We start from the raw sequence: 72,089 nt of genomic DNA, 5'->3' as shown, positions 1-72,089 counted from the left end.
AAAGATATCTACATGGTGCGAAGATCGGCAATCGACACTAAATGAAAAATGAGGTCATATACGTGAGTGAGAAATGGAATCTGTTAAACTTCGGTTTCACCATAAATCAATCTAATCTTAAGGCCGCAAATTAAACTAAATGCCTAGGAATTACAATTACAAATAACATAAACTGGAAAGAACGCAAAGAAAATGTTGTGGGGAAGGCGAATCAAAGGCCGTGGTATTAGAGGACGCAACCGATTTACTAAAGAGACTGCCTATACTACGCTTGTCCGTCCTCTTTTTCTGGTACTGCATTGCGATGTGGGACTCTTGCCAGACAGAATTAACTGGGTACAGCGAGAAAATTAAAAGAACAGCAGCACGTTTTCTTTCTTTGCAAAATAGGCGATAGTGTCAAGGACATGATACAGGATGCGGGGTGATTATCATTAAAACAAAGCCGCTTCTCGTTGCGGCGGGTCCTTCTCACGAAACTGCAGTCATGAGCTTTGTCCTCCATATGCAAAAATATTTTGATGACACTGACCCACATAGGGAGAGACGATCATAATAATAAAATAACGGAAATAAGAACTCACGCGGAAAGATACAGGTGTTCGTGTTTTCTGCGCGCTGTTTCAGAGTGGAGCAATACAGAATTGTTGTGAAGGTTCGATGAACCCTATGTCAGGAACTTCAGCCTAATTTGCATAGTATGCATGTAGATGTAGATAATATACATGTCCTATTGGCTGTCGAAGTTGCTATCGAAGTTGCGACTGATGCAGCAGGAGGTGCCTGTCTATAGCGACCCCTGTTGTTAGCTGCAGTGTCCTGTGCCTGGTTACCGGCGCGCCCTCTGGGGGCCGAGCCGGCTACCATTAAAACCCGCCGGAACGCAGGGGGTGAGCTGACGTTAACCCGCGTGTACAGATTCGTCGTGGGTTGGTGGCGTCGTAACGGTTGCTTCTTCATTCTTAGGGATGTGGTCGGCCTACACAAACGAAAAGCTGTTTGTTTTGTCCCAATCACGTTTCCCTTCTTCTTAAGGAAGCATCTTCAGTAGCCTGTAGTCTATCTTTCTTGTATACACACACATTAAAAGTTTTGCATCACCTACGTTAAGAGAGTTCCAGAACCTGTAGAGAAAATTGGAATAGAGATCAACCTAAACATCATTTTCCTCTTTTTATTGCTCATGAAAACGACACATGGCCTGTTATACCACCATACAGCGAAACGTTCAGAGGTGGTGGACCAGATTGCTGTACACACCGGTACCTTTAATACACAGTAGCACGTCCTCTTGCATTGATGCATGCCTGTATTCGTCGTGGCATACTATCCACAAGTTCATCAAGTCATTGTGGGTCCAGATCGTCCCACTCCTAAACGGCGATTCGGTGTAGATCACTCAGAGTGGTTGGTGAGTAACGTCGTCCATTAACAGCCCTTTTCAATCTATCCCAGGCATGTTCGATAGGGTTCATTCACGTATCAGACAGCCGTTATGGCGCCTTCCATGATCAGCAGCGACGTCCGTCGACCCCACATAATGCCACCCCAAAACAGCAGGGAACCTCCACCTTGCTGCACTCTCTGGACTGTGTGTGTAAGGCATTCAGCCTGACCGGGTTTCCTCCAAACACGTCTCCGACGATTTTCTGGTTGAGGGCATATGCGACCGTCATCGGTGAAAAGAGCGTGGTGCCAATCCTGAGCGGTCCATTCGGTATGTTGTTGGGCCCATGTGTATGGTGTCGTGGTTGCAGAGACACACCTCCCCATGGACGTCGGGAGTGAAGTTGCGCATCATGCAGCCTATTGCGCACAGTTTGAGTCTTAACAGGACGTCCTGTGGCTGCACGAAAAGCATTATCAACATGGTGGCACTGCTGTCGGGATTCCTCCGAGCCATAATCCGTAGGTAGCGGTCATCCACTGCAGCAGAAGCCCGTGGGCGGCCTGAGCAAGGCATGTCATCGACAGTTCCTGTTTCCCTGTATCTGCACCATGTGCGAACAACATCGCTTTGGTTCACTCTGAGACGCCTGGACACTTGAGAGCCCTCCCTGGAACGCGGACGCGATCGAACCCCGGTATTGACAGTATAGGCATGGTTAAACTACAGACGAGCCGTGATCCTCCTTCCTGGTGGAATGGCTGGAACTGATCGGCTGTCCTATCCCCTCCGTCTAATATGCGCTGCTCATGAATGGTTGTTTACATCTTCGGGGAGGTTTACTGACATCTCTGAACAGTCAAAGGGACTGTGCCTGTGGTACAATATTCACAGTCAACGACTATCGTCAGTCGTTCTGGGAATCGGGTGATGCAAAAATGTTTTTGATGTGTGTGTAATAACTACTTAGCATAGTGATTCCAGATAAGGTTAAGTACTATAATCTTATTTTTTATTGTTAATGGACTCGGATTTGGGAGAAAGACGCTTATAATCCACATCTGGCATCCCCGATTTAGATTTTTCCGTGATTTCGCTATATCGTTCCAGACAAAATCCAGGATGGTTCCTTTGAAAAAGGCTTCCTTCCACATCCTTTCCTAATCAGACCTTGCACTCCGTCTTTAATGACCGCGTAATCGATGATACGTTACACTCCAAGCATCCTTCATTTCTGTTTTATTCTTACGCAAGAAATAACTTTTTGGAGCACAAGTTAACCACTAAATCAGTAACAGTTTCAGAATATAGAACACAACCAGAAAAGCTTATAAGTCAATCTCCCCAGTAATGGGAAAAACTGATGAGTTAAAACCGGTACCAGTATTTTAGTTCAAAATAACGGGTAGTTTTCGGAATTGGTTTGGTTAGGGCTAAAACAGGATTTTATCTTTTTTACTGCCAGTCGGATATATAACCGAAGTATACTTTCAGCGTAGCAGTGTTCCTTCAATTTTTAGTTCTGGATCAAACCTATTTTTCAAAGAAAGAAACGAGGTTGGTAAGGCTTTCTGTCTCTTCTGAAAGATTGATTCGTCTTTAATGGTTATTGTGTCTGATTATTGGAGTCAACTTACGCCTCGACACATTGTAGAAAGACTGTTTATGAACAAAACCACGCTTGTTATAAAAATACATATACGTATACATGTACCTCGGTCCGTACAAGACATGTCACGGTACCAATTAGATTTGAAAAGCCGCATCCTATAATACGAGTTTCAGGAGGACGTATCCTGGGTTCTGTTGATAAGAGGTAAGGAGTCCAATGTTTTAGACAGCCCTTGCCCTAGCGACCATTTATAACCTGTCGGAAGACCGGGCACACTGTATCTATGCTACAGTATATGGCAAATATTTACACATTACACTGTTCCTCCAACCTACGCAAACTGAGCAAATCGGTTGGTTCCTTTGCAATACGTGCGTTCTATGGTTCCCCTTAGGCAGATTTTGAGCTTTTGAAACAACCATTTGTTCGTGGGTGGTTCCTGAGAAGACCCTGAAAAAGCTTGATTTTTGGAGACCAAAAGTACCAATTGTGCTTAGGCCACTTCTATGATTTTTATTCCTACCAAACCCTTGAAATTTCTGTGTTTTCTTACTATGATGTTCTCGGGAAATCTTGAAACTTTCAATTATACAATAGTGTCATCGAGATCCATGGCCTCAAAGTTACGGTAACCATGCACGTCATATTCAGTCTGAAACGTAAGTTCAGTTTTAATTCTCGTAGTGAATACACGGCAACGCTTCTGGCGTCACCTCAAGGCTTCTAAGGTCAGTAAACAAGGTTTTAGTTTCCACTTTTTGACCAATAAAACATTATGCCCTATTGTCTCTCTACAATGGGAACTTCACACTGTTGTCTTGACGTGGAAATTATTTGTGATGCCATCTGAGGGCATAAGCAAGTTAAAAAACGTTGTTTGTCCAGATGAAACTTTTTCTACTTACAAATCAGACACCGTATAATTCGGTGTACCGGAGGTTGGTACATACTACTGATGTAAGGTTGTCTGTGAGTGGAAGGACCGGGCGAAACAAGGTTTGAACATAATTTGTATCAACAGTTTTATTAAAATTTGTCTGCAAAATAACTATCAATTGGATCAACAGCACCTTGCCATATTAAGATAAAACTGTTTAATTAGATAAAATTATTTAAAAACAATTTCTGGCAATCGATCAACAAGATTATCAAATATTGCAGTGAGATCAAATAACAAAAGTCATAGTTTCAATTCAAATACTTACCCTCAACTCTCCAAAAGTCATTTACGGAAACATGAAGTATGAAAATTTAAACTTGCTAAAATATTATTTTCTTTCAAAAGAGAGTCTTTTGTTTCACTGGTTACAACTGCTGAAATGAGAAGCGAGACAATATTTTACGAGTCTAAGAAAACGATCTGCAAATAGGTAGGCCACAAACATATTTAGAACGAATTTGACTAAAATGCAACAAATAATTCAGATTTACCTAAAAAGAGTTCAATAAAAAGAAACAGAAACAATCAAAGCAGCTTGATATGAAACCACCACACGGTGGGCAATGTGGTCACAAGCATCATGTCTGTGGCACTATCTTCCCTATTTCGCGATAATACAAAAAGAGCTGCCCTTATTTGTACTTCTTCGGTGTCATCCGATAGTCCCACCTGATGCGGATCCCACACCGCACAGCAATACTCCAGAATAATGCGGACAAGCGTGGTGTAAGCAGTCTCTTTAGTAGACATGTTATACCATCTAAGTGTTCTGCCAATGAATCGCAGTCCTTGGTTGGCTCTACCCACACCATTATCTATGTGATCGTTCCAATTTAGGTCATTTGTAATTGTAATCCGTAAGTATTTAGTTGAATTTACAGCCTTCAGATTTGTGACCTATCGCGTAATCGAAATTTAGTAGATTTCTTTTAGTATTCATTTGAATAACTTCTCACTTTTCTTTATTCAAGGTCAATTGCCATTTTTCGCACCATACAGATATCTTATCTAAACCACTTTGCAATTCGTTTTGGCCAACTGATGTCTTTACAAGACGGTAAATGAGAGCATCATCTGCAATCTGAGAGGGCTATTCAAATTGTCTCCTATGTCGTTGATATAGATTAGGAAGAGTAGAGGGCCTATAACACTTCCTAGGGGAACACCGGATATTACTTTTGTTTTACTCGATGACTTTCCGTCTATTACTACGAACTGTGACCTTTCTGACAGGGAATCACGAGTGCAGTTGCACAACCGAGGCGATATTCCATATGCACGCACTTTGGTTAGAAGACGCTTGTGAGGATCGGTGTCGAAAACCTATCACTTTGACATCCGCTGTCCATAGCACACAAACTTCATATGTATAAAGAGCTACTTGTGTTTCGCAAGAACGACATTTTCTGAATCCGTGCTGACTGTGACAATAAATCGATTTCTTTTAGGTAATTCATGTTCCGATATTCTACTTCAAATCTGTTAGTGTTATGGGCCTGTAATTCAGCGGATTACTCCTTCTTCCCTTTCTGGGTATTACCGTGACTTAAACAATTTTCGAGTCTTTAGATTCTGATATTTTTGTGAGTGGACGGTTGTATACAACTGCTAAATATGGAGCTATTGTATCAGCATACTCTCAAAGGAACCTGAGTGGTATACAATCTGTACCAGAGGCCTTGCCTTTGTTAAGTGATTTACGCTTTGCTACACCGAGGACATCTCCTTCTCATCTTAGCAGTTGTTCTTGATTGGAGGTCAGGAATATTTACTTCGTCTTCTTTGGTTTCGGAAAACAATGTTTAATAACTATGCTTTAGTGGCACTGTCATCAGTGACTTAACCGTTGTTATCGCGCAGTGAAGGTATTTACTGCGTCTTGCCACTGGTGTGCTTTATGTATGACTAGAATCTCGTTGGGTTTTCTGCCAGATTCCGAGACAGAATTTTGTTGTAGAAATTATTACAAGCATCTCTATTAAATTAAGTGGTTTATATCTCTCAATTGCTGTCGAAACTATTTGAAATCATTCCACATGTTTTCTAGGCTTACATGGTGAGAACGGAAGGAGTGGAGACTGTCTCTTAAAAAGGCGTTATGAGCATTTTTATCAGTTTTTTTAATAGATGTACTTTGCGTTTCTTTTTGATGGTTGTGGATGTTAGCAGCAACTGCCTTGTGGTCGCTAATTCGTGTATCCGTCATGATTCTCCCTATTTGTCCAGTATTATTCGTTGCTAAGAGGTCAAGTATGCTTTAGCAACCATTTAAGTTTCCATTGGGCTCATGAACTAATTGTTCTAAATAATTTTTCAAGAAAACACTCAGTTCAATTTGATGACGTTTTACGCCTGCCGGCGGCTTTAAACGGAATAATTTTTCCCGCATATCGAGGAGAGATTGGAGTCACAACCGACTAAAATTGTATGACTGGGGTACCTATTTGAAATGAGACTGAAGTTTTTTTTTAAAGTTCAGCAAATATATCTTCTGAGTCGGGGTATCGATAAAACGAACCAGTTAATAGTTTAGTCCGATTGTCAAGTATTTATCCATAATATTTCGCTGGAACTATCTACTTCAGTTTCACTACATGAAAAAAGTGCAGAACCAGCCCCCTGAATCCTCATTCTCTGGCCCTCACTAAACATTTTGGCACGAAAACATATTCACCCTTTTTTGTGCTGACACAGGAACAGAGATGATGGAACAGAGAGGTGACAGTGCCAGTGGGAGAGAGAGAGCGAGAAGACAGTGATGGTGAGACAGAGAAAATAGCAGTGAAAGAGACAGTGACAGTGGGAGAAAAAAGTAATGGCACAAAGACACTGCAGAGGGACAGAGACAGTGTACAGATGGCAGAGGAAAAGGCGGTGGTAAGGCAAAGCCAGAGAAATGGATAAGGACAGAAAGTGTGAGAGACACAAGAAAGCGCCAACGGGACGAAAAGGAGACAGTGGTAACAAGAGGGAGATGCTAAGTCTGGTCTGGCTCTAAGCACTATGGGACTTAACATCTGAGGTCATCAATCCCCTAGATTAGAGCTACTTAAACCTAAATAACCTACGGACATCACACACTTCCATGCCCGATGCAGGATTCGAACCTGCAACCGTAGCAGCAGCGTGGTTCCGGACTGAAGCGCCTAGAGCCGCTCGACCACAACGGCCGGCGGAGATGCTAAGTATGAAGGTTTAACTACAAAGAGCGAATTGGTGAAACGATATAGAATGTTCTGTGTTAAAAGAGCGCGAATATATTCCCATTTCAAAGTTATTGGCAAGGATTGCAGAATGAGGATTGAAGCAGCTGGTGCTTATTTTTCTGTTAGATTCTTTTAAAGAGCAGCATATTCGTCTGTTTTGTGATCCAGACCGGAGCATTTTCAGCTAGTGTTCGTATGTGTGATTCACATCTCCTCCTTGGCCACTGGATGTATATCAATGAAACTTAGTACGCACATGAGTTATTGTAAGGGAAGTATCACTGTGGGGGTAAGAACTACGTACCTAGCGAAGGGGTGAGGTTCAGCCTACTACGCGCGAATACCCAGAGTTTATTCATCCAATATTTGAGAATGAGACCGCTTAGTACTTCAAATAACGTTACACATAATTTAAAACCTTGAAGAAAAATTTTGTCCCCGACAAAGCCCACAAAATGATGAAAGGTGTGAAATGTATCACTTATTGCATTTTCACTGTTCCCGCAGAAAGCAGGCCGCATCAGACATGACGTTTTAAATTATTACTTCTTTACTACTACCAGTATTAGTAACACATTTCTCAGATACTATTCTCACATACCACTGAATACACCTACCAAATTATATCATTGTTCTACACACAGTTCATGATACATAACTTCATAAACAGTGAGGTGCGTGAGGACGAAAGGTCAGAACAAAATTCGCTAGAGATACAAACGAAATGTGTCTCAATATACACACAAAACATATGTGAAATGTTTGAAACATATGACATGTGCGTATGCAGACAAAGACGAAGGTAGATATCTCCTCCAAAACCTCTGGATAGACTTCAACCGAACTTGTGACAAATTCTCCTTACTATCTGGAAAGAAATACTGTAGGGTAAGAACCAGCTACCTCCTATTGGGCTGGGGATGATAATGCAGAGAGGGATAGGGAAGGAAGAGATATAAAGACAGAGATTGGGAAGGAGGACATACCGATATGGCGGAGGAGGTGATTGACAGAGAGAGGAGGGGGAAATTGACATAGACAGGGAATTGAAAGAGATGGACGGAGATAAGGGGGCAGTAGGTGATGTAATGAGTGAGTGGGAAGAAGGACATTGACAAAGAGAAGAGGAGTAGCAAATGCGCAGATAAAGGGAAGAGGAGATGGACAGAGAAATGGGCAGGTGTAGGTAGACGGAGTGAGGAGGTGACACAAAAAACAGAAGGTTGTAGACTCAGAGGACAGAGGAGGAGGAGGAGTACAGAGAGTGGGGAGGAACAGGTGGACAGATAGGGAAGAGTAGCAGATGAATGGAGGGGGGAGGAGTAGCAGACATACGCAGGGAGGGGAGACGGAGATGAACAAACAGTGGTAGGTGGAGGGCTGGACAGAGAGAGAGAAGAGAGAGGAGATGGATCAAAATAACTGGAATAAATACGTAGCCAGGAAACTCCGGTTATTCAACTGGATAAAAAATATTCGCCTCTGTATGTCCGTGACCGCAAGGGGAACTCTGTTATTGGTGTACCATCGGTAGTGGCGAACAATGCTTTATTAAGTCGGTGAATATGGAATACGAATATGAGTTAAAGGAAAATAAAGAACAGTGCATGATAAGAACTAAATATTCACTTCGTAAAGTGTTTGTTACACATCTGTCACAGTTGCAATACATATAGTTTGGCATCTAGTTTCAAGCTAACTAGTTCATCCTCAGTCCATATCTACAGAGGATACAATGAAGGCGCCGACATTAATGACAACTGTTAAAAAGTGGCAATACGTGCACCACAGAGTGTTCACAGATAAATGCCACAATACATAGGCTCACAATACAAATCAGGAACAAACAATAATTTGTCATGTCTATGAATTATTGAAAGAGAAACGGAGCCATGACAACAAAAACTTAACGGTTCATTCATAGTTTATAGCAAAAAAATTAACTGATCTCCTCCCTGTCTCAATATACTGTGCCGCTATCTGCTTGCAGGCTTTAGAAATGGCAACTTCACACGAAGGATAGAAGTCTCTAACTTCAATTTTCATCCTCTAGCAATGACTTTTAGCAGTGTCCACATAGTGGTACGATCCTCGAGTAAAAAGTGATTAACGATATTACAAAATTAGAATCAGCAGCAGAATATTGAATTTTTTAGTGTTAACGTCCGCATTACTTTCCGAGAAAGGACTAAGTTTTCTTTTATGTTTTATGTACGTATTTCATTTCATATTTTGATTCTATGTATACTGAAAAGCATCCCCCATGAACCATGGACCATGCCGTTGGTGGGGAGGCTCGCGTGCCTCAACGATACAGTTAGCCGTACCGTAGGTGCAACCACAATGTAGGGGTATCCGTTGAGAGGCCAGACAAACGTGTGGTTCCTGAAGAGGGGCAGCAGCCTTTTCAGTAGATGCAGGGGCAACAGTCTGGATGATTTACTGATCTGACCTTGTAACACTAACCAAAATGGCCTTGCTGTTCCGGTACTGCGAGCGGCTGAAAGCAAGGGCAAACTACAGCCGTAATTTTTCTCGAGGGCATGCACCTTTACTGTATGATTAAATAATGATGGCGTCCTCTTGGGTAAAATATTCCGGAGGTAAAATAGTCCCCCATTCGGATCTGGAGGCGGGGACTTCTCAAGAGGACGTTGTTATCAGGAGAAAGAAAACTGGCGCTCGCGGATCGGAGCGTGGAATGTCAGATCCCTTAATCGGGCAGGTAGGTTACAAATTTAAAAAGGGAAATGGATAGGTTAAATTTAGATTAGTGGGAATTAGTGAAGTTCGACGGCAGGAGGAACAAGACTTTTGGTCAGGTGAATACAGGGTTATAGATACAAAATCAAATAGGGGTAATGCAGGAGTAGGTTCAATAATGAATAAAAAAATAGGAGTACAGGTAAGCTACTACAAACAGCATAGTGAACGCATTATTGCGGCCGAGATAGACACGAAGCCCACGCCTACTACAGTAGTACAAGTATATATGCCAACTAGCCCTGCAGATGACGAAGAAATTGATGAAATGTATGATGAGATAAAAAAAATTATTCAGGTAATGAAGGGAGACGAAAATTTAATAGTCATGGGTGACTGGAATTCAAGACTAGGAAAAGGGAGAGAAGGAAACATAGTAGGTGAATATGGATTGGGGCTAAGAAATGAAAAAGGAAGCCGCCTGGTAGAATTTTGCGCAGAGCATAACTTAATCATAGCTAACACTTGGTTTACGAATCATGAAAGAAGGTTGTATACATGGAAGAACCCTGGAGATAATAAAAGATATCAGATGGGTTATATAATGGTAAGATAGAGGTTTAGCAACCAGGTTTTAAATTGTAAGACATTTCCAGGGGCAGATGTCGACTCTGACCACAATCTATTGGTTATGAACAGCAGATTAAAACTGAAGAAACTGCAAAAAGGTGGGAATTTAAGGAGATGGCACCTGGATAAACTGACTAAACCAGAGGTTGTACAGAGTTTCAGGGAGAGCATAAAGGAAAAATTGACAGGAATGGGGGAAAGAAATAAAGTAGAAGATGAATGGGTAACTTTGAGGGATGAAACAGTGTAGGCAGCAGAGGATCAAATAGGTAAAAAGACGATGGCTAGTAGAAACCCTTGGGTAACAGAAGAAATATTGGATTTAACTGATGTAAGGAGAAAATACAAAATGCAGTAAATGAAGCAGGCAAAAAGGAATACAAACGTCTCAAAAGTGAGAGCGACAGGAAGCGCAAAATGGCTAAGCAGGGATGGCTAGAGGACAAATGTAATGATGTAGAGGCTTATCCCATTAGGGGTAAGATAGATACTGCCTACAGGAAAATTAAATGGTCCTTTGGAGAAAGGAGAACCACTTGCATGAATATCAAGAGCTCAGATGGAAACCCAGTTCTAAGCAAAGAAGGGAAAGCAGAAAGGTGGAAGGAGTATATAGAAGGTCTATACAAGGGCGATGTACTTGAGGACAATATTATCGAAGTGGAAGAAGATGTAGAAGAAGATGAAATGGGAGATATGATACAGCGTGAAGAGTTTGACAGAGCACTGAAAGACATGAGTCGAAACAAGGCCCGGGAGTAGACAACATTCCATTAGAACTACTGACGGCATTGGGAGAGCCAGTCCTGACAAAACTCTACCATCTGGTGAGCAAGATGTATGAGACAGGCGAAATACCCTCAGACTTCAAGAAGAATATAATAATTCTAATCCCAAAGAAGGCAGGTGCTGACAGATGTGAAAATTATCAGTTTAATAAGTCACAGCTGCAAAATACTAACGCGAATTCTTTACAAACGAATGGAAAAACTGAGACAAGCCGATCTCGGGGAATATCAGTTTGGATTCCGTAGAAATGTTGGAAGACGTGAGGTAATACTGACCCTACGTCTTGTCTTATAAGAAAGATTAAGGAAAGGCAAACCTACATTTCTATCATTTGTAGATTTAGAAAGCTTTTGACAATATTGATTGGAATACTCTCTTTCAAATTCTGAAGGTGGCAGGGGTAAAATACAGGGAGCGAAAGGCTATTTACAATTTGTACAGAAAACAGATGGCAGTTATAACAGTCGAGGGACATGAAAGGTAAGCAGTGGTTGGGAAGGGAGTGAGACAGGGTTGTAGCCTCTTCCCGATGTTATTCAATCTGTATAATGAGCAAGCAGCGAAGGAAACAAAAGAAAAGTTCGGAGTAGGTATTAAAATCCATTGAGAAGAAATAAAAACTTTGAAGTTCACCGATGACATTGTAATTCTGTCAGAGACAGCAAAGGACTTGGAAGAGCAGTTGAATGGACTGGATAGTGTCTTGAAAGGGGGTATAAGATGAACATCAACAAAAGAAATACGAGGATAATGGAGTGTAGTAGTATTAACTCGGATGATGCTGAGAGAATTAGATTAGGAAATGAGACACTTAAAGTAGTAAAGGAGTTTTGCTATTTGAGGAGCAAAATAACTGATGATGGTCGAAGTAGAGAGGATATAAAATGTAGACCGGCAATGGAAAGGAAAGCGTTTCTGAAGAAGAGCCATTTGTTAACATCGAGTATAGATTTAAATGTCAGGAAGCCGTTTCTGAAAGTATTTGTACGGAGTGTAGCCATGTATGGAAGTGAAACATGGACGATAAATAGTTTAGACAAGAAGAGAATAGAAGCTTTCGAAATGTGGTACTACAGAAAAATGCTGAAGATTAGATGGGTAATGAGGAGGTATTGAATAGAATTGGGGAAAAGAGGAGCTTGTGGCACAACTTGACTACAAGAAGGGATCGGTTGGTAGGACATGTTCTGAGACATCGAGGGATCACCAATTTAGTATTGGAGGGCAGCGCGGAGGGTGAAAATCGTAGAGGGAGGCCAAGAGATGAATACACTAAGCAGATTCAGAAGGACGTAGGCTGCAGTAGATACTGGGAGATGAAGAAGCTTGCACAGGATTGAGTAGCATGGAGAGCTGCATCAAACCAGTCTCATGACTGAAGACCACAACAACAATATACTGAAAAGCATAATGTAAAGGTCTGAGAAAGACGTAGCAACAACCTACCTTTGTACTATGTCTATGTAAGTTGTTGGAAATAAGAACAGTAAGAAAACCGGAAAATCTGTTATTTGAGAAACTGGTTATTTTGAGAGGCTTTAACAGCCAGATTTCAGCGACAACCGCCTCACCCACAACATACACATAACAAAATACGATATTTGTGATCCTCTCTACACATAATTCCCCCTTTTTCCACAGCTGGCCCCACTATACCCAAAAAACACTCACGTACATAACAAACATATATACACAATAACACAAACAAAATACGAACAAAAATACAAGACACTTAGCAACAATATACAGGGTGAACTAGACCTCCACGGACGAACTTTCATGGGTGGTACTAGGCACCAAAACAAATATGAAATATCTAGTAATCATGTCCTGTAAAACACAAACACAAGAGATATAAGCATTTTCTGATATACGATACAGTAAACCTCATTTCTGCCACTACAAGATCCTTGCATTTCATATTTTGGAAGGAATTAATACGGACGGAAACAAGATTTAAAAATGCAGCAAACTTCGGCTCTAAAGTGCATACGTTCAGAGCTATGAAAACCTGTTCATCTTCGCTACTGTGAAGCATATCCCTTGTAATTGATGAGTGCTCACATTTATTAAGGTATGCATTTTCGAGCCCATGATTACTGGACAACTGTTTCTTGTTTTGCTCCATACTAGGGCGGTGGAGATCTAGTTCATCCTGTATATAGTAGATACACACAACCAACTTACAATGACAGCGCTGTGCCCAGTTGGAATATGTTGAATAACATCGAAAATCGGGGACCGAGATTCAAGAACGCCAGCTCCAGAACGATTCGTATAGACTGATAAGATCATAAAATTGTAAGCAGGAGGTAGTAGTAACCTTACCTTACAAACTCCAAAAAGTTTTTTCTTCCGTACGAGAAACAAAACAACCAACATATTTAAATTTAGTAACTTATCTGAAATCATTGCATAACCCCGTTATTATACAAGTAAAGCAAACATCTATTAAACGCCGTTGAAGGTGCCTCGTAAATAAAGAGAAGCGAAACGCGTATGTTATCAAACAGCCTTTTATTAAGTTGCGTAGGTGGAAAACAGCTCCAGAACCGAACATAGAAGGTATATCACAAAATATCCGATAATAATACAAAGCTATAATCGTTCTGAGACAGAATTGCTGTATTTATAAAAACGAAATAATTTGCCACCTGAAATAATCTCAATTTCAAACTTATGTTACCTGCTGCGGAATTATTTCCCATACAACCTCCCTGGATGTGGGTGGCCCATGTCTCCACAATATCCCTAAATACAGGAGTGTTAGCTTATCAAGCAATGAAAGAGAGGTTACGTGAAGCTTAGAATGTATTAGAGGTGAAGACGTGTCGCAAGGTCGTGAGCAGTGCTTGAATAGATCAGTCGGTATTAGCAGCGAAAGCGAAGTACTGGGTCTGAGTGCCGTCCGACACACAGAGTCAGATCTTGAAGAAAGTTCAGTCATCTGACTCACATTCGAGTACATTTGGACGATTGTTTAATGAATATATTCAAGTTTCGCCTCTGAATGTGCATTGTTGAGTTGGATTTGATGGAGCATATGGCTTTATCTAGACCGTGGGCCAGAGGTAGCGTGTGTGTCTAGTCTTTACCTAGTAATGAAAACGTGCTCGTTCCCGGTATAACGTCTCGTGTAATTGTATGATTTAAAACGTACTCAAAATACGTAAGTGTGTGCACTTGGCCTGGCAACGATATATTTCCTTTGTGTGGTTACCATCCAGAGGAGCAATATTAGTTACGAATGTAGCGACTCCGTGCTGCTTATGCCATCGACTTGCTGATTCGTTGCTTATTATAAAACGTATTGTAATATGGCATAAGAGCCCACTTACTGTCAGGCACATTCGTTGTTGGCCTCTCACGTTTTTGACTATTAATGATTATTCGTTTTGTTGAGATACAATGGACTTTAAGATAGAATTAAAAGGTTTATCTTAAGTCTATGTTCTTGAGTTTACGGAACTGAACCTTAATCTGTAATTAAAAACTGAACTTCATATCACCTTATGTGATAAGCAAAATTAATTAAACGACCTTCACAACTACAACTGCAAAGTTAATTATGAGCCTTCAGCTCATTTTGCAATTAGATAAGTGTCCATCACGGTGCTCTTATCTGACGTGCTTAATTAATAACAAAATAGAATTAAATGATGATTTTAACTACACAAGTTGAAAATTGCAATTGACTTATGAAGTCCCATAGCTAAGCTTATCAACGTCGTCACATGACGACATTATTACTACCAAATGGGATGGGTGAGGTAAGCCAAACTATAAAATTGCCACCCGTTCGAGGACGTTTCTTAAAACTGAATGTGTCAATGATTATTTCTATACTAACATGAATTCGATTTGTTTCATGCAATTGTTGTAACTATTTATGGTGGGGAAATACTGACGATAAATTTTCTAAACCCACAACCAACGATGGAGCATACACTTCATGCAAGTACATTTACATCTTTTCAGTGGAGTTTTCTGTCAAGCAACAGAGTGTCTCACAATTCAGCTTAGTGTAAATAACTTTGCAAAGCTGTGCTCAGACATTTCTTAATGGATTGAGTTTTAGTTCGTGTCATAAAGTAATATTTAGACAAACTGTACGAGATTGTTTTTTTTTCTAAATTAGATATCGTGTGATGTCATTATTGCTTGATACGTTATTGTTGCCAATACTATTACCACTACCAATTATTTTGTCTAGGAGAAGGGGATGTCTAGGAAAAACAGAGCGAACTGCCGAGCATCGTTCGGCATCTGAGAGGGGAAACGGGAAAACTCACTGTCCGACAAAACAACGCTACCGATGAGCAAACGGATTCGCAGCGTTAAGATGCTGCCAGACGGATTTAGTACTTGGTTGCGGAAAAAGACGCAAAATTTACGCAACTAGCGGAAACAAAGCAAAAGGACTCAATAGAACGAATCTCTGCTGTAGGTCACGGCAGAAAGAAAAATACAGATACTTCAATGGAAAGTGAATTAATGAAAGATAACGAAAAATTTTACCAGGATTATTCACATTGTTGAGATGTAGTCAACGGACAGCTCGTGGATATGAAAAAGGAGTTAGTTGAGGTAGAAGAGATTATCTAAGATGATGTATTGGGGACAGATTTTGAAAGAAATTTTTACACAGAACTTTTGCAGGGATAATTGCTTTGTATGCCGGCATATATGTTGGCTAACACATAGCCGAGTGTAGCATGCAGTGTGCGGGCTGCGCAGTATTTTGCTAACGTGATGCAGGAAGACAGTCTAATCAGGCGTCTCCAGTTCCCAGTCTCTAATTCAGAAGAAATAAATTTGTACCTGATTATACTCATAAAAGCATTTTGAGGAGCTACGCCACGTTCGTGGACAGACGCACAGAAAATCGTATATTCGTTAAAATTTTCATACAAGGTGATGGAGTCTTATGGAAAACAGGTATTGCTGAATACTCTACAACCTATAATGATTTCGAGTGAGCATTTGTATCCAAATACCTGTCAGCATTCATGCATGAATGAATGTGCAAGGAGGTTTGTTAACCTGACCCTTTCCAATAATGTCCCAGAAATTTGAGGAAATATTTCGAAAAATACTTGAATAAAATAAGATATTGGCATAATCACATTTCACAACGAGGTCTGATTAGAATTTTAAAACATAAACTTCCCATTCACGTGAGGGAAAGTGAATTAACTTATCCAAATATAATGCTGCTGAATTCATGTCGGTAACTGATTCCATTGATATGATGGAAGCGCTTATTATCGAAATGGGAAAAAGCGAAGTTACTTATTCGCATAATAATCATTAGAGGCACAAAAACATTACAGAAAACAATAACCATCAACAGAGTATTTCTGCCATCCCGACACAAATAACAAATTCAAGCAATAGCAAAAAGCAATTTATCATAGAAAACGAACGGAACAAGGCTCGTAGTTTCCGTCCTGGATATGCAAATAGTAATGGTGTTCCACATTTACAGCATCAGCCAATGAATTACCCCAGAAACGCTAGTTAAATGAATAATAATAATAATAACAATCGTAATTTGAGTAGAAATGGTGCTGCAGACAATACCAGCTACAAGTGCCACATTTGAAAAGTTAAATTCTATCCTGCTTAGCCCTGAATGATCACTCAAAGACTGGGAAGGGGTGGATAGGAAAATTTTAATTTATAAGATACATCAGTGGTTTGATATGTGGGAAAACTTGATTACTGACAACGCAAACTGTCTTACTCTATCGCAGATTGTGTCACGACTGACTATACGTGCCATAGTGGGGAACGTAGCTAACGTAGTAACGATAGGCACAGGTGCTGCAGCTAATGTAAGCTCCCGAGGCTTGTTTGAAACATCGTGTCAGATGATTAATAGGCCATTTTTGACAATCAGTGTTTGTAGTATCGTAGAAGCTACAGGCACATCAGCTCAGGTTGTTAAATAGCAGACCACATTCCGCTAATAGCAGTAAATCTAGCAAAGTTAGGAACGTTCCTCCTAGTAAAAGCGTCAATCGTGGACTGTATAGCAGAAATTGATTTCCTACGTGGGAAGAACGGTATAGTAGAGCTCTCCAAAGAGAAGTGCGAATTTTACATTAATCAATGCAAAGTGGTGACTGATCTCGTCAGGACCAACGGAAAACATTGACATGGTATCAAAATAATGTTCATGGGGAAGGAGAATACAAAATCTTTATAGCAACGTTCTTTATAGCAATATTCAGAAATAGCATTGAATTAAATACTGAACAGCAACTTGAATTGAAGTTCTCATATTCTCACCAGCTGACTAAAATTCAAAGAACAGATGTGGTCACAGTTTATTGCGCCACACTACAGTATCAGAAAGAGAACCTGGTATCATAAAAGGTTATTCTCCTCATATGAACATCCTGCTTCAAGAAACCACTTCGTCCACCCTCCTGGCCCATTACTTGGTCGAAACGCGTAGCTGTAGCAAAGGAGATCCAAGAGACATACACTCCTGGAAATGGAAAAAAGAACACATTGACACCGGTGTGTCAGACCCACCATACTTGCTCCGGACACTGCGAGAGGGCTGTACAAGCAATGATCACACGCACGGCACAGCGGACACACCAGGAACCGCGGTGTTGGCCGTCGAATGGCGCTAGCTGCGCAGCATTTGTGCACCGCCGCCGTCAGTGTCAGCCAGTTTGCCGTGGCATACGGAGCTCCATCGCAGTCTTTAACACTGGTAGCATGCCGCGACAGCGTGGACGTGAACCGTATGTGCAGTTGACGGACTTTGAGCGAGGGCGTATAGTGGGCATGCGGGAGGCCAGGTGGATGTACCGCCGAATTACTCAACACGTGGGGCATGAGGTCTCCACAGTACATCGATGTTGTTGCCAGTGGTCGGCGGAAGGTGCACGTGCCCGTCGACCTGGGACCGGACCGCAGCGACGCACGGATGCACGCCAAGACCGTAGGATCCTACGCAGTGCTGTAGGGGACCGCACCGCCACTTCCCAGCAAATTAGGGACACTGTTGCTCCTCGGGTATCGGCGAGGACCATTCGCAACCGTCTCCATGAAGCTGGGCTACGGTCCCGCACACCGTTAGGCCGTCTTCCGCTCACGCCCCAACATCGTGCAGCCCGCCTCCAGTGGTGTCGCGACAGGTGTGAATGGAGGGACAAATGGAGACGTGTCGTCTTCAGCGATGAGAGTCGCTTCTGCCTTGGTGCCAATGATGGCCGTATGCGTGTTTGGCGCCGTGCAGGTGAGCGCCACAATCAGGACTGCATACGACCGAGGCACACAGGGCCAACACCCGGCATCATGGTGTGGGGAGCGATCTCCTACACTGGCCGTACACCACTGGTGATCTTCGAGGGGACACTAAATAGTGCACAGTACATCCAAACCGTCATCGAACCCATCGTTCTACCATTCCTAGACTGGCAAGGGAACTTGCTGTTCCAACAGGACAATGCACGTCCGCATGTATCCCGTGCCACCCAACGTGCTCTAGAAGGTGTAAGTCAACTACCCTGGCCAGCAAGATCTCCGGATCTGTCCCGCATTGAGCATGTTTGGGATTGGATGAAGCGTCGTCTCACGCGGTCTGCACATCCAGCACGAACGCTGGTCCAGCGGAGGCGCCAGGTGGAAATGGCATGGCAAGCCGTTCCACAGGACTACATCCAGCATCTCTACGATCGTCTCCATGGGAGAATAGCAGCCTGCATTGCTGCGAAAGGTGGATATACACTGTACTAGTGCCGACATTGTGCATGCTCTGTTGCCTGTGTCTATGTGCCTGTTGTTCTGTCAGTGTGATCATGTGATGTATCTGACCCCAGGAATGTGTCAATAAAGTTTCCCCTTCCTGGGACAATGAATTCACAGTGTTCTTATTTCAATTTCCAGGAGTGTAGATAGGGAAGTGACTGAGCCATCAGAAAGCTAATACTGCAACCCTTGTTTTCTGTACCTGAAGTTAGATGAATCCTCGTGGAAGTACGCTGCTTGTATTCTCGCGAGTCATATCAACCATTTCCCACTAATGCCATTTAGTCCAAACGTTAATGGTGGTGTGTTTATTTTCGCACGCATTAGGCACTGACTTACTTAAGAAAATCACTCTATATATGAATGATTTGTTGATTGCCTGCCAAATTTTGGAAGAACATCAGTTCATAAAAAAGTTTTAGAAAAATTCCAACAGTGTAGCGCTACGGCCAATTTGAGAAAAAAGGTTAAAGATCAGTACAGACAAAATTAAAAATTCGTAGGCCACATTATCGCACCTCAAGGTACACTACATGATGAAACCTAAGGACACGCAGCTACGAACTTTCCAGTACACCAGACTAAAACGCAATTAGAAGCGTTTCTAGGTTTAGCCACCTTCTATAGTCATTTCATCCCAGATCATTCACTAAATGGAAAAAAATCATTAGACTTATCAAGGAAACGAGTACCGTTAATTTGGTCATACAAATATCAGCTTTCTTTTAGTAAGATGAAAGATGCAGTAGCAAATGCCCAAGTGTTGCACAATACAGATATGTCTCATAATTTTTTGCTTGTCAACCGTTGCTTTATTTATTGGGTTGAGAGCTTGTCATTCACAAATTATGGATATGCTGTTCATTTTTTGAACACAACCTACGACCAGCCTAGAGAGAGAAGTGATGACACTTTCTGCAGGACCTGACCATCATTTTGCGGAACAATGCACAAGCACGTACAGTGATAGCTGTTACTGATTTGATTGAGTGATGGAGCTGCTAAGTTCTATACCACCTACTGCACTGCCCTGACTTAAGCCCTCCTGACCTCAACTCGATTTCTAAACTGAAAGAAACACTTCAAGGCATTCACTTCAGATGTGCTACAAATTCGTCGGGCAATAGGCAGCGTCGCTCGAACTGTCAACACAACTGGTACTGCCAAGAGTATCCTACGACTTCCACATTGCTTGCAAAGGGTCATATACTATGCTGGTGACTACTTTGAAGGTCAGAGAAACTTTCAAACACGTATCTATTTTGTACGAGTTGCAAATAATTAGTTGCCACTGTTAAACTCCAACCCTCATATTAAGAAAGAAGGTAAGTAATGATGGGGAGGACCATTAACGTACAGGGAATCTGCGATCCATTGAGGAAAAAATTAGGGAAACTTTGGTCACTCTGACACAGAAAGCACGCCAAAGAAAAGAATATTAACATGCTAGAATATGACAACTGTAAAGGTGAAAATGAAAATACTCATTCGACACCATCTTAATTCATCCAAACTGGGTGAGTACAACAAGAAAAGACAACTGGTGTACCTAGGCCCATACACTATGACACACTGCATTATGATGCGTACCTACTCTCTTATACAGGTACACTCTCTTATACAGGTACTTTAAGGATAAAGGGTCTATAAGCCCATAAGGACATTAGCCAAAAAAGTTCACTAATGACTGATTCATTTGAATCGACATTAAAGTATTGTTAAGCAGTTTAACTGCTACAGGCATGTGACCTAGTAAGTACAGACTGTGACAACTGATCCAGTAGAAAGAGGTTGCTCTCTACATTCTATGTTTATCTTTCAGTTGTGAATAAATTATTAGCCTACCTTGAGCATAAATCTTCATGCACACAGCACTTTCTCAAAGGGTGTAATCTCAAGAGACAGCACTTCCCGAGCTATCCATGCTCTTAAATAACGTGAAAAGTTTTCGGACAACAGTACCTCCCTTAAATACAATGGAAATGCTAAGGAGTTCTATTTATATCTGTAGCATAAAATATTGTATTAAATAGGATTGTTACGAACGTGATTAACGGGAGGTAAATCTGGATTTAGTAGCACTTTCAGACGGTCATCGTTTGAAAGTTTTGTATGATAGTGACTGAGATATGCTTAATATATATGCAAATAAGAAAAGTAATTGTACAGCCAGGTAAGTGTGACATGAATGCAGAAGTAAAGGAAGGTAGAACACAGATGACAAAGGTGAATGGGATAAGTGAACACGGACCATTGGCTGTGATGTCAGATATTAAAATAACTAAACAGTCGTGGAGTGATGTGCATGTGAACGCAAAACCCCAGATAAAAACACCAAGAACAGCGTCCATCAGGGAGCAACTACATTTCTTCAGTACACTGTGCTGTAAGCAACAATCACGCAACTTATGAATTACGTGGTCATGCAACTAAAATGGATCAGCTGTCTTCAGACTGTGCTACATATAGCACCCAGTAGTGCAAAATTACAAAGAAACTTAAAAAAGTCTGCATAGCGGCAAGAGTGATGGAACGTGTAAAAATCTACGTATGAACTCAATGAGAGATAATACGGTAAAAGTAAATTAAACTACTTAACTTCATAAGAAACCACATACTTCAGTACAAATGACGCCACAACTTAGTTTGTTTCATTAAGGAAAGTTACGGAATAACCAATCTTATTCTATAATCCAATTTGTTGCTCAGCAGGAGGATGTTTTGTTCATGATAAGTAATATTTCATGTATTTCGCCACTGGGTGTGGAGTTGGAGTAAGAAGCCTCTGCCCTGACCAATCTACCTGTAAGACCTCCACAAAACAAGAAGCCCTTGCCTGACATCCAGTCACCTGCTCCATCCCATTACATCTGGCCACATCCCACCACATCTGCTTATGATGTGAAAAACCAAAAAATATCATGTCATCAGAGACTCGTGTCATTAATACAACACCTTGAAATTTAATTCTACCCCTGAACCATTCTTTTATATTCATCTTTGCTTTATCGGTGTACAGATTGAACAGTAGGATGAAAGACTACGTACCAAGCTTACCTTTCTGAATCCGAGGCCTTCGTTCTCAGTCGTCCACTCTTACTCTTCCATCTTTGCTCTTGTACATATTCTCTCTCTCTATAGCTTATCCCTATTTTTTTCTCAGAAATTCGAAGATCTTGCACCATTGTACGTCGTTGAAACCTTTTTCCAGACCGAGAAAACCTATGAAGTTATTTTAAATCTTCTTTAGTCTTCCTTCCATAATAACCCGCAACGTCGGAGTGGCACTCTGGTGCCTTTAAACTAAATTAAACTCCATCCGAACAGACCTTCGCAGGCTCAACGTTACCGACCGGCCCCCGTGTCATCCTCAGCCCACAGGAGTCACTAGATGCGGATATGGAAGGGCGTGTGGTCAACACACCGCACTCCCGGTCCTATGTGACCGGAGCCGCTACATCTCAATCAAGTAGCTGCTCAGTTTGCCTCACAAGGCTGAGTGCATCCAGCTTTACCTTTATTAAACCCAAACTGATAGTTATCTACTACATCCTCAGTTTTCTTTTCCATACTTCTGTGTATTATTTTTGGATGCAGGAGCTGTTAAACTGTTGTTGTTGTTGTGGTCTTCAGTCCTGAGACTGGTTTGAGCAGCTCTCCATGCTACTCTATCCTGTGCAAGCTTCTTCATCTCCCAGTACCTACTGCAACCTACATCAATCTGAATCTGATTAGTGTATTCATCTCTTGGTCTCCCTCTACGATTTTTACCCTCCACTATGCCCTCCAATACGAAATTGGTGATCTCTCCAAGTATCAGAACATGTTCTGCCAACCGATCCCTTCTTCTAGTCGCGTTTTGCCACAAACTTCTCTTCTCCCCAATACTATTCAATACTTCCTCATTATTTATGTGATCTACCCATCTCATCTTCAGCATTCTTCTATAGCATCACATTTCAAAAGCTTCTATTCTCTTCTTGTCCAAACTATTTATCGTCCATGTTTCACTTCCACACGTGGCTACACTCCACACAAATACTTTCAGAAATGACTTCGTGACACTTAAATCTATACTCGATGTTAACAATTTCTCTTCTCCATAAACGCTTCCCTGTCGTTGACAGTCTACATTTTATAACCTCTCTACTGCGAGCATCATCAGTTATTTTGCTCCCCAAATAGCAAAATTCCTTTACTACTTTGTCTCATTTCCTAATCTAATTCCCTCACCATCACCCGACTTAATTCGACTACATTCCATTATCCTCGTTTTTCTTTAGTTGATGTTCATCTTATACCCCCCTTTCAAGACACTATCCAGTCCATTCAACTGCTCTTCCAAGTCCTTTGCTGTCTCTGACAGAATTACAATGTCATCGGTGAACCTCAAAGTTTTTATTTCTTCTCCATGGATTTTAATACCTACTCCGAACTTTTCTTTTGTTTCCTTCACTTCTTGCTCATTATACAGATTGAATAACATCGGGGAGAGACTACAACCCTGTCTCACTCCCTTCCCAACCACTGCTTCCCTTTCATGTCCCTCGACTCTTATAACTGCCATCTGCTTTCCGTACAAGTTGTAAATAGCCTATCGCTCCCTGTATTTTACCCCTGCCGCCTTCAGAATTTCAAAGAGCGTATTCCAGTCAACATTGTCAAAAGCTTTCTCTAAGTCTACAAATGCTATAAACGTAGGTTTGCCTTTCCTTACTCTATTTTGTAAGGTAAGTCGTAGGGTCAGTATTCCTCACGTGTCCCAACATTTCTACGGAATCCGAACTGATCTTCCCCGAGGTCGGCTTCTACTAGTTTTTCCATTCGTCTGTAAAGAATCCGCGTTAGTATTTTGCAGGCGTGACTTATTAAACTGATAGATCGGTAATTTTCACATTTGCCATACCTGCTTTCTTTGGGATTGGAATTATTATATTCTTCTTGATGTCTGAGGGTATTTCGCCTGTTTCATACATCTTGCTCACCAGATGGTAGAGTTTTGTCAGGACTGGCTCTCCCAAGGCTGTCAGTAGTTCTAATGGAATGTTGTCTACTCCCGGGGCCTTGTTTCGACTCAGGTCTTTCAGTGCTCTGTCAAACTCTTAACGCAGTATTATATCTCCCATTTCATCTTCATCTACATCCTCTTCCATTTTCATAATATTGTCCTCAAGTACACCGCCCTTGTGTAGACCCTGTATATACTCCTTCCACCTTTCTGCTTTCCCTTCTTTGCTTAGAACTGGGTTTCCATCAGAGCTTTTGATATTCATATACGTGGTTCACTTTTCCCTGAAGGTCTCTTTAATTTTCCTGTAGACAGTATCTATCTTACCCCTAGTGGGATAAGCCTCTACATCATTACATTTGTCCTCTAGCCATCCCAGCTTAGCCATTTTGCACTTCCTGTCCATCTCATTTCTGAGACGTTTGTATTCCTTTTTGCCTGCTTCATTTACTGCATTTTTATATTTTCTCCTTACATCAATTATATTCAGTATTTCTTCTGTCACCCAAGGATTTCTACTAGCCCTCGTCTTTTTACCTACTTTATCGTCTGCTGCCTTCACTACTTCATCCGTCAAAGCTACCCATTCCTCTTCTACTGTATTTCTTTCCCCCATTCCTGTCAATTTTTCCCTTATGCTCTCCCTGAAACTCTGTACAACCTCTGGTTTAGTCAGTTTATCCAGGTCCCATCTCCTTAAATTCCCACCAAAAAGGTGGTTTTGAACTGATTGTGCGATAATTCTCACACTTGTCAGCTCTTGCAGTCCTCGCACTGGTGTGATTGATATGTTTCCGAAAGTGAGATCGTATTCGCCAGACTCAGCCATTCTACACACCAACATGAATAGCCGTTTTGATGCCATTTCCCCAAATGATTTTAGAAATTCTGATCGAATGTTACCAGTCCCTTCTGCCTTATTTGATATTAAGTCCTCCAAAGCTCTCTTAGATTCTTGATCCACTATCTCTCTTAAATTGACTTCCTTCCCCCTCATAGAAGCTTTCAGTGTACTCTGTCCACCTATCCGCTCCCTGGTCAGAGTTAACATTCAGTCAAATAATAATTGGAATCAGAGACAGTAGTAATTATAATTCTTTGCGCGGCGTTGCGCTACTACTGCAGTCAGTGAAATCAAAAGTAATTTAAAGGCAATTTAATTTTCCATTACAAGAGAATGGTGATGCAATTGGTGCCAGAGTAATGTAGTGGTTTTAGTTGTGATTTATAAATAATTTCATGTGCTTATATTCTTGCAACATCGGCATTGCCAAATGGTTGTTGCTACAAATAAAACGATTTACGACATTAATTTTGGGCGTAACCGTTAAGCCACAGTAACTCGTTCTGGTCACGGTTTTGCAGATTTTCAAGCAGACAGCATTGTCGTGATTTACGTAATTCAGTACAGTTGCTACAAAGTGTTGCTGTCCATTACCTATTACTAGTATTCGTAGCTAGAGATAACATCAGTGAATTCCACATTAACACCATTTACCTAATGTTACACGTGTTCTATCATCCAAGCGTGAGCCAATGTATTTAGTTTAGTTTTTGCATTATTATTGATTTCCAGCTACTACGAGAGAAATTAGTCCGTAGTCTAAACTTAGTCAACCATTTAATTATTCAAAATTACTACCATCTGAAGTAAAACATTAACTTACCATTAATTTTGTATTTAGATCGTTGTACTTAATAAAAACTCGTGTATTAGCGATCAGGATATAGCAGCCTGTTCTTTAGTTAAACGTTGTTTTTGCGTTAATTGTGGAACCTGAGGTACATGTCACAAAACTTTTCATACACCGGAGAGTATTGGTACGTTATATGTCGTCCGAAGAAATAACACTGATCCACGGCTCAGTAGTCCTGGAAACTCGAAATTTGTGGTAAGGACTGTTGGACCAGACTACTGAGGCCACCTTTCCCTAGGTTTACGCACTACTGAATATAACTTAAACTAATTGACGCTAAGGACAACACACGCACCCGTGCCCGAAGGAGGATTCGAACCTCCGACGGGGAGGCGCACGAACCGTGACAAGACGCCTCAGAGTGCTGATTTTGTGGTATTGACACCAAGTTTTCCTATTATGGAGATTTGTATCACTGATGAGTAATCTTGGAATCCTAGCTCAACCTGCAATTAGCTGGTTGTGGAGTTACTTTCGTGTCGTTTTCGCGCTGTCAGTGTTCGCGTGTGCAACATTGTCCTGCAGTGAGCTTTGCAGCTGTGGCCCTCTTATTTTTCGTCACAATTTTCTTTAATGTCCGTCGGTCGCCATCATTAAACATACCTTTTCGTCCGTTTTGTGAATTATCGGATGACGGGTGCCGTTCATGGTCAAATATAACAGCTCAATCTGCAGGCTTTGTAATCATCTGCATTCATGAGCATTCACCTTCTCGCGGCTATTCCATATTTTCGTAGAAACCCTGTAGCCTGTAAGTGAAAAAGTGTCGCAATGATTTCTCCTGCGGCCACAGCTTCCACCTAGTCACCCAACAGGATCTTTGGGAAGGTACTGCCCAGGTGGAACTGCCCAGGAGGAAGAATGAATAACCGACGATAGGGTAACATTCCACAAGACAGAGCAAGAAATTTCGGAAGTCTGAATGTTGTAGAGAAGTTATTAATGCTAAAAAGATAAATCCGAAGGGTCAATCTAAATACAGTGAAGGCCAATGAAGTGAAATGGAGAGAAGCATTTCTGATGAGCCATATATAGGGCAACATTAACAACAGCAGAAAATGTTCTAACGATAGGGGTCGTTAAGATTAGGAAGATAGGTAAGAAAGTGGGTTACTTTGAACAGATCACTGATAAAATTATTCCTTTTATAACAGATAACAAATCAACACCTACATCAACGATTCAGTTACACATGACGATGTCACAAGGAAAAGGTAACTTAGTATGGAAAAGAGATGATATAATAGTGATGGGCCCCTTGCGGGTCCAGGGGTTAGAATAGGCCCTAGGTATGCTTGCCAGTCGTAAGAGACTATTAGAAGGAGCCTCACACGTTTCGGCCTCTATGTGATGGTTCCCTGTTGAGTCTGACCTCCATTTTCTAAATTTTCCCGAAGAGCGAGCCAATTCGGGAAGGGCGGTTATAAGGTGCATCGTGCCCATCATGCGCTGAGACATCTCGCATTCTTCGTCGACGTGGATATGCACTAATGCTCATTCTTCAGCTGTTGGTCGAGGTCACACTCCTGGGTGCATTTTCCTCTATCCACTGTGCAGTCTCGTTTTCTGCGCTGACGCTGATAATGGACCTGTTTGCTGGGTTACACCTGATATCCAGCACAGTAGCCAGTCCGTTGCGGTGGGGCCGCAATGTACCGTGTTGGTTGTAGCTCCCTGACCACACAGGTTGCCACCGGTGCCTTCATCTTGGCCTTTGGGGGTGACACATTACCCGAGAAAGTCAAGGTGATGGTCTACCCCTGTAACGTAAAGCCATATATTCCTCCCCCCATGCGGTGCTTTAAGTGCTGGAAGTTCGGCCATAAGTCTTCTCGCTGTACTCCCAGCGTCATCTGTCAGGACTGTGGCCGTCCTTCACATCCTAATTCTCCCTGTGCCCCTCCTCCCATCTGTGTCAACTGCGGACACCACCATTCGCCTTGCTCGCCAGACTGCACGATTCTCCAGAAAGAAAGAAAAATAATGGAATACTGGCAGAGGTACGAAGGTCGAGACCTCTTAAATACAGGTGCCCCCACACTTCAGTGTGGCACATTGCACATATTCGGCAATTGATCTCTCTGTTCGCAGTCCTGGCCGTCTCCCATCTATCCATTGAAGAGCAACTGACGATCTGTGTGGTAATGACCACTTCCCAATCTTCTTGTCACTCCTGCAGCGTCATGCCCATTGACGCCTATCCAGAAGGGCTTCCAACAAGGCAGACTGGGAAGATTTCACCTCTGTCGTCACCGCTCAATCTCCCCCACATGGTGCCATCCATGTTGTCGTTGAGCAGGTCACTACAACGATAGTTGCTGCGGCGGAATACGCGATCCCTCGTCCTTTATTGTGCCCCCAGCGAAAGACAGTCCCTTGGTGGTCATCGGACGTCGCTGAGGCAGTTAAAGAGCCTCGGCGAGCGCTACAGTGACATAAGCGGCATCCTTCCTTAGAGCACGTAATAGCCTTTAAGCGTCTCTGTGCCCGCGTTTTACAGCTTATAAAACGACGGAAACAGGCGTGTTGGTAGAGGTATGTGTCGACCACTGGGTGCCACACGTCACCGTCCCAAGTTTGGACGAAGATCAGCCTTCTTTTCTGGTACCAGACCCCAACAGGTGTCCCTGGTATTAACATCAATGACGTGTTATGTACCGACTCAAACGTGACTGCCGAGGACTTTGCTGAGCACTATGCTCGAGTCTCCGCATCAGAGAATTACTGCCCAGAATTTCGCACTCCAACACGGAGGTTGGAATAGAAAGTCCTCTCCCTCACTACACGCCATAGTGAGTCCTACAACGCCCCATTTACAGAGTGGGAGCTCCTCAGTGCCCTTGCGCATTTTCCTGACACTGCCACTGGGTAAGAACGGATCCACAGTCAAACATCTCTCATATGACCACAAGCGACATCTCTTTGTCATCTTCAACCAGATATGGTGCAAAGGCGTCTTCCCATCGGAGGAGTACCGTCATTCCAGTGCTTAACCCGGTAAAAACACGCATGATGTGGATAGCTACCGGCCCATCAACCTCACCAACTTTCTTTGTAAGCTCCTGGAACGTTTGGTGTGTCGGAAGTTGGGTTGGGTCCTGGAGTCACGTGGTCTACTGGCTCCATGTCAGGGCGGCATGCGCCAGGGTCGCTCTGCCACTGATAACCGTGTATCCCTCGAGTCTGCCATCGTAAGAGTCTTTTCCAGACGCCAACACCTCGTTGCCGTCTTTTTTGATTTACGAAAAGCGCATGACATGACCTGGCGACATCATATTCTCGCCACCTTATACGAGTCGGGTCTCCGATACACGCTCCCGATTTTTATCCCAGATTTTCTGTCGCTCCATACTTTCCGTGTCAAAGTTGACGCCTCCCATAGTTGCCCCCATATCCAGGAGAGTGGGGTCCCGCAGACTTCTGTATTGAGTTTATCTCTATTTTTAGTGGTCATTAATGGTCTATCAGCAGCTGTAGGGCCGTCTGTCACACCTTCTCTGTATGCAGATGACTTCTGCATTTCGAACTGTACCACCAGTACTGGTGTTGCTGAGCGACGCCTACAGGGAACCATCTACAGGGCACAGTCATGGGCTCTAGCCCACAGTTTCCAGTTTTCGGCCGCAAAGTCGTGTGTTACGAACTTCTGTTGGCGTCATTTCATCTGAAGCCAGAATTTTACCTTAGTGACGATCCACTCACTGTAGTGGATACATCGATTCTCAGGACTGGTTTTCGACGCCCGATTGACTTGGCTTCCTCACATTCGTCAGCTTAAGTGAAAGTGTTGGCTGCACTGGTGTGCAGATCTTTCTACGCTGCTGCAGCTCTACAGAGCCCTTGCTCAATCCCCCGTGACTATGGGAGTCTGGTTTATGGTTCGGTGGCGCCCTCAGCGTTGCGTTTACTCAACCCACTGCACCACTGTGGCGTTTGCCTAGCGACAGGAGCTTTTCGGGCGAGTCCAGTGACCAGCGTCTTGGTGGAGGCCAGAGTCCCTCCATTGCAGGTTATGCGTGTACAACTGCTGGCCAGTTACATTGCACACGTTCATAGTTCTCCTGTGCATCCTAATTCCTGGCGGCTCATCTCCTGCATCGGCAGCGCAGGTCAGGGCTTCCAATGGCAGTTCGTGTCTGATCCCTTCTTTCCTAACTGGAGTCCTTGCCTTTACCAGTTACACTTGAGGTGCATTCATGCACGCCTCCATGGTGTACACCTAGGCCGCGGCTTCGCCTGGACCTTTCACTTGGCCCTAAGGACTCAGTTAACCCCGCAGTTCTCCACTGCCACTTCCTCTTCATTCTTGACATTTACCAAGGCCATGAAGTGGTTTACACTGACAGCGCGATGGCTGATCACGGTGGCTTCACGTGTGTTCGTGAAGGACATATTGAACAGCATTCATTGCCCGATGGCTGCAGTGTTTTCACTGCGGAGCTGGTGGCCATGGGGCTCATTTCCCTGAGTATTGACTCCTTGAGCATCCTACAAGCTATCGACCAGTGCTACTCTCACCATCCTTTGGTAGCGTCCATTCAAGAGTCCATCTATGCCCTGGAACGGTCCCATCGTTCAGTGGTGTTTGTGTGAGAATCCCAGGCAACGAACTTGCCGACAGGCTGGCCAAACAGCTTAGGCGGAAACCGCTTCTGAAGATGGGCATCTCCGAAACTGATCTGCGTTCTGAGCTACGCCGTAGGGTTTATCGGCTTTGAGAGACGGAATGGCATAACAGTACACAAAACAAACTGTGTCATTAAGGAGACTACGAATGTGTGAAATTCTTCCACGCGGTTCTCTCACAGGGAATCAGTTGTCCTCTGCCGACTCCGCATTGGCCATACGTGGCTAACACATCGTTACCTCCTCCGTCACGAGGACCCACCTAGGTGTGGCTGTGGCTCACAAATGACGGTCGTCCACCTATTGCTGGATTGCCTAATTTCTGCGCTCTGCAGCGGAATTTTCCCAGCATCCTGCCTTCGGTGTTGGGCAACAGTGCCTCAACAGCTTGCAAGAGCTGACAAGAGAATAATCGCACCGTCAACGTAACAGCTCATGCATCAGAGTTGCTGACAAGAATAAAACACAGAAGAATGGAAAAGAAAATTAAGGAAGTGTTAGATGACGATCAATTTGACTTTAGGAAAGATAAAGGCACGAGAGGCAACTCTGAAATTGGGGTTGATAATGGAGACAAGACTAAATAGAAATGAAGACACGTTCTTAGGACTTGTCGACCTAGAAAAAGCGTTACACAATTTGAAATGGAGCCAGATGTAGGAATTTTAAGGAAAATATGTTAACGCTATAGTGAGAGACGACTAATATACAACATATACAACAGCCAAGAGGGAGTAGTAAGAGTGGACGACCGAGAACGAAGTGCTTGGATTAAAAAGGGGGTAAGACAGGGATATAGTCTTTCACCCCTACTGTTCAAGCTGTACATCAGGGAAGCAATGATGGAAATAAGAGGTTCAGGAATGGTATTAAAATTCAAAGTGACGGATTTCATTGATAAGATTTGCTGATGACATCACTATTCTGAGTGAAAATGAAGAGGAATTACATAACCCTTTGAAGAGAATGAACAATCTATTGAGTACGAAGTATGGATTGAGGGTGAATCGAAGAAAAGTAATGAGAAGCAGGAATGAGAACCGTGAGAAACGTAGCATCAGGATTGATGGCCACGAAGTAGATGAAGTTAACGAATTCTGCTACCTAGGAATTAAAATAATCAATGACGGACGGAGCGAGGAGGAAATCAAAAGCAGACTAGCATTGGCAAACTGGGCATTCCTGGCCAAGAGAAATCTATTAATATCTAACATAGGAACTAACTTCAGGAAAATATTTCTGAGAATAAACTTTTGTAGCACAGCGTTGTACGGCAGTGAAACATGGACTGTGGGGGAACCGGAACAGAAGATTATCGAAGCGTTTGAGATTTGGTGCTACAGACGAATGTTGAAAATTAGGTGAACTGATAAAGAAAGGATTGAGGAGGTTCTGCGCAGAATCACAGAGAAAGAAATATGTGGATAACGCTAACAAGGAGAACGGACAGTATCATAGGACATATGTTGATTCTTTAGGGAATGACTTTAATGGTATTAGAGGGAGCTCTAGAGGGCAAAAACTGTAGAGGACAACAGAGGTTGAAATACATCCAGCAAATAATAGAGAACGTAGGTTGCAACTGCTATTCCGAGATGAAGAAGAGAAAAAAAAGAAGAAAAAAACAGCCACGAAAGAAAGTGTTTGCATCCAATCACTCGTAGTGTCTTCAGATATTCAGCTGTTAAGTAGAATGGGAAAAATTTAATCACATTTTCGTGATGTTACTACTGTACATGTGTCTGTGTCTGGTAAGTTAGCACGTCTTAAGGATGTTCATGATGGCAAAGAAACGTCTTGGACTGCTTTACATTATCAGGATGTAGACTAAGGGATAATTACATTTTACTAAAACAGTAAAAGTCTTTTGTGGTGCAATATGCATGTATTGCTTTTTTCATAGAGTAATCTTTTATTTTCACTGCCCAGGGAAAAGAAATGATTTGTATATACGACAAGCTTCGAAGCTTCGAACTTTGGAATGTTATAATACTAACGACCCGCCCTGGGTTGGCAAGGCCATCTACGCCCAGACGACTTGTTCATAATATGTAGTGAGGACCGAGACAGTGTATGTCGGTCTTCATCGGAATTTCATCTTGCCTAACCTATGAAACAGTTTTCAAAACGCGAGCCAAAGACTAACGTTCTCTACTCGCAGTAAATTTCGCCTTACGATATTCAAAGAGTTCTTGCGATCGCATAGGCCTCAGTCTTATAGCCGCTCTAGGGTATTGAGTTAGACTCCACCGTTTTTTAGAGATTTTTGTTCGTAAACGAAACGAAATGAAAACGGGATGAGTAGGCACCCAAATCACATATCCAACTGAACAAATTCGTTTCTCCTAGTTAAGAAGTCAAGAAGTAAAGCTGTTTCATTAAGTATCCGTACTCAAAACGAAATCATCAAATCCATACATCCCAGCCAAGTAAATTCAATGGCAGTTTGTATTTGTAAGGGTAAGAATGTGGCGATTAATTCTATCACTGGTGTATGCTTCATGAAATACTTGACACTGAGGTAAAAAAGTTTATAGTATCATATGTTGGTTCATATGTGTACCACGAATCGAACTGCGCCATCTGCTAGTTCCTTGGTGTACTACGCTGTAATGATCGTGTCACGGTAGTTAACAGATGAGCTACTGAGCAGATCAGACTCCAAAACTTTAATTAAAAGTTTATTTTTTCCGTCTTCAGATTTCGATTAAATAAAGCCTACATGCTGTTCCGAGCTACTCTCAACAAAAGGCTGGAAGACAAGGTTGACAGACGCCCACCCATGTCTACATGCAAGGTGTATGTAACTGCCTCGATGGATTGCAAGGACTACGTTGAAACCTTCCTATGAAAGCTAGGATGTTGTTTCTAGCTAGGCACACGTGACAAGGCTGGAACGTGTTTTACTTTGTTTTTGACTTGTGCATAGCTGCTCTAAATTCTGACCATTGCTTTCTAGCAATGTAATTTTACGGTTTCTCAAAATTTCATTCTGATGAAGACACCCTCAGTAGGTGTCAAAACCTAGGTCAATGTACCAAAAAGTTATCTGCAACCGGTTGGCTGTATGATTCCTATCTTAGAAAGCTTCATATACTGCCTTTGTTCACTTTTACTATCGTGCACCTTTTCTCAGGTGTGAATTTGTGTGTGTGGTCTGATCCCAAGTGGTGCTGATGAAATGAAACACTGTTGATATCAAGAGATAATTTGGCCGTAAACTGAGATAATATTAAGCGGAACCGCGGGACTGCTACGGTCGCAGGTTCGAATCCTGCCTCAGGCATGGATGTGTGTGACGTCCTTAGGTTAGTTGTTCAAGGGGACTGATGACCTAAGATGTTAAGTCCCATAGTGCTCAGAGCCATTTCAACCATTTTGTTAATCATATGTTACAATGTACGAGGGTACAACTTAGATGATGTCCACACCATGATTTTTGTCATCTCGTGTGATTAGCTGGCTGCAATGACTAGTTCTGAATGCCAATAAATTAAAAGAAAAGGTGGCAGCTATGGAACAGTAGAGCGGTACGTGTATGTACATCGACAGCGGTGGGAGGGGTACTTACCTCGTCGTTCCGAAATCAGCATTGAGGTACCTTCATTGACATCATGAAGTTTCGCAGTTAATATCACTGACACAGACACTGTCGAGCGACCACACGCTGCTCCACTGCGCCAGTCTACCGCGAACAAGACGAACGTAAAGGTATTACTCTAAATGAAGCAAAAGCCTGGAAGCTTCGCGCATTCCAAACCGGATGTATGAAATATTACCCAGCTGCGAGAAAGAAGGCTGCTCCAATTACGTGCGGGGGCGGGCGTTAATTACGGAGTTAAATGACTCTTGGTGCAGGGATCCGCAAATCGGAAGCGGGAAGACGCGGAGGTGGCACGGCCGACTAATGGGGGGCAGGCACTTGCTAGGCGTACCCGCGGTGCGACTAATTGCCGAAGGCGGCCCGCGATCTGCCGAGGTAATAACGCCCGCATTAATCTCCGGCCATAATTAGTAACAGCGCAGCAATTAATAGCGGCCGCTGGCTGCTGGCTGGCGCTGCACGCTGTCTGCTGCCGGCTTATCGGGCCAACTCGTCCCTGCGGCCTGACCCCCGTGACCGGGTCCCCTTGCGGGGGCGGCGGTCAGCGCGAATACTGCCTGCGGCGTCACATTTCCCCACGTGGCGTCCGGGCCACGGTAGCTGGTGTCCTCGCCAGATGCGTGAACGCCCTGCTATCTCAAGATGCGAAGCGGTAGCGGGCCTAAATAAGTGTCGTAGGTATTGGCTCTCAATTCACGTCACGAAATTAAATCCAGGGAGCGACAGAAATGTCTGACGGTTTTCAAATAAAGGAACTCCTGCTTTTTTTGTCGAAAACTGACATTCTGAGCCTGTGGCTGTGTACAAAATATAGGTCGACTGTTAAGTAGAAGATAACAGTAACCAGCCACATTTTACAATGCTATTTATTTATTTAATCAGTACCGTTACCGGTTTCGAACCGACAGGTTCACCTTCAGACGGTTAGTTCATTTTAAGATACAACAGTTTGGAAAACAAAAGGCGAAAACTGATGTAAAGTGTGTCTTAACTGGAACTAGCCGTCTGAAGATGAACCTGTCAGTTCGAAACCGGTAACGGCGCTATTTAAATAAATAAATAGGATTTTAAAATTTGGGTGATGACTGGTATGTTCTATGTAAGAGTCAAAACATGAAAGAACTCCAAAGTTTATCAAAATTTTTGCACGTTTATTATTTACTATGAATTACAAAAGGTGGCAATTAATAAAAAACACCGCTAGAAACATAAATCATTTTACAGACATAGAGAACATAACGGCCACATAATTTAATGATAACGTCATAGCAGTGGTGACCATTCCTCAACATACGAGGATGAGTCAAATGAAAGCCTTAAATTTGTAATAACAAATCGAAATTTCGCGCCGTTGTCCTGTAAGTTGGTGAGCGTGCTACAAACAGCGTGCAGAATAGCCTGTATGTGGCAGCATAGTGCAGATGCACGCATACCGTCGCAGTATCAGTATAAAGATGGCCGTCCCACTTGCGACTTGCACCAGGGAAGAACAGCGTTCTCTTATTCGGTTTTGCGTTAGTGAAGGTGTGAAACCTATTGAAATTCATCGACGAATGAAGGTTCAGTACGGTGATGCATGTTTGTCACTGCAGCAAGTCTACGAATGGAGTAGGAATTTTGCAAATGGTGTGACTTCAGTGGAAGATGCTCCTCGTCTAGGTCGGGCACAACGAGTTGTGACTCCACAGAACACTGCAGCAGTTGAACCCATAGTGAAGAAAAACCACCGAGTGGCACTGAATGACATTGCAGCATGTTTACAGATGTGCTCCAGTTTCACAAAGCGTCTGCAAGATGGGTGCCACGGCAGCTGACTCCTGAAATGAGAAAGCGACGTGTTGATGCTTGTGAAGAAATCTTTGGCGCTTTCAAACGAGAAGGTGATGGCTCCCTTGCAAGAATCGTTACTGGAGACGAAACCTGGGTTCACTTCCATCAACCGGAAACGAAGAGAGCGAGCAAGGAATGGCGCCATTCCTCATCACCAAAACCAAAGAAGTTTCGAACAGAACCATCAGCAGGGAAGGTTATGCTGACTCTCTTTTGGGACGAAAAAGGAGTCATTTTGGAGTATTACATGCCTCGAGGGACGACTGTGACCAGGGCATCATACACAGATCTCCTAAAAAAATCATCTGCGGCCTGAAGGCAAATCAAAGCGACGTGGATTGCTGTCAGCAGGTGTCCTTTTGCAACATGACAATGCAAGGCCCCACGTTGCCCGTACAACAGTTGCAACAACCACAGACCTGCATTTTGAGTGTCTTGCTCATCCACCATACTCACCAGACCTTGCCCTAAGTGGTTTCCATATGTTTGGACCACTCAAAGACACAATGGGTGGAAATATGTTCCGTTCTGATGAAGTACCCTACGCGGTGCATGAGTGGTTGGGCGGACTACCAAAAGAATTTTTTTCTAAAGGAATTTATGCACTTTGTAAGCGCTAGAGGACTTGCATTGAGCGTGGGGGAGATTATGTTGAAAAGTGATACAGCTTTGTACCACTACTGCACAATAAATAATATTTTCAAAAATATTTAAGGTTTTCATTTGACTCAACCTCGTACATTCCTCAAGTCTTGCTGCAAAATTGTCAAACAGTGCTGTCAACATATAACTTGATATAGACGAAATACTTGTTTCGTAGCTTGTCTCGAGTCTTCTGTTGTACGAGGTTTGTTTGCGTATACTTTAAAAAAATGGCTCTGAGCACTATGGGACTTAACAGCGGAGGTCATCAGTCCCCTAGAACTTAGAACTCCTTAAACCTAACTAACCTAAGGACGTCACACACATCCATGCACGAGGCAGGAGTCGAACCTGCTACCGTAGCGGTCGCGCGGTTCCAGACTGAAGCGCCCAGAAGCGCTCGGCCACTCCGGCCGGCCGTATACTTTCGATTTGAGGTAATCCCAAAGAAAAAAGTCACACTTTGGTCGGGGGAAGGAGCGAGGTGTTGCGAGAGATGCTGCGGCCTCAAAACTTCCTCATCAAGTAACCCATTACATCATTTGCTGTGTGGGCATTTGCTCAGTCTTGTTGGAACAAAATCTTTTTCGTACCAAGAAATTTTCTTTTCAGTTTAGGAACTAAGAAAATGTCCAACCTTCCCAAGTAACGTTCTCGGTTTACCGTTACTTTTCGCCCTCCCTGGTGCGGCCCGATAACACACTTCATAGTAGCCCATACCACACTGCAGCTTTGGAACTCTGCAGGGGGTGTTCATGTAACTCTTGCGGGTTTGTGTCAAAACCAATAGCGAAAACTGTTTGTTAACGTATCCATCAAGATGGAACTGAGCCTGGTCACTCATTACAAGAATTTTGTCGTCATCCATCACATTGATTATCTGTTCCGAAAATCTCTTACCGTAGCGTTGAGGCTTAAGCTTTTAGCCAACTGCAATTTTAAACGCACGAAATTGTAGGAGCACGTGGAGTATTCTACTTACTGAACACTCGGACATTCGAAGAGGAGAAGCTTGTCCACACACGGGTCGATATGGGCTGGTTAGCATGGCTCGTCTCACATGTTGGTGTTCTGATTGGGCTTGGACGGCCTTTACGCTTTTGTTTTAACGGAAAACCAGTTTAATAATATTCACAACTTAATCGTGTTATAGGATCGAATTTGTCCTCTGCTACACATATGAAAAGTCTGCGGAACTGACGTTGTGTGACAACAACAGAATTACCACTTTTTAAATAAGTATCGAATACGAACGCGCGATGCTCACAGGAACACTGCTATATGGCCAGTGAACCTGCCTTAAATAATCTCGACAACACAGCGCTCCACACCAAACCCCTCCACGCGAGAGCTATATCGTGAATGAACGAAAACTTTCAGATACTTCTGCCGCTCCTTTCACTAGGAAGGATCGGAAAGTAACGCACGAAAATTTTTGTCTCCCCTGGTGTTGCAGCTGGAATGTTGAAATTTCACGACGACGTACTTTAAGGTTTGTGCTACAAAGAATATTTTATTTTCATATACAACTTTAGCGAAAGAAGCCTGAACTACGAAACGAATATGGCAAGCATGTTACTATCGTCAACTTGTGTAGAGCAACGAAGTACAGGTCAATATTTGTGGTCCAAAGGGCCTAAACAAAGTGAAATTCGTAGGGACATGCATGACGCGTGCAGGGACGACTGTATGGACCTTAGCAACGTTTCTTGTTGTTGTAGACTCTTCCAAGATGTCCATGTGAACCTCTGAGATTCACCAGGCTCCGAGCGGCCGGTAACAGCTGCAGCCCGGCATGTTGTCGATGCCACTGAGGCAGCAATTTTGAACCACCGGCATGTGCAACTGCTAACCTTATCGCATGCCGTTCAGTATTTCCTATGGTGCGGTCTACGGTATTGTTCATGACACGTTGAAGTTTTGTAACGTTAGTGATCGCTGGGTGCCTAAGAACCTGACAGATAACCACCACGGCAAGCGAATGTTAACGAGCTTGGATCACTTAACACGCTACGCCGCAGAAGAGCATGTCTTTCTGAAATGAATCGCCCTCAAAGTGACTCAACACGCTAGGAAACTGCTTGAGGCACTGTATTCTGAGACACGCGTGGTGTGTTACCGCTGACCACTATGACTGCCATAACCTATATTAAAACTTTGGTAAATTAGCTTAGTGCACTTCGTGAACAACACGACGACATTAATGCTGACGGCGTCAGACTTCTTCATGACAATGCTTGCCCTCATGTAGCTGCAAATCGCCGAATTTGGATGAGAGGTGTTCCGGCATCCATCATACAATCTGGAACCTGGACCGTCAGGCTCTCATCTGTTTGGCCCCGTAAAAAATCGTCTGGCCAACAAACCCTTTGCGGGGGAAGCCGAAGCGAAATCAGCAGTCCGCAGATGGCTTTACTCCAACCAAACGGACTTCTACGACCAGATCACATTGAAGATGGCACCACTACGGGAGAAACGTGTTGAGAACGTTGATGATGACTATGTAGAAAAGTACTTAAAAGGTGTACGTTCGTTGCTGCTCTGTTACCTGTTAACCTTTTTGGTAATAAAGTTACTGTCTGTTACTTTCCGTTCTTCCCTCGTATCTGTAAACAGAGGCGCCAAACAATTTATTAAAAATATTAATATTCAAAATACAAACACCTAGCTATTTTTCCACTTCAAATATAAATACAAAAGTGTTTGAAGTACAAGTATTCAAATACAAAATGTAAAAGATGTATGTTCAAAATACCTATATTTTATTTGGATATAGTCTTCCAGTAGGCTTTGAATATATTGAAATGTAGAGCTAAATAAGACACATGTATTATTTTATACATGCCCATAAAGCCATCATAATGGCGAAACATCCTCTTGAAAATAATTCACTTTAATATTTCTGAAGGAATACCGTTGAAACTGTGACGTAAAAACATTCAGATAAAAGTTCTATGGTTTGTAATGTACTTCACAATGGTGCACTCACATTTGGCGAAAAAGAAATTTTTTCGAAATCCCTTCTGGTTCACCGTATTTTTGACCCAAACATTTCTGCACTTCTTCACTCTTACGCATATTTTCAATAATGTTACAACAATAATGTACAAACAATTTGAAATACAATATAAATAAATTTGAAAACATTACTACATTAAAAATTTACACCAACTGTAAAAACAAGACACAAATACAAGGTAAATTATATTTTATTAAATGGAAGGAAAAATATATTCATATCAATATATGTAGAACGTACTGGCACTGAAGTGGATGCATATGGGGCACACTTACAATAATATGGACATATTTCTAGCTTGTTGTTGACAAATGCATCTATGGTACAGCACTTCATCGTATACTTACTAATATTAGTGAAATGTTGAAACGAATGGAATACCAAAGAAAATTAAATTTCAACAATTATGGGTCCACCGTTGTAAAGTACATTAGAAGCAATAGTGATTTTATTTCAAATATGATTATATGTATTACCGTCCCAATGGAATTCATTTAAAAACATTAAACTCAGTTTTCTCCAAGGTGGTGTTTCGCCCCCTTAACGAGTGTAAGGGCACGTGTATAAAAATGTGTCCTTTATCTTGCTCTACACTAACAACATATTCAAAGCTGATCACATCGAAGTGTATTCTTTGGACGGGTTTACTTGTTAGTGAATAGTTTACTTGCCATTGATTTCACTGGTTATAACACCCATAATTGTTCAACTATCTCATATTTCGTGTTCCGCTCATTATTATTCCACCAGAGAAAATAGTCGTTTAACAGGAGCAGAACTTGGTAAACAAGTATTATATTTAAAGAAAATTTTTTAATGGTCTCTGTGTGATAACTAGAAACCAGCACCGCGTGCTGAAAAGATGATCAGACGCGCTAACATCAACTCAGAAAGGCGTTGAGTCGCCCTTTTTCGGTTGTGCATGCTCTGACGTCATCCCTCCCGGCATTACGAGTGTTACGTTGCATGCAGTTACAGTTCAGTATTTTTCTTCGAAATTTTGTGTAACATATTGTGCTTGCATACAGTATGATGACTTTTTGAGGAATCACTGTCGTAACGTTTTTGTTGCTGAGTGGTCTAAAGCACAGACCTGCAGTTTACCGACTCAGGTTAGATTCTCGCTATCACCAAAGTTTCTTTTTTATTTTATATTATTTTATTCCTGTCAGTGTTGAGCAATTAATTATAAATTTAAATATATTTAAACATTTCAGTTTATATACGTAAAATTAAAATATTCAATTTAGTTACGACTCGTAATCTTGTAACAGAAAAGGCCATAGGCCAATTGTTGATAAAAAAGCGAGTCCACGAGAAAATTTATTTTGAAAATGTTATCTGTAGATGATCTGTTAAAGATGCTGGTTCCATTAGGTCTTTGGAGCAGAAAATGATATTTAAAGAATTACGTAGATGTACTTCACATTCAAATATTGCAGCAGAGGGCCGTCAGACAAGGCTCATCGATTTTTGCCTACCTAATAGTAAAAATTTTCAAATACTTGCAAAATATTTTGTTCAGGTTCTTAACTGCGCAGGACAGAGTCATAAGCTCGAATAATCGAGTACTCAAATCTCTTGACAATCTAAAACAGGAATCCCCCCCCACAAACACTTTAGAAGAAACAGCTTATTAAAATCTTAAAATGTTAATAGATGAACCTTTGAAACCACCTCTACTAAAATAAAAAAGAGTTAAACTCAGTATTTTAGAAAGCCTTAAAAACAGAAATTCCCAGGAGAGTGGAAGGTGGCCTTGATATATACACTACCGGTACCCGAAGAAAGGCAGTAAACAACAATTTCTTTGCAGCCAGTTGAATGTAACTTATTTTACAAGATTATATTAAACAGCGAAGAAACAACACTGGTGAGAAATTTAGGTGAATATCAAGGTCGTTTTAGGAAAGGCAGATCATGTTCTGAAGAAATGTCTAATGTGAGGTCAATAATTTCTCACAGATTATTGAATCCAAAAGGTGTTTGCTGATTTCCAAAATGCCACTGATCCCTTTGACATAAACTGTAGATAAAATAAAACCATGTGAGTAGAAGCAGAATGATGCCCTTTAAAGTTCCTAGGATACTTTGCCTGAGTTGCCCGTAGTAAAATACTCTCTAAACATTTAAATGTAGAATATTGGAGATGATTGAGGAGCCGTCCTCAGAGCGACACTGTTGCCGAATGGTATGACTAAGACGGGCATTTCCTTGTGTCGGCCTCAGTTCCCACTGTTACCTACATTCGATTTCCTTTCATTTTATTCCTAGCAATGTTGAACGATCAGTTATGAAATTTAAACATATTTTAGCGGTTAAGAGCGTACAAATAAAATAAATATATTCAGTTTAGTTACTCTTACTACCCTTATAAATCAAAATGCTAGAAGCCTCCACATCGTAGAACACAGGTAAGATTTCGCACTAGCCGTCGCTGTTGGTAACTTGCGGAAAACTATTGTAGCAGACAAGTTTCACATTGAAGAAGACGTTTTCTCTGCGTAGTAAAGCTTCATCTATCATCGTTGTAGCTTTCCTCTCGTCATATCCTAGGTGTTTCCCTTCTGTGTTTCATCTACTAAGCGTAACCTATTACGTCTGTCTCTTTCCCTGATTTGTTTTCTTCGACACTGTTTTTTCCTACTGTACAGCTGCCATACTTCTGTCAGAAGTCGTTGCTCATATTCGACAGGAATATAAGGGGAAAACAGCTCAAAGGACTTATCTTTTTTAATAGCTCGTAATAATCACTAATCAGAAAGCTTTTAACAGTGCTAACTGTAATACACCCCTTAAAGCTCGGAATATACCAGGGATAAAACCCAGACGGCGTAAGTTAATCTACAAATTGTACATAAACCGCAATTTTAAGAGTATAAGGAAATGAAAGAGAAGCAGGAGTTGTGAAGACAGTGAGACAGGACTGTACCCTATCCCAGATATTAACTAGCTCAATATTTATAACGAGCAGGCTGTGAAAGACACCAAGATAATATAAGGTTTGCTGCTGACGTAATTCTGTCACAGACGGCCAACGACATGGAAGAGCAGTTGAATGGAATAGACTGTCTTGATCCTGTGATCTGTATTGGGCAATTAAATAGGGCATTCTAAGGTAGTTAGTTTAGCAATTGGGACAAGAAACTTAATGTTAGGGCAGGGAAAAAAATACCTTATGAGGAACGAAGTAGAGAGGATACAAACTGCAGACCGGCAATAACAAAAAAATTGTTTCTGAAGATGATAAATATTTTGATTCCTGAAATCCGGTGATAAAACATTTCCTCTATAAATATTCGAGGAACAAGCACTGGGAACCCTATTTCCGCAAGATCTATCTTAAACGTTTTCCTCGAGACGACATAAGAACTTTTTGCTTTAATCAGGAATAATGAATAAAACATAGAATGTTATGCTTTTTGTTCCTAGTGTCGAAAGTGTAGAAAATAGAACACCTGACAATTAAAATAAAATTTTAAACATTATTCTTTCCATTTGCAGCTCTAAATTAATTTTTTTGTGATAGCTGTCAGCACAACTCGCGCAACAAACCCCAGATACTCCTCGTACTCACTGACAATTATAAGTGTAACCAACCACGTCTTGGTGAAAATTGATTTATTGAATGTCGAAGTAGGCATGTTAAAAAGATTGTTCCAATAATTACATGAAGTCCATAAGAAAGGAGAACCTGCCTACATCAGATACAGTCTTTTTGAAAAATAGTTACCGGTTCGTTGTAAAGGGACTGTCACTGAAACTAGAAGCACAATACAGGAAATTCTGTACCACATACGGACTAACAACACCATTGCAATTAATGCAAAACCAATAAGTGAAACAATGAATTCTAAATTGTTCGAATGTTTTAAGATCCTGAACTGGAAGTTCAAGCTGCATATGGTCTTAAACGTCTAACCTCCACCGCTTTTAAGTAATGTATAATTTCAGATTTTGGAAATAAAAAGTAAAGTAAGTTAAACTTACTTTTCCTATTTTCTTTCACTGATATCTTGATGTCATCATATTCTGGCGCACCCACTATAAGGAAGAAAGTGATTATTGTAGAGTGGCGTGTAACAGGAAAATTATATGATATTCTTGTGGACAAATATATACACAGTTCAGAACACTGACAAGTGAATCACAAAACATTCTTTTCCACTATGAACAATAGGCAATCCCATCTCGAAAACAACAGGAACACTGAGGAACACAATGCTAGAAAGACAAATTAGGTATACGGTCCTTTAATCAGCCCAAATGTGGCAAAAACTGACGAGGTATTAAGATACACAAATTAATGATCACCTAATGACACAAGTAATTTAATAGAGAACGAAGTTAGTTTCAGACACAAGAAGAAGTCATACCTACTTGACGACTCCATCTCCTCCGTAGAACAATTTCTGAGCACCTCATAGTACATCACGTAAGTGCTGTGTATGTCATTAAATTTTCACTGGGACAGTATACTATAACAGTAAATATGTCGTGCCTCACATGCCCGCGAGCGATCACTGATATGATGTTAGTTTTGCTACCCTTCTTACGTACCTTCAGCTCAAAAAGTTATTGGAATTCAATTGGTCGGATGAATGGGGTACTGAAATGAAATGCTGCTCTTTTAGATATTATTTCATAGGTTCAACAAGTGCGTTCCCAGAGTTAGCAAACGGATCAAATTTTGAAAAAAAGTGAAAGAAGGTAACATGAAACAAAATACCAGGTGACAAATGATGTTGATGACTGGAAAAGTTATTAAAGTGGAGGAGGGTCAAGCTAAAACGATGGCTCCATCACGTTAATAGTAACAAAGCCTTCCGGCTATAGGCTATGTGTGAATGTCAATACAACATAGATTGGTTGAAATACAGGGCTACAGATCAGATGAACTCACTGCAGTGAAGACTAAGTCCTCAGACAAAGATTGCTCTTAGTCCGGCAGGCCGATATGCTCACCACTTAGTTGCCAAATAAGTGGTGTGGAGACTGGCCATAGATGCGTAGTTGCAAAGACCATGGCTGGCGTACGCTTGTGCTGAGATCTGCAACTAGCCACGGCTAGTGTGCTAAATAAACCAAGAATGTCCTCAGTGACGGCTCTCCGCCTATTTTTCGAATTTCCCAGACCATACTCTACGGTGGAAGTCCACCGTATCCCTCTCCTCTCCTACCTCCTCGATACCAAATCCACGGGGAGCCGTCAAAAATTTTCCCCCGCAATGGAGAAGCTGCCCATTCAACTTGCACCAGTGATAAACTTATAACACAGTACCATATCTTCCACCTAGATATGACGTAGTGTTATTGCTCCAATGAGAAAGTTGGACACCAAGATCTATGGTCTTACCCACTAAACGTGGCGCCAGAAAAACGCATCTGCGTTCAACGATTGCAGTGGAAAACGCGTTTCCCTCCGGAGCATGTCATTAATCTCTGCACCCGTCTGTTAGCCGCTTACCTTAGATGGACAGCACTCCTCTTGTATGTAGGCCACTGGCCGTTATCCTGCTGAAGACCGGGCCTCCCTCGTGGGCCGACTTCCTGGCTATTTTTTTTAAATCCCATACAATCTTGTTGAACAATAATCTACACTACAGCATAACTTGCAACTATTCAATCAGGCATAATAGCAAAAATCTCATCTTTCACCTTCTCCCTTACTCTATGAAATAGTTATGTGGTGGACGGGGTGGACGCTTCGACTTCCTAGATTTCAATGTTTCAAGTTCTAACGCAATTCTTTTGATCATACTGGTCCACTGTAGACAATAAAGAATTTGTGACACTGATCGTTTTGTTTGTTGGGGAAGCGAAACGCCATAAGCAAAACTTTTGGTCCAATGAAAAATTTTCACTCTCGAATTTTCCTGTTAGAACGCTCTTTCCTTCTCCTTCCTGCAATGTGTATGTTGAGCAGTGCATCCTTTACTATCTTCTTGTGTTATTCTCGGGTTCTTGCGGGAGGTCAACAATTTCTCGTATCAGGTCATTAGGTTGACGATTCTTATGCGCAGTAACAGGGGACATCACAGTTATGCCATGGGGGTACCTCGTTCATAATACCTTGAAAAAATATTTCAGAAAGATATCTGACACCGTGTGTAGTTTGGCACAATATATCTGGCATAGACTGCCCAATTTCTTCATCCCACTTTCACTGTGATGATGTGATATATAGATCGGCTCGATCCGATGTCTTTTATATGTGGCCTGCCACATCTTGGATAGATATTGTTGCTCGTTGTTGGAAATTGCCCACATGCACTACTTACGGCAGGAAATCTTTTCTTAAAACCCTACCCACCATTAGTCCCATTTCTCTTTTTAGAGGAGTCAGTGTGACTTACTTTGTCAGTTCGACGACTACCATAATGTAGCAGAATCCCCATCAGGTCTTCTGGAGAGATCCTCTCAAGTTCAAAATGGTTCAAATGGCTCTGAGCACTATGGGACTTAACATCTGAGGTTATCAGTCCTTAAACTTGAACTACTTAAACCTAATTAACATAAAGATATCACACTCATTCATGCCCAAGGCAGGATTCGAACCTGCGACAGTAGTAGCAGCGCGGTTCCGGACTGAAGCGCCTAGAACCGCTTGGGTACAGAGGCCGATTTCCTCTCAAGTCCGTTGAGGCTAACTAAATGTTTTTGGCGTTATCGAATATAACGGGGGTTGAATCTCACCGCCATGTGCTTTGCATTCTGGCGAGACTTGCATGTTGACAATTGCTTTCTTATCCTTCTTTCCGCAGCTAGAGGTAACACTTTCTTGGCTCCGATTTGCCCATAGCTGAGATGCGTATGTCAAATAATGTTGTTTATCAGCTTCCCTGCTATACATAAGCACCGAATCGACTCGTCAACGTTGCTCCGCCGTAACAAAACTCTCTCCCTCAAAAGGTAAAACTGACGGATGGCGGCTTAAGTCTTGTACTTCCACTTTCGTTTCAATGCGTGCAACGCAGGATCTCTATCCTGCTCCTTCTTGATATCCTTCATGCTGTTGTTCACAAAGTTCTCAGATGCAACTTTCTGCAAATAGTATAAACTTCAATGTTTTCTTATTGCGTCATCATTGCCATTTCCAAGAAAGTGAACAGGCGACCGAGAGAGCACATCCGTAATGACGTTGCTTTTGTCTGGTACATGAGTGGTCGTAAGGTCTAATTCCTGGAGGACATGAATCCACCTGGTCGACCTTCGACGGGTTAGCTTCGCAGTGAAAGGAAATTCCAAAGCCCTGTGATCGGTATATACTTTTGTTTTTGTCCTGAATAAAAATAATCGAAACCTCTGAAACCCCCAGACGATTGCTAGCATTTCCAGATTAGTTACTGAGTAGTTCCTCTCTGCTTCGGGCAAAACTCTCCTAACGAATGCGATGGCTTTCAGTACGATGGTCCCTTCTTCTTCGTATTCTTGGAGTAACATAATGCCAAGCCCAAATAGGCGCTATTCTAAGCAATACAAAATTCTTGGGAAAGATCGTGGTGGGCAGGAATCGGTGCATTAACTAGTGCAGCTTTGAGAGACTGAAACTTCCGTTCTTCGCTATCCTATATCCTAGAAGTTTTCCTCCCCTTGAGTCGTCATAGCCTGGGAGCCGCTGAAGTGTCCATACAGACGAATTTTGCATAGAGATTTGTGATCCAAGAAATCCTCTTACATTTTTCTTGGTAGAGGGATGTGAATATTGCGCAATGGCCTCAATTTTTCTGGGTCTGCTGCTATACCTTCAGCGGAAATGATGCGCCGAGGAACTGTATCTTCCGGGACCCGAAACCTAATTTCTCTCTGTTAGCCGTCAAAGCATCCCTGAAGACTCTGTGGTATTCCAATTTATTTTGGCTTTTAGAACATCGTCCACATTATAGGTAACGCTTTGTTTAAAATGTTTGTGGTCGAAATCCAAATCTTCATTTGCGTATGTGCTCATTCCCGTGACTCTTGTGGGATCGATATTCTGTGAGACATCGTCAACTATTTTGGCCGTATACCTCACTGTTCCCGTCATACAGTTGTGCATCTAAGTTTCTAAACAGTATTCAATTATGCGATTTTTCCGCTACTGTGGCGAGATCTGCCACTTGCGTTGCGCACGCTCGTGTAGGGCAAACATAAGCAGATGTCGGTACTGCGGGGATTCAACAGTATTTGCCGTTTCAGTAAATTTCGGAGCGACTGCCAGTTCTACTCGTCGCCGTTTCGGTTTGTATATGGTTTCTTGTCCCCCTATTGTTTATTATGGCCCTGCATTTCTAACTGTATTACTCGGCCGCGTGTGATCGTGATAGCCTTCATGATTTCAACTTTTCATTCGGCGACACGCTCATGGTCTTCCTCCAACCGTGAAAATTCTGTCTGCTGCACTTCCAGTTTCATAATTTTTTTAGAGTGCTGCGGAACCTTTTCCTGAGTTTCCCAAATTATCTCGCGCCCCTGTTCCTACATCGTGATAAGCACTTACTGAATGTAATGGGCGACACTTTTTGCTGCGCTAGCATACTCCTTTGCCACCAAAGCGTCTTTCCGTGCCCCGAATGGCTCCATTCTGGCAACAAGAGCGTCCCTTTCTGCTTCCGTTGCGACGTATTTTACTTAGCCTTCTCGCCTGTTGTAAATAGCTACCTCTACTTACTCATCCTTGATACTTTGGGCTAACCTGCCTTAGAATTCGCCCACCGCTCTTATTGTTTCTTCTGCTTTTCTGCGTCTTTGTTCTTTTACAAAAAATCGAGAATAAAGTATTTGTTATCGGAGATGGGACCGCGTTCCTATCTTTAACCACTCTCAGCTTACTGTCGGGTGGACTACTACATCGACATGACGTGTGTTCCTTATCTTCACCCTCGCCGCCTTCACTATCGGCTTCGGAGTCCTCTAGACTCTACGCTGAAACGTGCCTATTAGCTAACTCTGAATTTCATTGTTCCGTGGAAAAAAACAATCGACTCGTCTCCTGATTAGTCCCGATCTATACTCTGATTGTCCTCCATGTTGAGAGAGCCCTCTACTTCACACTTTCCATTAAGCACTCTCGCCCTGCTCCTAATTATTACTCAAACGTCAAACAAACATCTCAGATCACCAACCTACATTGAACACAATTCCATTAAATACCTTCGCTGCTCAAACGCGCAAACACTTCGGGAAAATAACCCTCCAAAAATAGACAACGTTGTTGTCAAATCCAGTAATCAAAGAACACAGGTTCAAATGGTTCAAATGGCTCTGAGCACTATGGGATTTAACATCTGAGGTCACCAGTCATCTAGATCTTAGAACTACTTAAACCTAACTAACTTAAGGACATCACACACATCCATGACCGAGGCAGGATTGGAACCTGCGTCCGTAGCGAAAGAACACAGGTGGTGCAGAAACCACAAAACACAATCATACATAAAATGAAACACCTGAAAAGGGAGTACATATACATGGTGGTCCATTAATCGTGACCGGGCCAAATATCTCACGAAATAAGCGTCAAACGAAAAAACTACAAAGAACGAAACTTGTCTAGCTTGAAAAGGGAAACCAGATGGCGCTATGGTGGGCCCGCTACGTGGCGCTGCCATAGGTCGAACGGATATCAATGGCGCTTTTTTAAACAGGAACCCCCATTTTTTGTTGCATATTCGTGTAGTACGTAAAGAAATATGAATGTTTTAGTTGGACCACTTTTTACGCTTTCTGATAGATGGCGCTGTAATAGTCACAAACATATGGCTCACAATTTTAGACGATCAGCTGGTAACAGGTATGTTTTTTAAATTAAAATACAGAACGTAAGTTCGTTTGAACATTTTATTTCGGTTGTTCCATTGTGTTACATGTACCTTTGTGAACTTATCATTTCTGAGAACGCATGCTGATACAGTTAGATTACGTGTAAATACGACATTAATGCAATAAATGCTCAAAACGATGTACATCAACCTCAACGCATTTGGCAATACATGTAACGGCGTTCCTCTCAACAGCGAGTAGTTCGCCTTCCGTAATGTTAGCACATGCATTGACAATGCGCTGACGCATGTTGTCAGGCGATGTCGGTGGATCACGATAGCAAATATCTGTCAACGTTCCCCACAGAAAGAAATCCGGGGACGTCAGATCCGGTGAACGAGCGGGCCGTGGTATGGTGCTTCCGCGACCAATCCACCTGTCATGAAATATGCTGTTCAATACCGCTTCAACCGCACGCGAGCTATGTGCCGAACATCCATCATGTTGGAAGTACTACGTCATTCTGTCATGCAGTGAAACATCTTGTAGTAACATCGGTAGAACATTACGTAGAAAATCAGCTTACATAGCACCATTTCGACTGCCATCGATAAAATTGGGGCCAATTATCCTTCCTCCCATAATGCCGCACCATACATTAACCAGCCAAGGTCGCTGGGTTATGTTCCATTTGTCGCAGCTATCGTGGATTTTCCCTTGCCCAATAGTGCATATTATGCCGGTTTACGTTACCGCTGTTGGTGAATGACGCTTCGTCGCTGAATAGAACGCGTGCAAAAAATGTCATCGTCCCGTAATTTCTCTTGTGCCCAGTGGCAGAACTGTACACGACGTTCAAAGATGTCGCCATGCAATTCCTGGTGAATATAAATATGGTACGGGTGCAATCGATGTTGATGTTGCATTCTCAACGCCGACGTTTTTGAAAATTCTGATTCTCGCGCAGTTTGTCTGCTACTGATGTGCGGATTATCCGCGACAGCAGCTAAAACACCCACTTGGGCATCATCATTTGTTGCAGGTCGTGGTTGACGTTTCACATGTGGCTGAACACTTCCTGTTTCCTTAAATAACGTAACTGTCATGCGAACGGTTCGGACACTTGGATGATGTCGTCCAGGATACCGAGCAGCATACATAGCACACGCCCGTTGGGCATTTTGATCACCATAGCCAAACATAAACACGATATCGACCTTCTACGCAATTGGTAATAACTCCATTTTAACATGCGTAATGTATCACGAAGCAAATACCGTCCGCACTGACGGAATGTTACGTGATACCACGTCCTTAAACGTTTGTGACTATTACAGCGCCATCCATCACAAAGTGGTCCAACTAAAGCATTCATATTCCTTTCCGTACTACACGAATATGTAATAAAAATGGTGGTTAATATTTAAAAAAATCACTTTTGATATCCGTTTGACCTATGGCAGCCCCATATAGCGGGCCAACCATAGCGCCATCAGGTTTCCCCCTTCAAGCTAGATGATTTTCGTTCTTCGTAGTTTTTTCGTTTGATGCTTATTTCGTATAATATTTGGCTCGGTCACTATTAATGGACCACCCTGTATTAGTACATATCGCACTGACATGTATTAAAAAACAAATGCAAACTTTCTGAATTCGTATGATTCGATTCTACAGGTAAGATCTTGGCGGATGCCGCCAATTTGTAAGGTTTCCTACCGTTGTTATGCAACCTCAGCCAAAAAAATTCATTATAATTCAGTTCGTCAACATGAATAGGGTACTCAAATGAAATACTGCTCTTTTCATACTTAGTTTATTTGCATGTCCAACACTTGTATTCCCAAAGCTAGTGCACACACCAGAACGAAAAGAAAAACACGAAACAAAACAAATGGTGATAGATGATGACAATGGATGGCAAAGTTATTAAAGGTAAAGGGAATCAATTTAAAACGATGTCTCCCTCCAGCTAATAGCAACAACTGTTTCTGCCTATATGTGAGGTACTGACCGAGATTGTGAACCGGTAGTCGAATGTCAATACGTCATAGGTCGATTGAAATACAGGACTGCAAGTCAGAAGGGCTTCTTGCAGTGAAGACTAAGTCCTCAGACAAAGACTGCTGGTAGCTCCAGGCCGTCGATATGGTCACCACTTAACTGCCCAGCGGGTAATGTGGGGACTGGCTGCAGGTGCGAATCTGCAAAGGCCACGGATGCCGTATCGTCGCGCCGAGATGTGCGGTGAGTCTTGGATGGCGCGCTAAAAATACCAAGCTGTCTCCTGTGGCGGCGGAGTATACAACGAACCCCGGTCAAACTGCCCAGACTATCCTCTATGATGGACATCCACCTAATGCCTCATAAATCTCTCCTCTCCTCCGTCCTCGACACAAAATCCACGTGGAGTCGCCAAAATTGTCCATTCCAATGGCTAAGCTGCCCTCGCAAATTACGCCAATGGTGAACTTCTAACATTGTGTCAGAACATCCGCCTGGACACGGCATAGCGGTATTCCTCCAATGAGAAAGTTTGCCGAAAATATCTGTGCTCTCCCTCTCTAAACTTGGCCCCAGAGAAACGCACTTGCATTCCACACCTGTAGAGGACAACACACTGCTTCCCAGAATATATCATAAAGCTCTGCGCCTGTCTGTCGTTCGCACACCTGAAATAAACAATACGCCTCCGGAATGCAGGAAGCTGTCCATTGTCGTTCTGAAGACCGGGCTGTCCTCGTGGATGCCACAGACTGCTCTCTCAAGTGATACGGTTACGCTTTTGCAGAAGCCCGGATGCTTTCCTGGAAGAGCCTACAGCTGTTTCGGTGACTTCTGCTGCCCTAACCACGTTTCCCTGCCAACCTCGCTGACACAAAAGGAAATCTCGTTTCACAAGTATTATTGCTAGCCTCTGACAAACTCTGTCATTCCCTGACGTATCTACAAGTACTCGTCCTGATGGCTAACTACGTAGCTGAGATGGCTGCAGTACATCCGCAGGGATAACGTAATTAACAAGTGGTGAACGATGGCGTGCCTAGACGGTGGCTACCTTTCAATTAATCCTGTAACATGCGAATAACTGAAATACTGAAATGTATTTCAGCACTTTCTGAGCTTTCTGCAGAGGGTGTTGTTTATTATTCTCTCGAAAAATTATTATGATGTAACATTTTGTGGTTAATACATTTTGGTATATAACGTATAAAAATTAGACATTAAATTTAACGTTGGTTAAAATATAAGTCTAGACACACATAACATAGTTGAATAATGAAATATATAAATTATTCAGGGTTGAGAAATGGGTCTACAACATTAATCTGGGAAATAAAACGTATTTTCAACACAGTACATTAGTACAACGTTTCATGGTTTAACTATGTAATATGTTATCTTTGTATTTAAATCATTGCAAAATTAAAGAACTGATTATCATTTTAAACGAACGATAACTGAGAGGCTGTTGTGTTTGTCAAGAGTCATAACTTTTGCAGATAGTTCTTCATAACTGAACGTCGAAGGACACCAGAAGAAAACTGTACACTCATGGAGTCGTGTTGGGAAACCACCGTAACGCCGACTGCTGTGGCCCAGTGGTTCTAGGATCTTCAGTCCGGGACCGCGCTGCAGCTACAGTCGCAGGTTCGAATCCTGCCTCGGACATGGATGTGTGTGATGTTCTTAGGTTAGTTAGGTTTAAGTAGTTTCTAAGTCTAGGCGACTGATAACCTCAGATGTTGCGTCCCATAGTGCTTAGAGCCATCCAACCTCCGCAACTGAGGAAGCAAGGCGCCTATAGCAGCACAAAATAGGACTCCCAGAACTCAAAACAAATTTAAAACTATCGCAGGTCGGCCGAAACCCCAGAGACAATGTAGAAATTACGAGATGGGGACTTTTACTCCTGTAGAGTGACTTCTCAATTCCAGAAACGTTATTCAAGGAAGCTTCAAATCTGGCTCCATCTATTTTGGAGCACAGTCTACTTTATTTGAAACTCGTTATACAGAAGGCAACAATATTGTTATTAACAAAATATTCTCAGGTTTCAAGCCGCGTCATGTGGTTAACCGCCCAGGAACTTCCGACAAAGATATCTTCTGCCACTGTTAACTGGTTGACTGTGTCTGGATGCCGCTGCCGTGCTTATATAGCGGCGCCGTCACCATTAATGTCACTGGTGTTCAAATTCGCAACATATATGCTAATATTTATGTGGCGTGATCGCCGCGGCCGCTTCAAAAAATGGTTCAAATGGCTCGGAGCACTATGGGACTTAACATCTGAGGTCATCAGTCCCCTTGAACTTAGAACTACCTAAAGCTAACTAACGGAAGGACATCACACACATCCATGCCCGAGGCACGATTCGAGCCTGCGACCGTAGCGGTCGCGCGGTTCCAGACTGAAGCGCCTAGAACCGCTCGGCCACATCGGCCGGCGCCCGCTTCAACTGCCCAATCACTGGTTCCCAAACTTTCAAATGTTTCTGTATTCCTGTGGGACCAAATTGCTAAAGGTCATCCCTAGGGTTATACACTACTTAAACTAACTTTTGCTAAGAACACACCCATGTCCGAGGGAGGACTCGAACCTCCGGCGGGCCGGGCCGCGCAATCCGTCCTAAACCGAGCGGCCACTCCGCGCTGCTCAGGATCGCAGACCGTACTCAGCTGCAGTCCACCATCTTTATTGTGGGTGTTCTCCGGTATTCTGATATCTATTGCTACGTTTATTATGGTATCCCAGAACTCATTGGTCCGATTAATAATAGAAGTCTCGTCGAAGGCAAATCGGTGTCCGTTTTCCAGTGCTCGTTCAGCTACAGATGATTTTTCGGGAAACTGTTGGCGGAAACACTTTTTCTTTGCGGCACTGTTATCCTGTGTACACGGTTTGAACGACATGAAACTGCCCAGCCCAACGCGATATTTTGTATATTCCAGGTCTTCTGATGTCTACATCGTCTCTCAGATGCTTCATTCGTTATTTCTAGGGCGATGTCTCTTCAGGATCCGGCTATTTTTCCTTAGTATTTAGCCACAAAACGGTAAAAACCCAACGTTCTTCTTCTTCGGAGGCCATATGCTTTCGTGGCTTAGATGGCTTAGATGATACTGCTTGAGATATTGTCTGTTGTTGTAACCGTTTTCTTTCGAAAATTTATGTCAGTTGTTCAGTTTCCTTGGCAGGTTTTCAGCACTTGACACGATTTCAGCTACATGTACCAAGGCCCTCAAAACAGACCATTTCTGTGCTACGTGGAGGTAGCTGGTGTCGTACAGATAGCGATCCCAATGGATGGGCCTGAGACGGAGACAACCATTGGAATTACGGCGGACTCTGAAGTCAAGAAAGCAAGAAACCGTCCTTCTCTACTTCCACTTTGAACCTCATGTGATCGTGGATGCTGCTGTCCATGTAGCAGTACAGCGAATGTTTTGTCGAGGTAGAGATAAAAACAACGATGCTTTACAGAAGCAATGTCCAACGCAATGCCCTGAAATGGTCCACAAAGAGGTTGGCTACAACTAGGGCTAAAGGGCTCCCCAACGCCATTCCGCCCGTCTGGTTGAAATATTCTCCACCATTAAAACATACGATGACATCAGGGTATGCTTAAAAAAATCCCCGATGGTGTCGTCAAAGAGCCGTGACAGGAACTCTTTAGACTCTGTGATGGATGCAAACGTGAATAGGTAAACCACATGAAAACTAACCATAACATGTGCTTTACCATGGCGTAAATGTTCAGACCGATCGATGAAGTTCGACGCATTCTTTAAATGGTGCGCACAGTGTCGAAGGTGCGTCGAGAGGAGGCTGACCAAGTGCTTTGCAAGTCTGTAGGTCGGAGATCCGATTGTGCTCATTATAGCCCCTAAAAGTGTATCCTTCTTTTGTATCTTTTGCACACTATATAACGTAGCTTGTCTGAGGGAGATGGTTCTCAATAACACTGTCTTCCAGCAATGACCGTATGGATGTTGTGTCCCGAGGCAGTTTTTGGTACGTAGCTTCCTCCAGCATCCGTTGGACGCGACTTGAAACCCACGAATATTTTATCAACGGATATCACGACAAGAGCATGCATTTATTGTTATTGTTAACAAAAGCAATTATGTGTAGCCTAGAATGTAAGAAAAATGTAAGAGCTGGTAAATACACTGCCTTACAAAAAAGTGATGCGTCTAGAAAACATGTCAATGAATATTGGTACATTTACTCATCAAGTCTGGTATTTAAATGATTCGAGTTTTAATTCTTTGTGACAAGTAGAGTGACCACCAATCTCCATAGGTGAAGAAACCAAAACCGAAATGATTTTCGCAAGGACTGACCCAGCATGCAGAAAAGCACACCAATCTTCCAGGAAATTAAAACTACGTTCGGTTCCATTAAGAGTGCAATGGGAATTCCCTTGTCAAATGCAGAACCTCTAGGTAACTCTTAACAAGAATTTCTAAAATAGTTGGAGCAAATGGCCACAAAATGTGTATTCAAGTTGGTGTTGGAGTGTATGAGTGTGGCGACATACCATTTGACTTTTGAAAGAACATCATCCACACAATTCCTAAGCTTGCAAGAGCTGACAGATGGAAGAATTAACGCACAATGAGCTTAACAGCTCATACATTCAAGCCGCTGACAGGAATAATATACAGAAGATTGGGGAAGAAGATCTGATAGACGGGGATCTGATAGACGACGATCGGTTTGGCTTTAGGAAAGATAAAGGCACCAGAAAGGCAGTTCTGACTTGAAATTGATAATGGAAGCAAAACTTAAGAAAAATCAAGGCAAGTTCATAGGATCTATCGATCTCTAACAATCCCGAGGAAAATACAGGATAATCAGCAGGGAAGTGCAAGAACCAAGAAGGAATAATAAAAGAGCAAGACCAAGAATGAAGAGTCAGATTAAAAGCGTTTTAAGTCAGGGATTTGGTCTTTCGTCCGTACTTCTAATCCGTACGTCAAAGAAGAATGACTTAAATGAAATGAAGGTTCAAGCGTGAAATTAAAACTCAGAGTGAAAGCACACCAGTGATAAAATTCGCTGATGACATTATTAACCTCAGTGAAAGTGGAGACGAATTACAGAATCTGCTGAATGAAATAAATATTCTAATGAGTACAGAATAGGGACTGAGAGTAAATCAAAGAAAGACGAAAGTAACGAGAAGTAGCAGGAATGAGAACAACGAAAAACTTGAGTTCAGAATTGTGGATCACGAAGTAGAAGAAGTTAAGGAATTCTGCTATCTAGGCAACAAAACAATACATGATGGGCAGAACAAGGAGTACATTAAAAACAGACTAGCACTAGCAACAAGAATATTCTTGGCCAAGAGAAGTCTATTAATATCAAACACTGATCTTAATTTGAGGAATAATTTTCAGAGAACGCGCATTTGGAGCACAGGATTGTATGGTAGTGGACAAAAGAAAATCGAAGTATTTGAAATGCATTGCTTCAGAAGAATGTTGAACTTTAGGTGGAGTGATATGGCATGCAACGCGGAAGTTCTCAGCAGAATCAGCGAAGAATGGAGTATATGAAAAGCTCTGACAAGAAGAAAATACAGGACGGTAGGACATCCGCTAAGACATCACGGAATGACTTCCATGTTACCAGACGGAGCGGTAGAGTGTAATAACTATAGAGTAAGACACAGATTTTATTACGTCCTGTAAATAATTGATGGTGGGGGTTGCAAGTGATACTCTGAGATGAACCGGTTAGCAAAGGAGACTAATTACTGGTGGGCTATACGAAACCCGTCTGATGACCGGAAAAAAAGGAAGACTAAGACAGCCAGTGAGATCTCGAGATTTCTCCCCGATAGAATATAGAAATGCTCGGACTTCACCCAAGTGTCAGTTTCCAGCATATCAAAGATCAGTTGCAACAGTTCAGAGCCAGCTTTCCTCATGAAAGGACACGACATCTATATGGCACCAATCTCTGCATGTAGTCAAGCCAGAGAGGGTCCAATATAATAATGATGTTTGGGCCCATACAACCAATTTCGTTGTAAATTTGCGTCGGCGTTGTTGTCGCCGAAATAATATCAGATACCCTCTCAGCTAGAGAAGTTCCATTTCGTTACCTCCTCTCCTTACATGTGCTTCACTTATTTTTGTCAATCGATATGAGTTAGTAACTACAGTAATGGGCAACTCCGTAAACTTACAAGGGGTAATAATTGATGATATTCATATTGGGTCTGCAACCGGAACATAACGTCATCTTGACACAATATTTACGATCCACTTGGCCGTCATCTTCAGGTAAGTAAGACGTTACACTAAATCACCGGAACTGAAAAAAAAACGAGCCGCGGTGGCTCTTTATGTATCGCCTGTGGATTCACCGCACGTGCGCGATATAACTGCCCTCTAACGCAATGCACAACAGGGCACTGGTGCTGAAAATTGCGGAAACGGTAAATGAATGTCAAACACTATTGACAGTTTTGGGGACAGAAACAAAGACAAATAGTTCTTAATGTCAACAAAACAGCGTCCAACTCTTACTGAAAGGGTAACCCTTACCTCCGCTTATAATATTGTAAGATAGCCAGATTTCAATACTTTCTTTTGCTACACAGTACCATTAACGCGACATATGCGTAACACCGAGCGAGGTGGCGCAGTGGTTAGCACACTGGACTCGCATTCGGAAGGACGACGGTTCAATCCCGCGTCCGGCCGTCCTGATTTAGGTTTTCCGTGATTTCCCTAAATCGCTCCAGGCAAATGCCGGGATGGTTCCTTTGAAAGGGCACGGCCGACTTCCTTCCCCATCCTTACCTAATACTATGAGACCGATAACCTCGCTGTTTGGTCTCTTCCCCCAACCAACCAACCAACCATATGCGTAACCACTTATGTATCTCTCGTACAACATTTTGTGTCCTTCAGTAAGACAATGTTCCGCAACCGCAGAATTTTCTGTGTGAAATAAACGCATATGGAGATGATCGACATCGATTCTGGACCGTACGAATCGTTTGTCCAATGACAGCTTTCCCGCAATGGCAGAGAATTTTGTAGACACCGCGCTTCCTCAAATCTTAATCATCCTTCACTGACCCCATCAAAGCACTAGTCTTAACTGGTGGACGGAAGACACTTTCAAAATCAGATCCCTTTAAAATTCTTCCTACTTTTGAAGATGTGGTTCCCCCGAAAGGTAGGAACGCCACTAATTTGCTTGTATCGTCTGTTGGTTCCCGAGAATGTCCAATCTGTAGGGGACGACGAATATGAGTGACGGGACAACAATTCTCTTTGAAAACAGCTTTTAGATGGTCCACTTCTTGTGTCAAACTGTCTGCATTTGAGATGCCTTAAGCTATGTTTACCGATGTACGTAGAACCCCATTGCGTTGAGACGATGGATGACAACTTGGTGTATGAAGTTATACAGGGTGTTACAAAAAGGTACGGCCAAACTTTCAGGAAACATTCCTCACACGCAAAGAAAGAAAATATGTTATGTGGACATGTGTCCGGAAACGCTTACTTTCCATGTTAGAGCTCATTTTATTACTTCTCTTCAAATCACATTAATCATGGAATGGAAACACACAGCAACAGAACGTACCAGCGTGACTTCAAACACTTTGTTACAGGAAATGTTCAAAATGCCCTCCGTTAGCGAGGATACATGCATCCACCCTCTGTCGCATGGAATCCCTGATGCGCTGATGCAGCCCTGGAGAATGGCGTATTGTATCACAGCCGTCCACAATACGAGCACGAAGAGTCTCTACATACCGGGTTGCGTAGACAAGAGCTTTCAAATGCCCCCATAAATGAAAGTCCGGAGGGTTGAGGTCAGGAGAACGTGGAGGCCATGGAATTGGTCCGCCTCTACCAATCCATCGGTCACCGAATCTGTTGTTGAGAAGCGTACGAACACTTCGATTGAAATGTGCAGGAGCTCCATCGTGCATGAACCACATGTTGTGTCGTACTTGTAAAGGCACATGTTCTAGCAGCACAGGTAGAACATCCCGTATGAAATCATGATAACGTGTTCCATTGAGCGTAGGTGGAAGAACATGGGGCCCAATCGAGACATCACCAACAATGCCTGCCCAAACGTTCTCAGAAAATCTGTGTTGATAACGTGATTACCGGCCGGTGTGGCTGTGCGGTTCTAGGCGCTTCAGTCTGGAACCGCGTGACCGCTACGGTCACAGGTTCAAATCCTGCCTCGGACGTGGATGTGTGTGATGTCCTTAGGTTAGATAGGTTTAAGTAGTTCTAAGTTCTAGGGGACTGATGACCAAAGATGTTAAGTCCCATAGTGCTCAGAGCCATTTGAACCATTTGAACCATGACGTGATTACACAATTGCGTGCGGATTCTCGTCAGCCCACACATGTTGATTGTGAAAATTTACAATTTGATCACGTTGGAATGAAGCCTCATCCGCAAAGAGAACATTTGCACTGAAATGAGGATTGACACATTGTTGGATGGACCATTCGCAGAAGTGTACCCGTGGAGGCCAATCACCTGCTGATAGTGCCTGCGCACGCTGTACGTGGTACGGAAACAACTGGTTCTCCCGCAGCACTCTCCATACAGTAATCGAAACCTTTCAAGGGGTAGTGTTATACATTCTTGGAGACTCTCCTCCACAAGGTGATGGACTAGCATTCATGTATAAGTGGCTATTTTGGGAAACTGAGTTAACCAAAATCTTGAATCGAAAATTGAGGGGTGGTAACAGAAAAGAAGTTGTGAGGGCGGGCTGTAGCTTGTGCCTGGAGAGCTCAGTCGACATGAGCGCTGCCAATGAAAGGTCTAGTTGGATGTGTAACCAAGCCTCCATGGTGTTACACAGGATAAATACCGGCTCTTTCTCAAGTCACGCTATTCGTTTCTTAACGAATTTCTCCGTACATTACATATAACACAACACTACGTTTTAGTTAAACTGGTACACTTTCCTCTTTGAACAAACCGAAATTATCGGAGTAATGGGAAAAGTACGGTTATCATTTTGAAAAGCGGGGAAAATCTTGTTTTTCTTCTCTCCATCCCTACTCTTTGTTGGTCCCACTGAAATTTTCTGCCGTTATGCTTTTTTTATTAGCTTCGCCTAATAGGGAACACATGAAAGATTTTATGTCCTCTTTCTTTTCTGCCTTCTTTCTTTTCAGTAGCTTTTCGTTCTTTACCTATGTTTGTCTCTTCTTTTCTCTGTCTGTTGGCACCTGTATCTTCCTGTGTTGTCTTTTGGAAGCCCTTTAAACATTTTAATTTTTCTCTGACCTTTTCTATTGCTCCTGTTTATTCCTATGTTTCGTCCAATTCTCCCAGGTGGCCTTGAATATCTTTGATTCACAGCATTGATGCTTTATTTCTCTGACAAAAATGTTAAAGGTTCTTCTTGATGTCCCCTTTTAATCTAGCTTTCTGTGTCCCCAGAGTACATTTCTTCTCTATCTCATTGTGTCAGATACTGGTTATTCATAAACTTCCTTACTGGTTCTTAATTTCCGTTCTCGATTCTCATATTTTTTAACTAAAAGTTTCCTTAAAATTTTTATTTTTTCTTTTCATTTCACAACAAAAGGCATTCTGAAGCATAAGGGCATTCTAATTTAATAACAGTGTTTAGGGACCGAGTTTTCATTTATTGAAACAGATTTCTTGTTAAATATGTCTTTTGGTGGTTGTAAAATCACCTCCACTTTCCTTGTTCTTGCTAGTGTAGCTTTCTTGCCCAATGCATTTTGTTATATTATTTCATCTATTTATTCAAAATTTGTAGTATTTCTTACTCTCCGTAATCATTTCCATGACTTTTGGTACCTCCTTCGCATGTGTCACATGCGGTTTCCTCAGAGGTAAACATGGGCTTGCATTCCCGAAGCTGTCTCTTATAGCAGATTTATCTGCATAGTTCCGTCTTTTATAGATTTTGCTAACAAGGGAAACTCTCCATCGCAGCCCCATTCGCTTTTCCCTCAACCAATCACCACATATTTAGTAGTAATATGGTCCAGTGGAATCCCATCAAAACTGCACGCACATCAAGCATGAAAGTAAGAAGAAGGTGTAAAGAACTGTGAAAAAATAGGCAAAACAGAAACAGTGAACGGTCCAAGCACAAGATGTGCAACATCGAGCAAATATGAGTAGCCATGGCACTGTGATTATGCGGTCACAGTGTTGGACTGGAAAGGGGAGACCCGCGTTCAAATCTGCCAGGTATGTCGCCTGTTCTCACCATTCATTGCATTTACTTGCGACGGTAATATATACTTACCGCATGACTCATATACTGCAACCAATGTATGGTATGCAATTGCCAAGACTATAGAAGCAGAACAGACACGTCAATGACAGCACGGACAGTTGATGAATTTGTTAAAAAGAAAATGGAGCGAGAGGGAGATTTGAACACAGGTCTTCTACTCTGCAGTCCAACATTGTGAACACATAACCACGACGCTGTCGTTCTTGCAAATCACACAATGTTGTATATTTTCAGCTTGAACCGTTCAATGTTTCTATTTTGCTTCTTTTTTCATAGTTCAGAACAACTTCTCCTTTTCATGCATGATTGGTGTTCAGTTTTTGACGGGCTATCCACTAGGGCAGGCCATTTTAGCACTGAACCTGAGTGGGGGGTGCGATGGCGAGTTTTCGTTGTTAAGATACCAAGGTTGTTTGTAGAAGCCAAACAGTCAAAATTGAGATTATCCATATTCTTCCAATTGTGATCTTTTAAAATTCCTTTTTCATCTGTTCGTTTCCTCCGTTCTCATTTCCTCTAGTCGCTGATTTTCCTTTCTGGTATGCAATTGAAGGCAGTTGTCACAGTCCATCTCCTTGTCTTACACCAGTTGTGATATCATTAGCATTGTAGGGTTCCCTTCAAAATTTAATTTTGTATTTGTTAGTGTGTCATTAACGACTGCTGCAGATTTGTTGGCAGCTCCAAGTTCTTTTAAGGTGCTGAATAACGTTCCCTGTTAACAGAATCACATTATTTTTGAAGTCTACAGATGTTATATAAATATTTTTAAATATCAGAATTTAAATTTACCATTTCAAATATTTTCCGCGGAAGATCGTCCTTCTCTAAACCTTCCTTGCTACTTTGCCAGCTACTAATCCTGTTGGCCTTCCAACCTGTTCTGTTATACTTTTAAAGGAACTTTATAAATCACTGCAAGGAGGAAATTTCCTCTATAGTTATTGGGGTCAGTTTTACCTAATGTTTCTGGATAGGGTGGAGTAACGCTGTTTTCCAGTCTTCTGGTGGGGGTTTAGTTTCCCACAGTTTGTGAAAGACTCCTTGTACTTTCGTCACTGTCAAACACCTGCTGTTTTCCACATTTCAGCAGTTACTGAATTTTCCACAAGGACCTTATTATTCTTTATATCTTTAACGACATATTGGATTTCCTCCACCCTACGGGGTTCTCAATTTGTGTTACGTCATGGGTTTTGTTCATGAAACTAGCTTCTTACATATTCACAGTTTAACAACCTCTCGAAATGATTTGTTAGTATTTCACAGTTTTCTTTGTTGTTTGTGGGTAATTTTTCTATTTCATATTTTGGTGATAGGTAAGTTTGTACGCTTTATTTTAATGTTTTATGGGCATTTCTGGTATTATTCTTTTGGAAGTTTTCCTCAATTACTGACAGCTAGTTTCTTTTAAACTCAATTCTGACTGTTCTTATCGTTTTTTATTTTTGGCACCTTTGTTGTTGAAATCTGATACAATAGTCTCTTCTTTTGGTAGAGTAATATATCTGAACAGCTCGTTTTCGAAACCTTTTTAATTGTGTCACTTCAAGGCCCGTTTGATTAACTTTGTTTTAAACACTTCCCAGTCTTCTGCGTCTTTAGTTAGTCGTCCCTGAAATTCTTGTTTCTTCATTTTCAAAACTTCGGTGTCAGTTTCATAAATCTTATGCCCTGTCCTCTAATCCTTGTTTCGTTCCTACATTTCAAACCCTTCATAATTTTGAGTTCATGACTTCCTTTTTATTGTTAAAACATATAGTTACATTATCGATCTCAAATTCTCCTCAATTTGTATTAGATGAATTCCAAGTTTTCTTTTTCATCGGCAGTTTCTTAAAATTTGTGGACACTGATTTGAATTTGAAGCCTCTACAAAGTTCTCTTAGTCTTTTTCCATGTTTATTTGTTCTGGATACTCTGTAACTGTATCCCTGAACTTCCTTTCTTCTGTGCACTGAAGTCCCCTAACAAAATATTATTATTCTTCAATGGAAATTTAGGTAGTTCGTGTTCAGCTGAATCCTATAGGCTTTTATCGTATTCTGTCATCATTTACAGGAACTTGAGAGTTTATTAACGTTGTGTTTGGTATTCACTAACACGTCACTAATTCTTATACTTCCGCTGTTTTCCAAAGTGAATTTACTTTTAGTGCGCCAACGAAATGTTTCCTTTGTGTTTTTAATTTACATGCAGGGCTTCCAGAGCATTGTGAGTCGTTCACTTTGTATCTTGTTTCGGGCTCCCAAGAACCCGATGGCCTGGTTTCTCAGCTTTTGCGACGGCTTGAAATTGCGCGCGCAACAGCCTGATTGCATAACTTCAGAGCTAATTTGAAACGGCACCGCTTATATAGTTTCTTTTGTTAGCATTTATTTCTCAGCACAACCTATCCTGAAACGACCGCACAAGCTCTCCACAGCGTTTTTGAGCGTCCTGTACATTGTTTCCTTATACACATATTTCGTGAAAAGATCACAAAGATAAGAGAGACTGGAGCCCACGACAAGGCTTACTGGCAATGGTATTTCGCGTGAAATATTCGTGACTAGAAAAGGTATGGGTTGAAGTGACAATGGTGCATGAAGTACGCTCCACCAAACTCAGCACTCAGCAAGATGACTTGCGGTGTACAGACGTAGACGTATATGCATGGCACAACGCGAACGAATGTTTGTGTTCAGTATTGGTGACAGACGTTAGTTCAAGAGGATTGTGACGAAAAATAAGGAGACAAGTACGTAAGTCACTAGATAACTGAATGTTACCCTCGTGAACCCTGTCAGCAAGGAAAAAAACATGAAGGGAGTTACATAAGCAGGGAATTGCACGGCGAGATGAAATTCCAAAACTCCTCATGACCAGTTTAAATGCCCATAACGGGAAAACGTGGTGCTGAAATCACGAAATCCGTGGACTATGAATGAATGGGAGAAAGTTTTTAGGTCGCATGAGTTGTTTCACACTTATTTCAACAAATGGCTGAGTTTACGTCCCAAGACTGAGAACTGACGGAGGTTCGGTGATGATATGAACAGTACTATCATGGTATCTCATGGTCTCCTCGGCTATTCTCCAACTGATTTGGACAATCATAGCACGGTATTTCATTATTTCGTGGGCTCCACGTTTATTCAGCTAGGCCACACTACCGCCAAGGATTAAGTGAACATCTTGGTTGATTACTCTTCATCTCCAGTATCGTTACCTGAGCTTGACAATATTTTTCAGAGCGAATGGTGTAACATTCCCTTGAAAACCATACAGGACCCGAATTTATCCATTGTGAGACGACTGGAAGCTGTTTTGAATGTCCACGGGCTTCCTCAACTTATTAGGTACTGTAATGTGTTGTGTTTGGATGTTTATATATTTTTGTCCACCTGCCGTACCTACCATGTCATCGCCTAAAACTAGTCAAAATCTAAGAATATATGGCAGAAATCTAGAAATTTCAAGTTACCTGCCTGGAAACACTGAAGAGATAAGAAGGGGTTAAGCGAAGGGCCATATGAGAAAGGGTGTATGGGTACTTCATTGAGAATAATGGGTTGAATGAATAATTATGTGACTCCTGTTTAAAATGTCATTATTTGTGGTTGTTTTGCAGACTTTTGCGGAAATTTATTATCAAATATCCATAACAGTCTAATGCAGGAAGTGGTATTCAGCTGACTGCTGACTAATTCGAGACAAGTCGTAACTCATTCGCGTTCTCTCTCTTTGCGAGTGTCTATAATTGCAGACACAGTGTTTGTAACGGTAACCTCCGTCTTCTTTTCACCACAGGAATAGGCTGAAATTAGCTCTGAATGTTTGATGTCTTGCTGTAGCTGTATACACAAACTTCCAGACCAGCTCAACTCCGGAAGTCGTCCGACCCATGACTCATAACAAGTAGTCTCTGATGGGCAGTGATGGCCCTTGTAATAGTTACCCGCACCCGTGTGAATACTGGACGACTTTAAGGAGGCCAGCCAAGGTCTAGGAGTTAGGGAAGCTATTTGGTTTAGTGCGTCGTTAAAGTTCATGGCTCTCTGTCTGCCTTTATTTTACGTCCAACTTGGGACATTACCGGAGAACAGCGATAACACGGGATACCCCGTCGTTTCGCGCGGAACGTACGATGACTCCTCTCGCCAAATTCGCCCCCTGTGTTTAACATTTCACGTATGAGATTGGTAAACAACTGGCTTAAGAGCAGAATTTAGTTAGGAAAATAGTGCAGTAATTCCTTGCTGCTACTTGGTGACCAGAGCACCGCCTAACATCGTAGGGAAACTGTAGCGGCTGCTTTCCTGAACTTCGTGAGAGTTGAAGGAAACATCTGCTGCTTAGACCGTGGAAAATAATGCGTCATAATCATTTTTTCCTTCGGTTATATTTAAAAAGGTGGACAGCAACAGTTCATTTAAATTATCTTATTTTACCAAATATCGCATTAAAAAAGGTTTTATCACGGTCTGAAGCACATATGCAGCGGCGGCACATCTGCTAGCCAGAAATACGTGTAAATCTATTGCAATATTCGCATCCAGATAACGAATTTAATTAGTTATTCAAAAGCAGCTATAATAAGTACAACTTTTCTTTTTAATGTGAGATAGACATTAACGATCCGCAAGAACTGAAAGTAAAATGCTGACATTAGTTGTGGATTCTAACAAACAAACGTCAATTGTCAATGTCGCTCCTATTACATGTGATGAGATGGGACAGTTCAAAGAGATCGTACACAAGAGGAGAACATGAAAGTGGCGAAAAAAGAAAATCGGAATTGTTGTATCATACAGATAACATGATGTATACTATTAGTTTTAAATGTCTAGATCTCTACCCTCTGACCGTTTAATTTAGTAACTGCTAGGTGTGTCAAGTACTTTGTGTTTAGGATCAATACATGTCTAGCAATCATAATGTTTTGTCTTCAAAAAAATTGATACTGACTTATGTCTACAACACCCTACTTAATGTAGACGTCGTTGAACGCCATAAGGTTAGGTGCCTGCCATTGGTCGATATGAAATGGAAAACGAAACAAATGAACGATTATGATTTTGTCCGTTGCACTATTTCTAGACTTGTGATCACTGAAGTTCTTTAAGATTTTTCGTAACAACATTTTGTAATATGTCTATGCATATTAATGCGCTGGAGCACAAATTTTTGTGTTTTTATTTTTTATGTAGGTACTTCGGTTGCTGTTGGTTTATTTATCGATTGTTATTTTTTATTTGTAGTTTACTATAGTCAACTGAGTTTACATATTGTCATTTTGTCGTTTGGAAATAGTGAGTGGAGTTGTGGACATTAGAAAATGGAGTGCCAAGTGGACAAACTGGAACTTACTCGATATATTCAATAGAGTTTAGTGGGGGAGTAACTGCAGCGGAGACAGCCAGAAACATTTGCGCCGTTTATGGGGATAATGCCATTGGACAGAGCAGGCAAGAAAATAGTTTTCTCATCTGAAGGGGCTCCGGATAGCCCTATCTTTCCTATGTTTAAATAGCTCTTATATATTATATGTTTTCTCACAAAGTATTTGATACAGGTTATTTATTGAAGTATTGGCTACAACTTAACACAGGGATTTTTAAAAATTTTAATTCAGTTGTTACATCTTATTTTTTTCTATTGTAATGAAAATTCAATACAGTTTTGTGTCATTTTTTGTTTATAAATTCAACATTATACAGGTTTTTGGGAAAAGGCCGTGTTAAGTTACGCAGAAGGGAAGGTGTAACATTTCCTGAAAATTAAAAGCAAATTGGTTTGGTAGAGTCTGAGAAAAGATGTAATTTGTATGAAAAAATAAAACTTTTGGGAATCGAACGACAGACTTTGGATTACCACAGTGCATACCAGGTTCATAGAATAGATTATCTTTATCTTTTGCATACTCCTCCTCTGACTTCTTCTTTGTCCAGCTTCTTCTTTGTCCTTCTCTTCATGTTTACTCTGGTTTGTATTAGTAGCCTATTTACAGCACTGTCAGCATCTCGAAGACGTTCCTTGTCGAAAGCAAGCATCGTTCGTACCGTGTTGAAACCTATCTTTATTCCAATATTTCGAAATACTTTGCACCGTATAACACTGCCATCTTTGAAAGTAGCAACAGCATCAAACACACCAAAGTAAAGTGTTTCTGTTTCAGCTAAATCAGTCTTCAGGATTCTTGACCATATAACACAATTTACCGTTTTAATTGGGTTTTGAGTTTTCCTGTGAGCACACGATTTCAAGTATTCAAGTGCTGCTGAGTCTCTGAAAATAGGTTTTATCGCTTCCATTACCGCATCACACATACTATGTTTGAGTGTGTACTACACCCGTTAGCAGTCCCTTGTTGTACCTATACCAACAGTTCTGTGCTTTGGGACACAAGTAATGATGGGGACTTTCATCGGTCGAAGAAGTATGAAAAATGGAGCCCAAACAGCCCTCTTTATTTCATCGACAATGTGTGTGTTTTGCTAAACAGCCATTCCCTAATAGTTCTGTACTTTCTCAATTACATTGTACGAAGCTTTCAGTAGCCGAAGTCTTGATCCCATTCGTTTCTGTAAGTGTCCTGAAGACTCAGATTTCTACACTACAACGTCATGTTTGAAACTTTAAGAATCACCGTCACCAAGATCATTCACATTTCGCACTTTATCACACTGCACTGAATCATGTTACTCTTCGTTCTTTTCTTTCTTATACATAAGCCATATGTAAACTGAATGGGTTATAGACCCCGCCAAATGTAAATTAACGGCTTATTTTGTGCCAAGCATAATGTTTTGATACACTGTTAAATATCTGTACGAAACAAAACGAGAAATACGCTCTTCAGTTTGTTAATTCATGTCTCTTCACCCTTTTATTTCGATAAGTGGTAGTGTACAGACGTATACTTGGGTCCGCCGTATCAGTATTGTTAAAAATGTGTATTTCAAACGTACATTAAAAGTATTATAAAAAGTTATTAAAATTTAAAATTTTTTCGCACATTTATGGCGTCCATTACAATCTGTTAAACATTTCACTCGCCGCCGAGATCCTGCATCAAGAGGTTCGGAGCAGACGATAATAATTTACGCGATATCCCAAGAAGCGACCCGCATGGACATTATCACAGTCAAGACTTAACACAGTGGAATTAATGTGAAGCAGTACGTAACGCAAATCATGAATGTATTGATACTGACGATCTGTTGACATTGATTTCAGTTAAAGTTCACCCAGGATTGTGTACAGATTCATAAATTACCTTCAAATTACTTTCAACTATTCTTTCCAATCACCTTTTCCAGTTAGATAAGCAGTTATTAATCCATTTTTCACCTGGCCACAATACCTATTCAACAAGCGACGGAACGTTGATATATACTAGCATCACCAGCACTTTCATACCTCCACTACTGCCACTGCAATTAACTGTACAATTATTTTCATGTGTTTCCTTTTTTTTTTGTGGGAACCTACAATATCTAAATCTTATTTCTACATCTAAAACTTTCCTTGTATACATACTGGTGGCAGATACTATACCATGAACATATGTATGTCCCTGTTTATGCCACGTACATAGGTTGCTGCTGTCAAGTCTCTCTTACCACTGTCTTCTATTAATGCCTCTTCCACAGCTTTGTTCGTAGATTATATACAGATATCTACTACTTTAGACCGTGTTGTTGTTGTTGTGGTCTTCAGTCCTGAGACTGGTTTGATGCATCTCTCCATGCTACTCTATCCTGTGCAAGCTTTTTCATCTCCCAGTACCTACTGCAACCTACATCCTTCTGAATCTGCTTAGTGTATTCATCTCTTGGTCTCCCTCTACGATTATTACCCTCCACGCTGCCCTCCAATACTAAATTGGTGATCCCTTGATGCCTCAGAACATGTCCTACCAACCGATCCCTTCTTCTGGTCAAGTTGTGCCATAAACTTCTCTTCTCCCCAATCCTGTTCAATACTTCCTCATTAGTTATGTGATCTACCCATCTAATCTTCAGCATTCTTCTGTAGCACCACATTTCGAAAGCTTCTATTCTCTTCTTGTCCAAACTATTTATCGTCCATGTTTCACTTCCATACATGGCTACACTCCATACGAATACTTTCAGAAATGACTTCCTGACACTTAAATCAATACTGGATGTTAACAAATTTCTCTTCTTCAGAAACGCTTTCCTTGCCATTGCCAGCCTACATTTTATATGCTCTCTACTTCGACCATCATCAGTTATTTTGCTCCCCAAATAGCAAAACTCCTTTACTACTTTAAGTGCCTCATTTCCTAGTCTAATTCCCTCAGCATCACCAGACTTAATTAGGCTACATTCCATTATCCTTGTTTTGCTTATGTTGATGTTCATCTTATATCCTCCTTTCAAGACACTGTCCATTCCATTCAACTGCTCTTCCAAGTCCTTTGCTGTCTCTGACAGAATTACAATGTCACCGGCGAACCTCAAAGTTTTTATTTCTTCTCCATGAATTTAAATACCTACTCCGAATTTTTCTTTTGTTTCCTTTACTACTTGCTCAATATACAGACTGAACAACATCGGGGAGAGGCTACAACCCTGTCTTACTCCCTTCCCAACCACTGCTTCCCTTTCATGTCCCTCGACTCTTATAACTGCTATCTGGTTTCTGTACAAATTGTAAATAGCCTTTCGCTCCCTGTATTTTACCCCTGCCACCTTTAGAATTTGAAAGAGAGTATTCCAGTCAACATTGTCAAAAGCTTTCTCTAAGTCTACAAATGCTCGAAACGTAGGTTTGCCTTTCCTTAATCTTTCTTCTAAGATAAGTCGTAAGGTCAGTATTGCCTCACGTGTTCCAGTGTTTCTACGGAATCCAACCAGATCTTCCCCGAGGTTGGCTTCTACTAGTTTTTCCATTCGTCTGTAAAGAATTCGTGTTAGTATTTTGCAGCTGTGACTTATTAAGCTGATAGTTCGGTAATTTTCACATTTGTCAACACCTGATTTCTTTGGGATTGGAATTATTATATTCTTCTTGAAGTCTGAGGGTATTTCGCCTGTTTCATACATCTTGCTCACCAGATGGTAGAGTTTTGTCAGGACTGGCTCTCCCACGGCCGTCAGTAGTTCCAATGGAATATTGTCTACTCCGGGGGCCTTGTATCGACTCAGGTCTTTCAGTGCTCTGTCAAACTCTTCACGCAGTATCGTATCTCCCATTTCATCTTCATCTACATCCTCTTCCATTTCCATAATATTGTCCTCACGTACATCGCCCTTATATAGACCCTCTATATACTCCTTCCACCTTTCTGCTTTCCCTTCTTTGCTTAGAACTGGGTTTCCATCTGAGCTCTTGATATTCATACAAGTCGTTCTCTTATCTCCAAAGGTCTCTTTAATTTTCCTGTAGGCGGTATCTATCTTACCCCTAGTGAGATAGGCCTCTACATCCTTACATTTGTCCTCTAGCCATCCCTGCTTAGCAATTTTGCACTTCCTGTCGATCTCATTTTTGAGACGTTTGTATTCCTTTTTGCCTGTTTCACTTACTGCATTTTTATATTTTCTCCTTTCATCAATTAAATTCAATATTTCTTCTGTTACCCAAGGATTTCTACTAGCCCTCGTCTTTTTACCTACTTGATCCTCTGCTGCCTTCACTACTTCATCCCTCAAAGCTACCAATTCTTCTTCTACTGTATTTATTTCCCCCATTCCTGTCAATTGCTCCCTTATGCTCTCCCTGAATCTCTGTACAGCCTCTGGTTCTTTTAATTTATCCAGGTCCCATCTCCTTAAATTCCCACCTTTTTGCAGTTTCTTAAGTTTTAATCTACAGGTCATAACCAATAGATTGTGGTCAGAGTCCACATCTGCCCCTGGAAATGTCTTACAATTTAAAACCTGGTTCCTAAATCTTTGTCTTACCATTATATAATCTATCTGATACCTTTTAGTATCTCCAGGGTTCTTCCATGTATACAACCTTCTTTCATGATTCTTAAACCAAGTGTTAGTTATGATTATCTTGTGCTCTGTGCAAAATTCTACCAGGCGGCTTCCTCTTTCATTTCTGTCCCCCAATCCATATTCACCTACTATGTTTCCTTCTCTCCCTTTTCCTACACTCGAATTCCAATCACCTATGACTATTAAATATTCGTCTCCCTTCACAATCTGAATAATTTCTTTTATTTCATCATACATTTCTTCAATTTCTTCGTCATCTGCAGAGCTAGTTGGCATATAAACTTGTACTACTGTAGTAGGTGTGGGCTTCGTATCTATCTTGGCCACAATAATGCGTTCAATATGCTGTTTGTAGTAGCTTACCCGCATTCCTATTTTCCTATTCATTATTAAACCTAATCCTGCATTACCCCTATTTGATTTTGTGTTTATAACCCTGTAGTCACCTGACCAGAAGTCTTGTTCCTCCTGCCACCGAACTTCACTAATTCCTACTATATCTAACTACAACCTATCCATTTCCCTTTTTAAATTTTCTAACCTACCTGCCCGATTAAGGGATCTGACATTCCACGCTCCGATCTGTAGAACGCCAGTTTTCTTTCACCTGATAACGACATCCTCTTGAGTAGTCC

The sequence above is a fragment of the Schistocerca piceifrons genome, chromosome 6 (genome assembly GCF_021461385.2).
Source record: "Schistocerca piceifrons isolate TAMUIC-IGC-003096 chromosome 6, iqSchPice1.1, whole genome shotgun sequence".
NCBI classification, from domain to species: Eukaryota; Metazoa; Arthropoda; class Insecta; order Orthoptera; family Acrididae; genus Schistocerca; species Schistocerca piceifrons.
Note: the sequence above shows the minus strand (reverse complement) of the source record.